Below are 71,527 nucleotides of genomic sequence, written 5' to 3' on the forward strand. Positions count from 1 at the left end.
TTGGACTTTGCGCGACCAATATTCCTATATTCGTCGCGCAAATTTTTTTTTTTAGACTTTACGCGACCAATATGTATTTTTCGTCGCGACCAAAATGTATTTGGTCGCGCAAACCTTTGCGTGACCAATGTATTTCGTCGCTCAAACCTTTGCGCGACCAATGTGTTTCGTCGAGCACAACTTTGCATTACCAATATTTTTCGTCGCGCAAAGTCACTTTGCGCGACCAATATTTTTTCGTCGCGCAAAGTCACTTTGAGCGACCAATATTTTTTCGTCGCGCAAAGTCGCTTTGCGTGACCAATGAAAAAACTTCGTCACGCAAAGTCTTTCTTCACGATCTTTGCGCGACAAATTTTGCGCGACGAAATTTCTGTCGCACTGAAATTTGTGCGACTACAATGTATTTTGCGCGACGAAATTCTCTTCGTCGCGCAAAGTGTAAAATGTAGTAGTGCCACCTAAGTAGTGATAATCTTGCCCACTTGATTTGTCAATTCACATTTTTCTTATCAAACGATACTAAGAGAAGGAGAATTTGACCTAAAGACTTATGGTGTGTTTATTAATTAAGAATTGAATTCCAACTATGGAGGATTCATATATTTACTTCACATCAATGAATTAAAAAGTAACTGGGGCCCACACAAAATTAGGAATTAAATTCTTGATTTTGGAAGAATTCAATTCTTGGGTGGGTGGTGGTATTCTAATTTTTGGAGAACTGACCCATTAAGAATTCAATTTTTTTACCTATTATATCCTTATGCAATTTTAAAAATTCCAAATTTGTCATCTACTTTAATCCAACAACGAGGATATTTTAGTAATTAGAACCACTCCTACCCCTCAATTCCATATGGTTTAGTAAACAACTTCAATAAGAATCTAGAATCTAACTCTCCTCAATTCATATAACTCAACTTCTCATAATTCAATTACGAATTAGTAAATATGTCATTAAAATATAAGAGTAAATGTTCATAATCACTCAAAATACAAAACTTGATGATGACTCTTATATCTAAGTCAAATTAGGAAAAACTTTCACGTTGCTACTCAACTTCACAAACAATTTATTTTCGTATATCATGTTTGTCATATTTGTCTCATATCTTTTTTAGTGTGTGAGAAAAATTCTCTTTCAATGTAGATTAAACTACTACTTATACTCAAAAAATAATAATGGAAAAGTGAGGACCGATAGTATGTGATTATATACATGAAAATTGGTCAAAATTACAACAAAATTTATGGCTCTTGGATGCTTCCGCGGGTTAAATAGTCCCAACACTATTTGATTGCGTAATCCTATTTAATGAAGCAGTTAGATAAGACAACTCAAGCCCTATACCCACAAAGTCCACTATCAAAGCCAATTGATTCATCACATCATCTATCAAATAATGCCGACTAACATGCAAATTCCCCCTGGTCCCTCCCAGTTCACTCCAACCAAAATGAATATTTTAGATAAATGGTCAAGAACAGTCGAAATATCGATGAGTGAGTAGACAACTCTCAGTCGTTGATGCATTATGAGGCGAGTTCAAACACGACTCTTTACTTTTATGTGGCTAAGTGGTGATTGGGTCAAATTGACTGAGCCTAGTGGTTAGACTATTGGGTCGTGAGACAAATGAACTTGGGTTTGATTTGTGAGATAGTTATTGGACTAGAGATGGGTCCGTGGTTTCGGCCCATTATCGGTGGAACTCAGTGTTTGGTGCATCTAGCATAATTTGATCAACGCACCCAATATCTATATTTTTCTGAGAAAGTTGAGGATTTGGTTTTAAATTTCGATTGGTTCAATGATCCTAGAAGTTCATTAGAATTTTAACTAATTTATAACTACTTTTTGGGAATATCCACCTAATTAAGCCGGATTAGGATGTTAAGATTTTAATGCAACCTTGCGCATTAAACACCACGTGACATGAACAATAGCCTAGTAAGAAGAGAGAGTCAAAGTCCAACAATGAACTGCATAGCGGCCATTACGCATCTCTCATCTGCTGCCATGCTTTTCTTTCTCCTTCCCAAATGAAACTAGTTCTTCGTCATTAACAAATTTACTTATTTGCTCTCTATTCTTTGCTTGGTGGAGTCTCCATGGATAATTCCATGTGCCGTTGATGATCTTTTGTAAGTATCTCTAATGCTCTAGGTAAAGTTTATAGCTTTCAGATAATTCTACGTGCCTTCACATTGGATAGTCAATTATGATTCTGGAATATTAGGGCTTTCGTAGCTTTCAGATAACCAAAAACCCTTATCGCTTTTAACTATTTCTAGCTCATAAAAACGTCTAGTAGTGCTTAAATAAAACCCTAATGAAACAATTCATGCTCATTGAGATGAAACGTTTGTGAGCAAAAATGCTTCATATGAAAGCAATCCCAAACGAACCCTAAGTTTTGTTCCTTCGTATGATTGTATTTGTACAATATGAATGATTTTATGATGTCCTAGGTTTCTTATATCGTGTTTAGGTAACAGAGGAAGAACTAAAAGAGAGGGGGTATAAAATATAAACATGGTATCTGAAGGCACACCATATGCACCAAAGAACATCCTCATAACAGGTGCAGCAGGGTTCATAGGCAGCCATGTGACCAATCGGCTGATCAAAAACTATCCCAGCTACAAAATCGTAGCCCTTGATAAGCTAGACTATTGCTCTAGCTTCAAGAACCTCAGGCCCTCTAGAGCCTCTCCCAATTTCAAGTTTGTCAAAGGTGACATTGCCTGCGCTGACCTGGTCAACCATCTCTTGATTGCTGATGAAATTGACACCATAATGCACTTTGCTGCACAAACCCATGTAGACAATTCATTTGGAAACTCATTTGAATTCACAAACAACAATGTCTATGGAACCCATGTTCTTCTTGAAGCCTGTAAGGTCACACAGCAGATCAAAAGATTCATCCATGTGAGCACAGATGAGGTTTATGGAGAAACTGATATGGAAACTGATATTGGAAACCCTGAGGCATCTCAGCTTCTGCCCACAAACCCTTACTCTGCTACAAAAGCAGGGGCTGAAATGTTGGTTATGGCTTACCACAGATCTTATGGCCTGCCAACAATCACAACCAGAAGCAACAATGTTTATGGGCCCCACCAGTATCCAGAAAAGCTTATCCCAAAATTCAGTCTTCTTGCAATGAAAGGTGAGAAATTGCCTATCCATGGAAATGGATCAAATGTTAGAAGCTATCTGTATTGTGATGATGTTGCTGAGGCATTTGATGTTATACTTCATAAGGGGGTGATTGGGCATGTGTACAATATTGGTACCAAAAAAGAGAGGTCTGTTATAAATGTGGCAGAGGATGTTTGCAAGATGTTTGGTTTGAACCCAAAGGAAGCTATTAGCTTTGTTCATGACAGGCCTTTCAATGACCATAGGTACTTCTTGGATGATCAAAAGCTTAAGAAGCTTGGGTGGGAGGTGAAGACTAGTTGGGAGGAAGGGCTAAAGCTGACAACACAGTGGTACACCAAGAACCCTACTTGGTGGGGTGATGTGTCTGCTGCACTTCACCCACACCCAAGTTTCTCTGTGATTAGTCGATCCAACGATGATGCGTGGTTCTTCGAATACGGGTACACAAGGCTGTCAAGAACTTGCAGTGAGAACAGCAACAGCCCTGCATTGAAATTCTTGATATATGGGAGGACTGGTTGGATAGGAGGGTTGTTGGGGAAGCTTTGTAAAGATGAAGGAATTGAATTTGAGTATGGGAAAGGAAGACTTGAGGATAGGAAGTCTCTGCTGGAGGACATAACAAGAGCACAACCAACCCATGTGTTCAATGCAGCTGGAATTACAGGCCGCCCTAACGTTGATTGGTGTGAATCTCACAAGACTCAAACAATCAGGACAAATGTAGTCGGTACTCTAAATTTGGCCGATGTTTGCAAGGATCAAGGTCTCTTGATGATGAATTTTGCAACTGGCTGCATATTTGAGTATGACAAGGAGCATCCTCTAGGATCAGGTATTGGATTCAAGGAGGAGGACAAGGCTAATTTCACCGGCTCCTTCTATTCGAAGACCAAAGCCATGGTAACAAATTTCAAACTTGTTTACAATTTGTTTTTTATTTCAAAACCATAGTCTATATATGCTGCATTCAAGCATGGAGAGAGGGTGTAATTCTGTCATGTCACCACCAATGTCCAAGCTTTGTTCTAAAATCATGTACATTTTTTTGTTAAGGATATACTTAATATCACAAAGAAAATGGTTGAAATTTGCAGGTGGAGGAACTCTTAAAGGAATATGACAATGTGTGCACCCTCAGAGTAAGAATGCCAATATCATCAGACCTCAGCAACCCAAGAAATTTCATCACGAAAATCGCGCGTTACGACAAGGTTGTGAACATACCCAACAGCATGACAGTTTTAGATGAGCTCCTACCAATCTCCATTGACATGGCTAGGAGGGACTGCAGAGGAATATGGAACTTCACCAACCCAGGAGTCATAAGCCACAATGAGATCCTAGAGATGTACAGGGATTATATTGACCCAACGTTCAAGTGGCAAAATTTTGGCCTAGAAGAACAGGCCAAGGTGATTGTAGCACCAAGGAGTAACAATGATTTGGATGCTTCAAAGCTGAAGACGGAGTTTCCTGAATTGTTGTCAATCAAAGATTCAATCATAAAATATGTCTTTAAGCCCAACAAGAAGGCTTGAAAGTCATGGTTGTATCTACACCTTTTAAGCTGCAGAATCAAATTTTTACTGTTAATTTCATTGTTTTCTTTTTTCTTTCTCTCTCATATTCATATTGTTTTGTCCATTTACTTCAATATAAAAAACAGACGGATGTTATTCATCAGAGAAAAAAAAAGCGCAAGATTTTGAGAATCATACTTTATAGATGAGAAACCCAAACTTGCTTTGGAGTCTAAGAGCAAACAAGCCTGGTCACATCTTCATTGAAGAACATGCCAATCTGACATCACTTTGGTTTTCTTTGAGTGGCTGGGTTATAAATTTAAAATATGGTAGCCCACTCCTTTCTTCCTTTTTATAGTTTGACTTAGTATACTCCTTAAGGATTGCAACTCATAAAAGGGTTAGGAATTTACTTTAATGTGTACTTTCTATTAGTACAATTTGGTTGTCATTTCAATTCCAACTGTGATTCATTTTAAAATTTGTGAAATTCTTGAATAACGTGTTGTAAAACTTACATAAAACGAGTGTATACACTCTTTTGAATGAATGAAAACTTGCATGTGTAAATAAATCTTTATTTCGATTATATAAAAAGACTAATAATCTCAAAAAAAAAAAAAAAAAAAAAACATGGATCATGATGATTGAGTCAATTTTCAAATACAATTTATATGAACTCATGAAACATGAGATATTGACATCTGCTTTCCAATTGACAAGTGGTTGGCCTTCCATAATCTTTCAAAATGTGTGAGTGGCATATGCATTCTATGGTTAATAAAATAATCCATATTGGCTTCTTTATATATAGCACCTTGTGAAACCATTACACAAAAGAAAAGTAGTTTGTTCTGTTGTAGTGTTGAAGCATGAGGTGAGATATTGGATGGTGACAGAAGAAGAGAACAAAATATGCCAATTACCAATACCAACCATACATAATACATTATGTAATGTGACAAAAGCTAGCTGACTTCTTCAGAGGCTGTGAATGGCTCAAGTCACTTTTCGAGGTGTTTGCTTCTGCACAACTTTTCTGCACTGCACATGGAATAAAAAATTGAAGGGCTGGTGTTCACTCTGGATGACCTCATTTCACCACATTCAATCTTCAATCAACATATCCATATATATACTTTTCTGAAATCAAATCCCATAGTGAGCATTAGCCTTTTTCTCCCTAAGTGAACTAGGACACAAACTTTTGGTGCATAGCTAATCACATTTTTCATTTATTTTTAAGAATAGAGAGGCTAACTACAACATTAATTTCATTACAAATTTAGACAAAACTGAAACGGGACAATTTTCTAATATTTCAAATAAAGATGTATGTGTATTCTGAAAGATATACGATATAATTTTCTTTTGTAGGTAGAAAATAGAGATTCAAATTTAAAACAACTTTCAATTTCGGAGTATGAATTTTTATATTACTGCTTTTTTGCATAGGTTTATCATATGAAAGCAATCAATTTATACTAGTAAATTTGTAATTTTACAATATTTCACTTTCTCTTGTGAAAGGCATGCTTAATCGATGATAAATATACGATTGATTGACGTTTTTGTTTGGATTGATATTAATTAAAGAGTTGAGATAAGAAGGAATATACCCTTCTTCTTTTTACCTTTTTAAATTTCTGAAAGTCCTAAAGCATGATGTTTTTATTTATAAATTGAATAAAAAAACAAAAAACAAAGTGAAGTGGCGCGATTCGCATGATCATATTGTCCAATGTGTGTTTGTTTCTTGCCAGTCAACTATCTTCAGATTGGTCGTGTGTCAACTTCAACCAAACTACCAAATCACAACAATTAATACAAGTTTTCAGAAAATGCTACCCAAAAAAAGTGTTGCACCGATTAACCCCATACGAACTAAGACGTGGGTTCGGAAAGGCCCAAGATGGGACTGTGATTTGTTACTTCTTCTTTTGTGTACGCAACGTAAGTGTCACTAAATTACTGCACAAAGGACGAAGCATACAAATGAACCAGTGGCAATATCGTAATTCAGAGAAACAATTTGGCGGGTTTCAAAAAATCCCACGTTAAAAACACGCTCTCAATGACTGTCACACACTCACTCAAAAGTTTGCAAGCAGCCACCAAAAATCCAAATCACCTCTCAACCGTCTTCCTCTGTCTTCTTCTTCTTCTTCTTCTTCTTCTTCCGCCAACAATCGCCGGAAAAATTTCGCAGAGATGGAATATTCCGCCGATGAATTCGACGTCATCGTGGTCGGAGCCGGCATCATGGGCAGCTCCACCGCCTACCAGACAGCCAAGCGTGGCCAGAAGACCCTCCTCCTCGAGCAATTCGACTTCCTCCACCACCGCGGCTCCTCCCATGGCGAGTCCCGGACCATCCGCGCCACCTACCCGGAAGACTACTACACGCCATTGGTTCTCCAGTCCTACAAGCTCTGGCAGCAAGCCGAGTCCGAGATCGGCTACAATGTCTACTTCAAAGCTCACCAATTGGACATGGCCCCGGCAAACGATAAGGTTCTGCATGCCGTTGTTGAGAGCTGTCGTAAAAATTTGGTCCCCTTTCGGTTCATGAACCGGGACCAGCTGGATCGGGAGTTCTCGGGTCGGATTCGGATTCCGGAGGATTGGGTGGCCGTGGCGACGGAGCATGGTGGGGTTATTAAACCCACCAAGGCTGTGTCTATGTTTCAAACTCTTGCTCTGCAGAACGGTGCCGTTTTGAGGGACAATATGGGGGTGAAGGGTGTGGAGAGAGATGGGGTGAGAGGAGGGGTTTGGGTGTGCACAGAAAATGGAGAGAGGTTTTGGGGGAAGAAGTGTGTGGTGACCGTTGGGGCTTGGACTACGAAGTTAGTTAAAACGGTTGCTGGGATTGAGCTGCCTATAAAGCCATTGGAGACCACTGTTTGTTATTGGAGGATTAAGGAGGGGCATGAAGGTGGTTTTGCCATTGGAGGTGACTTTCCAACCTTTGCTAGCTATGGGGATACCTACATTTATGGGACACCCTCTTTGGAGTACCCCGGTTTGATCAAGGTTGCCGTGCATGGCGGGTACCCATGTGACCCGGATAAGAGGCCGTGGGGACCCGGGAACCCGCTGGCTCCGTTGAAGGAGTGGATTGAGGGGAGGTTCTCCGGTGTGGTTGACTCCGGTGGGCCTGTGGCCACTCAGCTGTGTATGTACTCCATGACCCCGGATGAGGACTTTGTGATTGATTTCTTGGGTGGGGAGTTTGGGAAGGATGTGGTGGTGGGTGGCGGGTTTTCGGGTCACGGGTTCAAGCTGTCTCCGGTGGTGGGGAGGATATTGGCTGACCTCGCACTTAGTGGGGAGGCTCAAGGTGTGGAGCTAAAGCACTTTAGAATAGCAAGGTTTCAAGAGAATCCTAAAGGCAATGTTAAAGACTTCCTATAGATCATCGGTGCTAATTTGAAGCAGAATTGGGTAGCTTCCATCGGTGGCCAATAATTTGAAGCACTTTAGGATAGCAAACTGTATGTGGTGGTTATGTGTGAGTGACTTTGTATGTGTGTGGTGGACAAATTGACACAATAAACACACTGCTTCATTTGGTGTTCAATGATCCTCGAAATGTTGCATCAATTTTACATTGTAGGGAAAAAAATTGTTTCTTTTTTTCCAAATTTCGTTTTAAAAAAGTGCAACCAACATCTAGGAATTTGAGATGTACATAATTCTATGAAAATAAAAGCTAATTTGAAACACAAGGAGCTTATAATTCAAGTAGTTAAGAGCAATTACCCTGAATTTGAAATCCAAAATTTTGTATTCGAATTCTCATTTCCTCATATCCCTTGGAATAAGAAATATATAATATAAAAAAGCCCAATTTGAACCAATTTGAAAAAAAAATAGATATTAATTGATGACCAAAAAATAATCAATCAATCTAACCACATCTAGGAAGGAGAGAAAATAGCTGATTAAGCTTCCAACTTAATAGCCCAATAAAAGCATAATCATAGTTGGGACTAGGAGCCCATCTATGGCATCCCAACCTACTAGTCTTCTCAGAATCCGTATCTATCGCAATTGCAACTTGGTCACTATTGCCTTTGCGCAAACTGCGGACTTGAGGTGCAATGGAGGTCCCAGATACCGCCCAGTTGTTTTTCTATTAAAAAAAATCCTCAAATTTAAAGTCATTAATGACATTACAATACTCTGACAAAGGCCTAGAAATGCAAGTTAAAAAACAAATAAACATATAACATCTCACCGCAGGTTCAACCTCCATAATTTCAGAGGTCATACTAGTTCCTCTGCCAGAATCTCCAACACCTCGATAAGATATTCATATCAAACCATGTTAATAACTCATGGATCTCATCTGAACTTCTCTTGTTGCTGGTTTGAGATGCAACAAGAACATCATTGGTACACCTAGTGACCTCTTGCCTTAAGAAAGATATCTCAGCATCCCGATCTTGAAATTGTGATTGGAGCTTTTCCACCTCGGCAAGGAGGTTTGCAGATAGATGATGTTGCTCATCAAACTTACTCACAGTGACGGAAAGCTTTTTCATAACCTTCCCGTGAGAAGCTTCAAGGTTCTCAAGATCTAGGTTCTTTTGTTCCACAACCTTTTCCAATTCCTTAATCTTGAAAGTGAGACCTTGCATTTGCACCTCCTCCTAATTTGTTACGATATCAAATCTCAATTATAGGAGTAGACTGCTGTAGACCTTTGACTGATTCTGTTTCCTTTTCTAGTCCAGCAATCCCTGTAGTTTAGGCTGTAGTTATTACTTCTTTCCATATATGTTTCTGTATAATTTGCTATATATCTTTGTAATTGTTATGATTGAATACACAAGCAATATACATCAGATTATCACTTTTCACATGGTATTAGAGCGATAGGCTCTCTGACCTTCATCACGATTTGATTTTTTCTTAGCCTTATGGTCTTTTTTTTATATTTTGTTTGAGAGTTCTCAGTATCTCAAATTCTACTCTTTATCATGGATAAGTTTTGTTCCACCTTTGCCAATCACGTGGAATCAAACAGTACAGGTCTGGCAAGTTCTTATTTTTTTGATTTTCAAAATTCAGTTTCTTCCAATAATTTTTCACAGGTTTGGATTCTTGATAGTGGTGCAACGGATCACATCACATCTCGACCTTCAATTTTTTCTCAATTATCGTTTTCATCAACTCCTTCATCTGTTCAATTACTATTTCCCTCTTTTCAACCGGGGTAGCCGACGGAATGAACCTTTGGTCCTTCTTCTTTTGAGTGCCGGGCGTGCCACCACCGAGCCCCGAATTTGAACTTGAATGGAATGTGAGTAGATGAATATGTTGCGTCCGAGATTTGACTTTAATCAAACAATTGTTCGGCCGAACAAGGAACCTTCTCACGGCCTAGGTTCTTTCACTACCTCAGGGTCAAGACTTTATGTGAGCGACCAAATGATGTGGAGTGGATGAAGATGAAGATTAAAGGTGAAACGTAATGAAACGAAGAACAAGTGCGTAAAGTAAAGGTGCTTAAACTTAAATATAATTTAAAGACAAATACGTAAAGTAAAGTGCGAAAGATAAATAACGTAAAGACAAGAATTAAAGTCCAATAAAATGAATTAAAGCGATAAATAAAGCAAAAACGAAATGAAAGCGATAAGAACGATAAAGTAAAATGAACTTGAAATTAAACTTAATTGAAGTGCGATAACAATGAAAAGTAAAGCAATTGAAATAAACTTGAATTTAAATGACAAGAAAATATAAATTGAACGAAAATTTAAACTTACACTAAGAAAAGGAAGAACTCACTACACTAGGTGCATGAAAAGTAAAATTCTAAGTCTAAGAAAAGAAAAGTGCGAGACGAAAAATAAGTTTGTCTGTCTGATGTTGTGTGTCTAATGTCTTCGTCGAGCATGGTTTATATAGGGCACTCGTTAGCTCATGGGCTGGCCATTGAATGGCCAAAGGTTAACTCTTTTAAAACTTCTTTCCTTCCAAGACCTCCTTAAATCTGTAGGATTGCATTGATTGAAATATTCTGACATGCTTGATTCCTCCTTGCTTTGGAACACTCAGAGTTAACTCTTTTAAAAATCTCTTAATTTCTTTCCTTCTGAGGCCTCTGTCATGTACACATAATCCTCCGAAAATCTGAGCGTAGATAGGTAGCTTAAACTTGAGCCTTGTATTGCCACCCATATAATATATATTAAACTTCATATTATTATATATAAGCACTATTATCTCATATATACATATATATTAATATATATTATTATATAATTGTTATAAAATAACCTGGGATATGTGCGAATTTTGAGCTGCACGTAAAGTAGATGAGACACAGTATTTAACGAGGTTCGGCTACGCCTACGTCCTCGGAGAGCAGCAACAGTAACCTTTCACTATATAATAATATGACTACAATAGTGTTTACAATATGTGTGACTCACTGAATTTTCTCTCTGCTTACTTACCCTCTTCTTTCCTCTTCTCTCTCTTTCCTCCTTTCCTTTTTTTTTTCTTCCGTTTCCTTTTTCCTCTTGGTCTTATTTATAGGCTGCTAGGAAGGATGTGAGTGTACAGTATTTTGCTTGTGAGTGTACAGTATTTTGCTTAATTTCTTTGTGGGCCCCATAAATGTGGGCTCCACATGTTTATTCTTTACAACACTCCCCCTTGGAGACCACATGTCCCTAGTTGGTTGCCTCATTAAAACCTTGCTTGGAAAAACCCAGTGGGAAAAAACCTAAGCGAAGGAAAAAGAGTACAACGTGCATATGTCCTAGGTTAGAGGACTTTTGAATGCTCCCCCTGATTTTGCATGCTCCAACTTGATTGCTTGCAGAGTTGTCGTAATCCGATGCCATGCACTAACTTTTGGAATGTACATTTCGGCAATGATTTAGTGAAGAGATCTGCCAGGTTATCACTTGAACGGATTTGTCTGACTTTGATTTCTTGACTCTTCTGGAGCTCATGTGTATAGAAAAACTTTGGTGATATGTGCTTGGTTCTGTCACCCTTGATATATCCTCCTGTGATCTGAGCAATACAAGCTGCATTGTCCTCATTCAGAATTGTTGGAGTGTCTGTTGTTGAGGGTAGGGCACATGTGCTTCGGATGTGATGGATTACCGACCTTAACCAAACGCATTCACGACTGGCTTCATGGAGGGCAAGTATTTCTGAGTGATTAGAAGATGTGGCCACTAATGTTTGTTTTGTTGAGCGCCATGAGATCGCAGTTCCTCCACATGTAAATACATACCCAGTCTGTGATCGTCCTTGATGTGGATCAGAGAGATATCCTGCATCAGCATAACCAATAATACTCTGGGCATTGGTCGATTCACTGGAATAGAATAACCACATGTCTGTTGTCCCACGAAGGTATCGTAGAACATGTTTGATGCCGGTCCAGTGTCGCCTTGTTGGAGCAGAACTGTACCTTGCTAACAGATTTACTGAGAATGATATGTCTGGTCTGGTACATTGTGCTAGGTACAATAAAGCACCTATTGCACTAAGATATGGTACTTCTGGACCAAGGACCATTTCATCATTCTCTTTTGGACGATATGGGTCTTTCTTAGTGTCAAGCGATCGAACGACCATTGGAGTGCTAAGTGGATGGGCTTTATCCATGCCAAACCGTTCCAATACTTTCTCAGTATAAGTTGATTGATGCACCAAAATTCCATTAGCACTGTGCTCAATCTGCAAGCCAAGACAATATTTTGTCTTTCCAAGGTCCTTCATCTCAAACTCACGTTTGAGATAATCAACAGTCTTTTGAAGCTCTTCAGAAGTTCCAATTAGATTCATGTCGTCGACATATACTGCCACTATCGCAAATCCAGACTCTGATTTCTTAATAAACACACATGGGCAAATAGGATCATTTGTGTATCCTTCCTTCAGTAAATACTTACTGAGACGATTGTACCACATTCGTCCAGATTGTTTTAGCCCATATAATGATTTTCTCAATTTAATTGAGAACATGTCCCGTGGTTTGTTTCTGGCTGCTTCAGGCATCCTGAATCCTTCTGGAACTTTCATGTATATATCTGTATCCAATTCTCCATACAAATATGCGGTAATGACATCCATGAGTCTCATTTCAAGTTTTTCTGAAACCGCCAAACTTATTAGGTAACGGAATGTAATTGTGTCCATTACTGGAGAGTACGTTTCCACATAATCAATTCCAGGCCTTTGTGAAAAACCTTGCGCAACGAGTCGCGCTTTATACCTTGAGATCTCATTTTTCTCATTGCGCTTTCTTGTAAATACCCACTTGTAACCTACAGGGTTCACATTGGGTGGAGTTGGACTAATATGTCCAAAAACACTCATTTTTTCCAAAGAATTTAATTCTGCCTGGATTGCATCTTTCCACTTGGGCCAATCTTGCCTCTGTGTACATTCATGAATAGAGCACGGCTCAATATCATCATCTTTTATGATCTCAGCAGCCACTGAGAATGCAAATATATCATCGATGATCATCTCATTTCTACTCCACAATTCATTAGTGGACGTATAATTTATGGAGATTTCTTGACTTTCAGGTACGGTTGCCACTCCAGGGGCACTTGTCTCACCAATGACGTTTTCCTTGTCAAGAAGTACCTGTCCCTCTTTGGGGGCATTTGTATTATGAATTGTGGGCTCTCTATTTATTTCATTTGGATTCATTTTGTCCATCAACTTCCTCTTTCGAGGAATTGAATCCTTTGAGCCTAGTGGTCTGCCACGTTTTAGGCGTGCAGCAGATTAACCATTTGCTGGGACATTGCTTTGTCCATTATGGACATCAATCCGTGCGGGTGCATTTGCAGCTGGGATATGAGATTTCGTCACCTTTGCTGCATCATTAAATGCATCTGGCATCTGATTGGCAATACTTTGGAGGTGAACGATCCTTCTCACTTCGTTTTCGCATTGAGCAGTATGAGGATCGAGATGAGACAATGTGGATACATTCCAGGATAATTCATGTCGTTTTTCAGGAATGAGTTTGCCTTGTTCTTTAGACACAGATTTTTCTCCCCCTAATGGTGGGAAGATTGTCTCATCAAAATCACAATCCGCAAATCGTGCGGTAAAAATATCACCCGTCAGGGGTGCCAAGTATCTGATGATAGATGGTGAATCAAAACCAACATAAATTCCCAATCTGCGTTGAGGGCCCATCTTAGTACGTTGCGGTGGTGCAATGGGCACATATACCGCACACCCAAAAATTCTTAAATGTGAAATGTTTGGTTGATTTCCCAATACGAGTTGTATTGGAGAACATTGATTGTTGGTGACGGGCCTCAATCGCACAAGCGATGCTGCATGTAAAATGGCATATCCCCAAGCAGAAACTGGCAACTTTGTTTTCATTAGCAAAGTGCGTGCTATCAATTGAAGGCGTTTAATTAAAGCTTCTGCCAAGCCATTTTGAGTATGCACATGGGGAACAGGATGTTCAATATCAATGCCTAGTGACATGCAGTAGTCATCAAAAGTCTGAGATGTAAATTCACCAGCATTATCGAGTCTGATTGACTTAATGAGATAATCTGGGAATTGGGCTCGTAATTTAATTATCTGAGCCAAAAACCGAGCAAATGCCATCGGGTAGATGCGTCTACCAAGACCATAAAGTACCGAAATGGTCCACATGGGGGATGAATGGGTCCACAAATGTCCCCTTAAATTCTCTGCAAAAATGATGGAGACTCAACATCAACCTTTAGTTGTGATGGTCTGATCACCAACTTCCCTTGTGAACAAGCTTGGCAAAAGATGTCGCTTGATAACATAATGTGTTTAGTCAACAAGGGATGTCCTTTAGAGTTGGTGATGATCCTGCGCATCATGGTGGATCCAGGATGACCCAACCTGTCATGCCAAAGCTTAAAAGGATTTGAGTCAGTGGACTCTTGGTCCATGACACTATGTGCCTCAATTGTCCGTATGGTTGTGTAATACAACCCTGATGAGAGCTCACAAAGCTTTTCCAGTATATGCTTTTGAGTATCACTGGAGGTAATACAAAGATATTCCATGTTTTCCTCTTTCTTTGTTTCAACATGGTAGCCATTCAAACGTATATCTTTGAAACTCAACAGATTCCTTCTGGAGTTAGATGAATACAAAGCATCTGGAATGGACAGTATTGTTCCATTCGGTAACATAATTTGGGCTATTCCTGAACCTTCAATCAGATCTGCAGGACCTGATATGGTTGTTACCTTTGCTTTTGTAAGCATTAATTTTGAGAAATACTTCCGATCTTGAAAGATCGTATGAGTAGTTGCGCTGTCTGCGAGACAAATATCTCTGTCATAGCCTTTGTTTTGAGGGCATCCATAATTTGCATCCATGCCACCAAATAAGTAAAATAAGCTGGATTAATAAAGAAGAAAACATTACCACTTTTATTGGATTGAAATTTAAACAACACTTCAGCTAATACAAGTAGTATATTAAGGAATTTAATCTAATTCGGACACATAACCTTCATTCCCTCTTTCAGTAACAAAATCAGAAACATCTAGATGCGTCTTGTTTAGCTGACGTGATATTTCTGATGAGCCATCTGTGGCTGGCGGAGCATGATCAATGTAATTTATCTCCACTTTCCTGTTCTTAAGTGAAGCTTGATAGAGATCCGCCAAATGCCTGGGCGTACGACATGCGCGCACCCAATGTCCCTTTGCACCACATCTGTGACAAGGGCTTTCAACATTTCTAGGCACATGGCTCATCTGTGCCTTTCCCTTATTACGGGATGCATTTTTGCCATTCGTGGATGGACCGCTCCTTGGACCTAAGCCCTCTGAACGAGCACCACGATTTTTTCTACTTCCTTGCCAGTGGCCACGCTTGCCCCCTTGCCCACGTTTGTGGATACTGCCACGAGATGAAGTGGCATTCACTTCCTGAGATGCAGCATTTATTTCAGGAAGTGGTGCGGAGCCCGTTGGGCGAGATTGGTGATTCTTTAATAAGAGCTCATTATTCTGCTCAGCTAACAAGAGGCAAGATACAAGTTCCGAGTACTTCTTGAAACCGCTATGTCTGTATTGCTGCTGAAGGAGGACATTTGAAGCATGAAAAGTGCTCAGAGTTTTTTCGAGCATATCCTCATCAGATATATTTTCCCCACATAGCCTCATTAATAAGGTAATTCTGTGCATAGCAGAGTTATACTCGGACACTGACTTGAAATCTTGAAATCTCAAGTGGGTCCATTCGTATCTAGCTCTTGGGAGAGTCACCGTCTTCTGGTGATCGTATCTTTCACCTAGAGCTTTCCACAGAACCAACGGTTCATCAACCACCACATATTCGCTCTTCAGCGCTTCATGGATGTGGCGGCGAAGAAAGATCATGGCCTTCGCATTCTCTTCAGGCGAAGCATCATTCTCATCTACAATTGTTTGTCCGAGGCCATTGGCTCATAGATAAATTTTGGCATCCAGGACCCATGATAAATAGTTGTCCCTGGAAAGGTCCAAGGCAGCAAACTCTAGTTTTGCCAAATTTGCCATCCAAAACTTTAGGCTCGAGATCTGGAATATTAAGCCACTTATTAATAGGAATTTCAGGTCCTCATTATTCAGGTATATTAATTGATGATAAAAGTAAAGTGTTATGAATTTGCTGGTATGGACGATAAACCCGCACCATACCTTAAATGTGCGGTAAAGTAAATGTGTTTGTATGGGCACTAATTCTGCTCCATACATTTAAATAAAAGTAAAGGCGTGGACGATAAACCCGCACCACCCTTTAAATAAATATTGCCGTATGGGTAATAAGCCTACACCATACCATAAATAAAATTAAATGTGGGGTTAAAACCACCACCGAATAAAATAAGAAAAAGTTAGTATTAGTAACGGTCTCCCACTGATAATATGTTTAGTATTACCAAGGGTCCATTTTTGTTAATGGTTAGTAATAAAGAAGCAGATAGATATAGTGTATTATATAGTATATTATATACAGTCCTGATCTCTTGGACTACAGGGGTCCAAGAGATTTATGGTCACTCACCGTTGGATGTAAATTCAACGGTTCACTCACTCTTGCACTCCTTTTTAAAAACTTTTTTGAACCATTAGATTAATATCCAACGGTGGGTGACCACAATCTCTTGGACTCCTGTGGTCCAAGAGATCGGGACTGATATTATATATATGTGAATAAGACAAATAGTCTCTTACAAAACCTTCAGCCCAGCTTTGGAGATCAACCAAAGACTTCAAACACATTCACCCAGCCGTATTTTGTCCATTCATCTACTTATTTTATATATATGCATAGACATATAATAAAACAAAGACTTTTCAGCCCAATTTGCAAAGGGCTCGCAGGCTTCGGCCGCACACTACAATAATCCAAAGACCTTCAGCCGCACACCACAACAACCCAAAGACCTCCAGCCGCAATCTCCTAATAGCTCCCGTATGCAATATTCCAAAAGACCCGGCCGCAATATTCTTCAAAGCTCGGCCGAGATTTCCTTGGGCTCCATCCATCGAACCCCGGCCGCATAAACCTTGCATAGCCCGGCTATAACCCTCCAGCCAGCTCTCCAAAACCCGGCCGACAATTTCATCTGGCCGTAGCCTTGCAAGGAAAGATCCGGCCGACCTCAATCTCCAGTCATATATAAACTGCCCGGCCACATCTCGCAGGCCCAGCTTCCTCCAACAAAACCCGGTCGAGATTTCCAGCTCCACTCGAACTGCCCAGCCGTACCTGGCTGCCCAGCTGCATACCCGGTTGTGATTTTCAACAGCCCCAAACAATTACCTACTGGTGCTAACGCTCCAATACATTCCATTGGGTTCATATCTTTTGATTCCAATATTCCTTTACACAATGTTCTTTGTGTCCCTTCTTTTAGGATTAATTTAATGTCTGTTAGCAAGCTTATCAAATCTCTGAATTGTTATGTCCTCTTTTTTCCTGATTTTTGTCTTTTGCAGGATTTGGCAAAGAAGAAGACAATTGGCTTAGGTAAACAACATGGCGGACTCTATTATATTCACCTTGTTCCTACTCACCCATCCTCAAATCACGTCTCCACTTCATCAAATTTTTGGCATCAATGTCTCGGTCACCCTTCACATGCTCGCCTACAATTACTTACTAAAATAAATCCAGCTATCGCTTCTATGCGCCCATTTTTTATGGAGCATGGCATCGTTTATCAAACTACATGTGTCTATACTCCTCAACAAAATGGAGTGGCCGAGCGTAAACATCGCCACATTTTAAATGTTGCTCGTTCTTTACGATTTCATTCAAATGTTCCTTTAATCTTTTGGGGTGAATGTGTCCTTACTGCTACGCATGCCCACTCCTTTGTTGTCAGAAAAGTCCCTTTATGAACTACTCTATGATCGTGCACCCTCATTGGATCATTTGCGAGTCTTTGGGTGTCTTTGCTATGACACAAATGTCCATCCTGTCCAAAAATAATATTCACGTGCCCGTCGTTGTATCTTCACCGGCTACCCTGCATGGCAAAAAGTATATCGCCTTTATGATCTCACCACGAAACAATTTTTCTCTGGTCGTGATGTCATTTTTTATTCAAACTCTCCAGGTAACACACAGCCAAACCCAATTGTTTTGCTATGCATAGACTCTTCTCATGAGCCATGTATAAATCCATCCTTCACACTTCCTCATCAACCTGATGTTTCACAGATGGAGGAATCACAGCATCTTGACCAATCCCATCCTTCAGTGGAGGAGTCACCTTCTGTTATTCCAGTAAATGAATCTAATAATTCTTCCACCATTCATGCGGATCATCATAACTCCACTCATCTTGCCTCGCCGGAGCCGGTTTCTCTTCCTCCAACTCTTCCCATCGCTTTCACCCCCATAGAACCAGATTCCTCGGTGACGGCTCACCCATCTCCTCATCTGGAACCAACCCATCACTCCACTTGTCCTATAAGACCTCCTATTTGGCATCGTGATTATAAACTGTCTCATGCTATATTGCATACCCAGGTTCCATTGTCCGACTCTATGCCAAGTTCTATGAAAGGTACTCGTTATCCCTTGTCAAATTTTGTTTCTTATGCACGTCTATAACCCGCACATCGTTCTTTCTTAGCCGTTATTTCAGGTCAAACAGAGCCCACTTCTTATGATCAAGCTGCACATGACCCCAATTGGCAACAAGCCATGACTGCCGAGATTATTGCTTTGGAGCAAAATAACACATGGACCCTCACATCCTTGCCTCATGGGAACAAGCCCATTGGTTGCACATGGGTGTATAAAATCAAACATCGTTCGGATGACACCATTGAGCGTTACAAAGCTCACTTAGTGGCTAAAGGCTACACTCAACAAGAAGGCCTTGACTATCATGAGACCTTCTCCCCCACTGCCAAACTTGTCACTGTTCGATGCTTGCTTGTTATTGCTATTGCTCGACATTGGCCTCTCCACCAACTTGACGTGCAAAATGCTTTCATCCACGGACATCTTGATGAGGAAATATATATGCTTCCTCCACCGGGCTTTCTTCGACAGGGAGAGAATCTTGTGTGTCGACTCAACAAGTCACTATATGGACTTAAACAAGCATCACGAAACTAGTTTTCCAAATTTTCCAATGCTATAAAAATGGTGGGATTTAATCAATCCAAGGCAGACTACTCTCTATTCACCAAGTCACATGGCTCATCTTTCACTGCTTTATTGATTTATGTTGACGACATTATAATTACAGGCAATGATCCAACCTCCATTAAATCTCTCATGGGAGTCCGTCATGAAAAATTTCACATCAAGGACATAGGTGACCTCAAATACTTTTTGGGCATTGAAGTGTCAAGATCTAAGTGTGGAATTGTCATCTCTCAACGAAAATACACCTTGGATATTCTAAAAGATGATGGTCTTCTTGGAGCACGCCTATATGATTTTTCCCTGGAGCAAAAGCTAAAGCTAACTCCAACTTATGGTGATCTGTTACATGACCCTACTCACTATAGGAGACTTGTTGGGCGCCTCATATACCTTACTATAACCAGGCCAGACATTGTTTACTCAGTACATATACTTAGCCAATTCATGCACCAGCCACGTAAGCCACACCTTGAGGCAATACTTCGAGTTTTGCGACATCTAAAGGGTTCACCCGGCCAAGGACTTTTGTTTCCTTCAGAAAACAACCTAAAGCTGACAGCCTTTTGTGACTCTAACTGGGCAAGCTGCCCAACTACGAGAAGATCTACATGTAACATCCCACATCGACCAACGGAGAGGGGGTGATGTCCCTTATATGTATATGCCCACTTCCATCTAGCACGAGGCCTTTTGGGAGCTCACTGGCTTCGGAGTCATGTGAACTCCAAAGTTAAGCAAGTTTGGGCTAGAGCCCTTATTGTAAAAGTATCATACTAACACCAACTGATGCACCTAAACGAGTATGATAATCAATTCGATCTTGGTTTGAGTGTTTTGAGAGAATTGTTTCAATATGCTGCTTTTGGTTTGATAAGACCTCACAACTTCTCCAAGCTTTATTATGGGCACTATTCGGTCCTCCAACATGAATTTGTAGTCTATCTTTTTTCTTCCAATTCGAAAATCCAACACCAACAAAAGATTCACCACCAAGTTGCTCTCCAATATCAGGTTTAAAGAGATAACAACATAGACAAAAGACAGCATCTTTTTCTACGCTATACTCTAACCAAGTAGGATATTCACTAAACCAACCAGGATTAAATCGTCTTTGTTTTGCTCCAAAATTTTTGTAAGGAAAATTATGCCCTCGAGGTTGACAAAGACCTTTTTGGAGATAAGCTCTTCGAACTTGGTCTTGAACATTCGGATGGTAACTTAATATTTGATTACGTAATCCAGGATCAGATGGTAGATTTTCCAAGTTAACTTTCGTAGTTTGGTTTGGACTACTTTCATTTTTCTTTTGACTCTTTGCAGGTGACGACTCTACTAACTCAGATTTTGATTTTCTTTTGAAAAATCTTTCCATAACTGAAACACATATATGAACTAAATTTAAATCAAAACAATTATGAACATCTTCTCAAACTTATAAACCGAAGCAAATTGAGCATTCAATTCAAAGCAATATATTAATCAAACTAATAGAGAATCATATATATAGAAATTTATAAAATTAAATTAAAATTTCACCAACACAAGTTCACAATTGCATTAAAGGGATAAACAATTACATACTACGCAAGAAAAATTACAAGGGATAGACAAATACATACTTGGAGTTGAATAGCGATTTACCAAATATCTCCAACCAAAACCTTTTCCCTTTGGTAATCTACACATAAATTGAAAGACCCATCATAATCAATAGAAATAAAAATAAAATAAAAAACTTGATAATATAATTAGAATTTTAGAAGAAAAAAAACTCACCAGCAGGTTGGTCTAGTGGTGTTTCTAACCTAAGAAAAGGGAAAAAGGCAATATATAATAATAATAATTCTAATCCTTTTAAGAATGGGTAGTGTATAATTTTAGGATATTTGACTGGCCCACGTTGAAATCTATGGACCACGCCACTATGACTTAACTTTTGGTTGAAATCTTCCTTCTTTGGCCCATATCCATATAGCCAGACTCCTAATATTAGTACTAATTTTTTTATTTTTTTCTGCACTGGTCCCCAAGTGCCTCCGCCACAGTATGATATTATGTAATATAAATTCCAGGGATATATGTGAAGGCCTTGACTCGGTTTTCATTTTGTACATGTCTACTTGGTTCTTTTTGGTCATCAATTAATATCTACGTTTTTCAAATTGGTTCAAATTGGGCTTTTTCTTATTATATATTTCTCATTCCAAGCTATATGGGGAAATGAGAATTCGAATACAGAATTTCGGATTTGAAATTCAGGGTAACTGCTCTTAACTACTTGAATTATAAGCTCCTTGTGTTTTAAATTGGCTTTTATTTTCATAAAATTATGTCCATCTCAAATTCCTAAATGTTATTTTCCCTACAATATGTAAAATTGATGCAACATTTCGAGGATCATTGAACACCAAATGAAGCAGTGTGTTTATTGTGTCAATTTGTCCAACACACACATACATAGTCACTCACACATAATCGCATACAGTTTGCTATATTAAAGTGCTTCAAATTATTGGCCACAGATGGAAGCTACCCAATTCTGCTTCAAATTAGCATCAATGATCTATAGGAAGTCTTTAACATTGCCTTTAGGATTCTCTTGAAACCTTGCTATCCTAAAGTGCTTTAGCTCCACTCCTTGAGCCTCCCCACTAAGTGCGAGGTCAGCCAATATCCTCCCCACCACCGGAGACAGCTTGAACCCGTGACCCGAAAACCCGCCACCCACCACCACATCCTTCCCAAACTCCCCACCCAAGAAATCAATCACAAAGTCCTCATCCGGGGTCATGGAGTACATACACAGCTGAGTGGCCACCGGCCCACCGGAGTCAACCACACCGGAGAACCTCCCCTCAATCCACTCCTTCAACGGAGCCAGCGGGTTCCCGGGTCCCCACGGCCTCTTATCCGGGTCACATGGGTACCCGCCATGCACGGCAACCTTGATCAAACCGGGGTACTCCAAAGAGAGTGTCCCATAAATGTAGGTATCCCCATAGCTAGCAAAGGTTGGAAAGTCACCACCAATGGCAAAACCACCCTCATGCCCCTCCTTAATCCTCCAATAACAAACAGCAGTCTCCAATGGCTGCATAGGCAGCTCAATTCCACCAACCGTTTTAACTAACTTTGTAGTCCAAGCCCCAACGGTCACCACACACTTCTTCCCCCAAAACCTCTCTCCATTTTCTGTGCACACCCAAACCCCCTTTCTCACCCCATCTCTCTCCACACCCTTCACCTCCATATTGTCCCTCAAAACGGCACCATTCTACAGAGCAAGTGTTTGAAACATAGACACAGCCTTGGTGGGTTTAATAACCTCACCATGCTCCGTCGCCACGGCCACCCAATCCTTCGAAATCCGAACCCGACCCCAGAACTCCCGATCCAGCTGGTCCCGCTTCATGACCCGAAAGGGGACCGAATTTTTACCACAGCTCTCAACAATGGCATGCAGAACTTTGTTGTTTGCCGGGGCCATGTCCAAATGGTGAACTTTGAAGTAGACATTGTAGCCGATCTCGGACTCGGCTTCCTGCCAGAGCTTGTAGGACTCGAGAACCTTCTGGGTAAGTGGCGCGGATCGTCCAGGACTCGCCAACCGCGCCACGGGAGGAGCCGCGGTGGTGGAGGAAGTCGAATTGCTCGAGGAAGAGGGTCTTCTGGTCACGCTTGGCCGTCTGGTAGGCGGTGGAGCTACCCATGATGCCGGCTCCGACCACGATGACGTCGAATTCATCGGCGGAATATTCCATTTGTGCGAAATTTTTCAGGCGATTGTTGGAGGAAGAAGAAGAAGACAGAGGAAGACGGTTGACATGTGATTTTTGCTGGCTACGTGCCACAGGTGGTAGAGGAAGTCGAATTGCTCGAGAGTCAGTGAGAGTGTGTTTTTAAAGTAGAAAATTCGGTATAAGTCCAATTCTTATGATAAAATTTGGGTGCAATCCACACATTTGTTGTTAGTAATTCAAGTCTTCTGACTTTTGTGCCATGTAGGATTACTTACCTTTTTTTAATTTCTAAGGTTTATATTTTATTTTCTTAATTTTTTAATTTACGTTGTGCTTCCAATTTTGCACCTAAGATAGAAATCGGATAACCTAAATGCGAGCATAATATCAAAAATCGCGTTAAACAATCTTCAGACGCCAAGAATAGAAAGAATCTTAGAAATCGTATCTTCCACAATTAATTATGGCCCTGTCGTATAGGTAATCGCAGGTACCTAGTCAAAGGTATATGCCAAACTTCAAAACTATCATATAGGTAAGCTCTTGTCGCAGGTATGTATAGGTAATCGCAGGTACTTGTGTCATAGGTACACTTTCGGAAGTTACCTGTAGGATAGGTTCTTCGTGAAGCGTCATATCAAGCCACTGCGTAAAGTACCTGCGCCATAGGTACACTATTTATAGCATTAAAGAACAATTAACACTCAAAAAAAAAAAAATAGAAGAGAAAGAAATTTAAAATGAAAAATGGAAAAGTCGACTAGGAGTGGAGTATTTATACTTTGAATTGGGCGGGAGCTGGTTTTTCCCATTTGTAAATAAATACTTTGCTTTTGTTTAAGATCACACGGGTTGTCATCTACTACTGGAATTTACTCTATCATTAGTAGTAATTATGCAATTTGGATTTGGGGGATCTGAGATATGCGATTTAGATTAACAGATTGGGAAAGACGTCCTTTACTTTCCATTTGTATACAATGACAGGTGTTGTAAATAAATTAAATTTTGTGGCAACACTATTTGCTTAGGTGGCTGCACGACTGGGCTTTAGGACTGGAATTAATAGGTAACAATTACTGTCCTACAATCAAACTGTATTCTTGAAATTTGACCCATATCTAAGAGTGGGATTTTTTGGACCCGCCAAATTCTTCCTCTGAATTACGATATTGCCACGGGTTCATTTTATGCTTTGTCCTTTGTGTAGTAATTTTGTGCGAATCGCGCCACTTTACTTTGTTTTTTTTTCTTTCAATTTATAAATAAAAAATCATGCTTTAGGACTTTTGGAAATTTAAAAAGGTAAAAAGAAGAAGGGTATATTCCTTCTTGTCTCAATTCCTTAATTAATATGAATCGAATATTTATCATCGGTTAAGCATGTCTTCCACAAGAGAAAGTGAAACATCGTAAAGTTACAAATTTACTAGTATAAATTGATTGCTTCAGTATGATAAACCTAATCAGAATAGTGATGCACCAAAACTTTGTGTCCTAGTCCACTTAGGGAGAAAAAGGCTAATGATCACTACGGGATTTGATATTAGAGAAGTATATATTTTCCATTACAGAGTTGCATTATGCGGATTAATTGCGAATTTCTATTTTTGCCGTGAGATCATTTCAGGCTTCATTTCAACGCTTCATTTCCCAAGTTCATTCTTCTCTCTCTCTCTCTCTCTCTCTCTCTCTCTCTCTCTCTCTCTCTCTCTCTCTCTCTCTCTCTCTCTCTCTCTCTCTCTCTCTTCCTTTTTGTTTTCCTTTCCTTCTCTCTTCTCTCTCTTTCCTTTTCTTTTCCTATGTAATTGTGCACTTAATGAAAAATTAGATGAACACTCAATTTCATTACATGAAAAAACCAATAATGTATCAAAATTAATTGCAATTGTTCGTGGAGAATTAACTTCCAAAAATGTCAGTTGAATCCTTGAAGAGAGGCTTGTTGCATATGGAAAGAGTTGAAAAGGAAAAAGACAAGGAGCTTCTTCTCTTGCGTAGAAATATTGGCTTACTTTTTGAAGCATGCACTAGTTCAGTTATGGAAATGGGTAGAATAAAAACTGAATTGGTTGGAAATGGTTGGGCTGCTGGAGATCAAAGGACACTACTACAAAAATCACAATAGACGACGGGAATTGTTCGCTCTAAAACTAAACAGATAGAAATAAGGCTAACTTACAAGTGGAGTAGAGAGTTTGGGCTTGAGGAGCCTTCGGCTCATAGCGTCCTTCCTTATGGCCTAGTGCTGTATCCGGCCTGGAGAAAGAAAAGGCAGGTGAAGTTTGAGACACCGGTGTGGCGCCGGCCGAAGACCCTCTGATGCCGAAATTAGTGACTAAGCGCAATTATATTGACAATGTGAAAGCACAAGTCAAGCAAAAAGTCTTACCTCTTGGCTGGGCCAAGGGGCTCTATTTATAGAGAGCATTTGTGATGCTTTTAGTACTTAGTTTCGATATGGGACTCGTGGGAGTGTCTTCGACGGTCGACACGTGCCCTGACAGGTTTTGGTTGGAGTTCCGAGGTAATCTGTCAGAATCGGCCGGATGTGCTGACTGGTCACTCGGCACCGTGTACCGAAGGTTGGTGCGAGCGAGTCGATCGATTGCACTTACCAACTTGACGACCACATATGGATCGGTGGAGTATGCCGAATGATCTTCGGCATAGCTTGCTAAGATGGTCTCAGCCTCATTTACTTTCCACGTGTCATGACGTGAGTGGCGGGTTAGATATGGTACAAATAGGAATCCATTGTCGTGTAGATGGTTTTTAAATCGTCGTAAAATTGACCACCATCTTTTGATGCATAAAATTTTCGTGAAATTGACCACCGTCTTTGGCAGCAATCACATTAGTAAGAGATCTGACCCTCTCTTGCAAATCGGTACAAGTGGCACGACCATCTTCTAGCTCTTTCACTCTCTGCTCCAATTGGTTACGTTCACCCTTCATCACTTCCACTTGTTTTTCCAAATCATGCACCAACGTTTTTTAGGATTGAAGATCCATTGAATAACTTGTTGCAGCCGCTTCAGCCCCCTTGATTTGACTTACAAGCTCCATGCAAATCCTTTCCTTTTGAATGTCCTTCTCCTGAAGTTCTTTCTGCAACTTGGAAATGGTAATCTTCAATTCCTTTTGGTTACCTTCCATAATTTCAATTGTCAGAGTACCAAAATCATTCACAGTCAATCTATAATCGCCCGTCTGTCATAGTCCTGACACATTCCTCAGAGTGAAACTGCTCATCTCCACACAAAAAAAAAGTATATCAATAAGAAAATCTGCTGATTTCAATCTCATCCCTTGATCTCCAGCAGCCCAAGATTCAAATATAAAAAATCTTATATCTTTACAAGATTCCAAACTTCTTGGCTTTGAATCACATGATTGTCATACCTTGATGCAACAATTGCTCTCTGTGGCAATTCGTTCTGTTTTGGAGAAGCCTGTAAGGTATGCAATAACTCGATTGTGCTTCTTCTTCAATGCTATATGTACAAAGACGGTGGATGTTTCCAAGCTAGATAAGTTGGAAGAAGATATAGTAGTTACTTTGTGTTTGCTTGAGAAATATTTTCCCCTTTCATTCTTCGATATCATGGTTCATCTATTAGTACATCTTGTCAGAGAAGTTCATCTATGTGGCCCAGTTTGTTTTAGATGTATGTATCTGTTCGAAAGATATATGAAAGTGCTAAATGGGTATGTTCATAGCCGTACTCATCCCGAAGGTTGCATTGCTGAGCGGTATATAGCTGAAGAAGCTGTGGAGTTTTGCACCGAGCATTTATATGATGTTAGTACAATTGGAGTGCCATCAAGCCAGAAGATGGGACTTTCAAAGCCACTATCAGGTTGCTCAGTGAGTTTAGTTGATCGGGACCTGTTGAACCAGGCATATCTATATGTCTTAGAGAATACGGAGGAAGTCCTACCTTATATCTAGTATGAGTTTGATTCATAATGTTTTAAATTATTCCTTATGTTTTCCTTATATACAAAGGACCATAATGCTTGAATTCTACCATGTAGGGAACATATGATCCACATCAAAACCACTTATCCAAAATTTAAAAAGAAAACACAGTGGCTGCAAGATAAGCATAACAACACTTTCATTCAATGGTTACGTTTTGAGGTATATGTTATGGAATAACATATTGGACTTTTATTTTTCTTCTTTCTATGTTAGATTGAATTAAGATATGATTAATTTGCAAGTTCAAAGTGAACTCAATGGGAAATACAATAATGACGTATCAGAAAATTTGAGGTGGCTAGCAGCTGGTCCAAGCATGGCAGTGCCATCACATAAGAGTTATCTTATTAAATGTGTTAAATTTAACACCAATGCACAAGATGATGTCCGGATTGTTCAAAATAGTGGAGTTTATTTACTTGCAAATACTATGCAAGTTGCAAGTGCTAAGGACAAAAACTCGATTGTCTCAAATATGGGTTTTTATGGTGTCATTCAAGATATTTGGTTGACTACCAAAAGTTTAGAATCCCAGTCTTCATGTGTGATTGGATAGATAACGCTTATGTCCTTGTAGTCGACGGACTTGGATATACCTTTGTAGATCTTAGTAAAATTGGACATAGGACTGACCAATTTGTTATGGCTTCTCAAGTCAAACAAGTATTTTTTGTTGCCGACCCAATGCATCATAGTTGGTCGGTAGTGTTATCAATGCCGAATAGAGAATATGATGATGTTATTGGTGATGATGTGCTAAGTGATGTGAGATTTGAGTCTGAGCCATTTACTAGAAGGATGCCAAATGTTGATGTGAGCCATGCACAATATCATACCACAACCATAATATAGGTACCGACGTCTAAAGAACACACATGACTGTCATTTAGTTGAAAGCATCGTACATAATAATCAAACAACGACGGTCGCGTGCAGCCGTTACTACTGTATATTCACGACGGAGTTGTTCATAGAAGTGACATTTCAAATATAATAACACGATGATAAAGGGTACAAAATGACGTATTTAACGACTTCACTATGACCTTCCATATATATATTTACCGTCATCTATCAGAACCACAAAAGCCATTTTAGTTTAAATATTTATCGTTAAATATTCAGGTCTGAGTTATCAGGTCGTGTTGATATCGTGTTGACCTGTTAGCCACCCGTTAAACTAACGGGTTGTTTCGGTGTTCATTCACGAAAACATGAATCCACTAGTTAATGGAGTAATTTTGTAATTTACTATTCTAAAATCCCTACCTACCTAGTGCTTCGTCTCTTCATTTCGCGTCTCTAGCTCTTCACCTTCTCTCTCTCAACCTTATCATCTTTTCTTCTTGCGATCTCTATGTCAAATGTTCTCTTCTCTTCTCAAAACCTCTCTCAATGTACGATTGCTCTCACTCTTCTTCTTGTTCTCAAGTTGATGTCTTTCTTGATTTTCTGTTTAAATTAATATATTTTGGATTTTTGTTGTCTTGTGTATTCGTTGCCTTTGCTTGGTTTGTCTTTTAACACAAATGGTGGGTTATCTTTGTGTTTAGGCCCAAAAAATCCAAGGTTGGGCCCAAATATATTTCTAACCCAGTACGACACCTAACTTGGGAATAAACCCAAATTTGGTACACAAGAATTTGTTATATGCGCTTGCACGCATGGCACGCCAAGAAAATATGCAACATGCCAGTGCAGAAAGGTCATAACAGGCCCGTAAAATGTACTGGTTCTATGAACCCATGCTCATTATCCTGTCAAGCGCCATTTTGGCTAGGCCATAGCCCTTATAAAACGGCAAAGCTAGAGCACAAGCACGCCAAATAACATGCCACGCTAAGCGAAAAATCCTTACTTTTGCACCAAGCCACGCCACAAGCTTAACTGGGCCTAAGCCACGCGAACGCCAGGGCTTGCTAAGTAGGTTGTTGTATGGATGGTTACGAGCATTCACGAGGCTCATTGATGAGCCAAGAAGTGGAAGTTTTGGGTCGCTTGGGAGTATGAAAGAGAGAAAAAGGTGGCCCGTTACCTTAGAAAATTAGCCCATCACCTTAGTCAAAAATAGTCCATCATTTTAGAAAGTTAGTTCATCCCCTTAGTAAACTAGCCCATCATCTTCGGGAGTGGCCCAAGTGACTTGAAAAATATCTGAAAGTCTCCAACACATGGCTGGAGATAAAACCACGATGGACCACCTAAAGAACCAAAAGGTATTTGAGTGTGCAGGCTCCTTGAAGTCTCCAGCACATGGCCAAAGACAAACCTAACACAAGCCATCCAAAAAACCAAAGGATACTTAAGCAAAACACTCATCAGACCAACACCATTACCCACTACTTTTTTCCACCAGCTCTTGCCATAAAATGAAGGGAAAAAGAAGGGGAAATGGTAGCCCAAAATAGGAGATGGTCATAGGGACAGCTACGGGAAGGCTCTAAAGCCTTCAAAATTCTTGTCTCTGTGTGTTTGGATTGAGGAGGATTTCACCAAATGGGGATGAATCAAAGGAAGAGAAATAGAGGGGGAGACTTGGTAGATTAGGGAGAAACCAGCTAGGGTTTCTTGGGAAGAAGGAGCTTTCAGTGCCTATAAAAAGAGGCATCACCTACCTATCATCATAACCACATCCAGAGAGAGTAAGCATGACCTCTCATCCCTGGAACGCTTTGATTTCAAACCTTATTCCTCCATCTCTTCCCATTTTCTCTTCTAGCAAGCCATTCCAAAGCCTGATGAAGCTTTCGTCAAGCTGCCGAAAAATTGCTCAAACCACCCATTCTTCCATCTTATTCCTCTCTCTCCCATAATCACATCCAAAGAGAGCAAGCATTACCTTTTATCCCTGGAACCCTTCGATTTCAAGCCTTATTCCTCCATCTCTTCCCATTTTCTCTTCTGGCAAGCCATTCTAAAGCATGACGAAGCTTTCCTCAAGCTACTGAAAAATTGCTCAAACCACCAATTCTTCCATCTTATTCCTCTCTCTCCTATAACCACATTCAAAGGGAGCAAGCAGCACCTCTCACCACTGGAGCCCTTCAATTTCGAGCCATGTTCTTCCATTTCTTCCCATTTTCCCTTCTGGCAAAACACTCAAGGGCCTGAAGAAGCTTTCGTCAAGCTGCCGAAAATTTGCTAAAACCACGCATTCTTCTATCTTCATCTTTACCTCTCTTCCCTCAACAAATCATCCCAAAAACTCCCTCTTCCCCTTACTTCTAGCCTCTGTTTCTCATAAGAAACCCAAGCCCTCTCTCTCTCATGCTAAACTCATGAATGCTCAACTCTCATGCCACAAGCTTATCAAGCCAAGCCTAAATATTTATCTGTAAGCAACTGTTGGTTTTGTTGGTGAAGGAAGCCAATATGTTTCCTAAGGCTTCATGTACCTTTTGAAGCACTCTTGGGGCCTGATTATTGAACTCAGACACAGGGGCAGCTCTAGTCATTCGAACTTTATGGCAGCCTAGGCCCATCTTTAGCCGCCAGAATGAAAAAGCCCCTACACTTTGGTTGTGATTGAAAGAGCAAGGAAGGTGGTTGTGACGGCTGCCTCAAGAGTGCAAAACATAAATCAATGGCGAACCTTTTGTGGAAGAAGATGGAGGGCTAGGGCTCCCAAGCAATGAATGAAATCGAGCACAAGCCTTGGAATCTATTTCACTTTTTCATCATAACCTATTTTCTCATTTCCAATGTTTGATTTTTATGTATGCATAATCTATTAATGTTGTTCTGAACCTTGGATCTGTTGTGCAAAACTTAACTCCCTTCAGGATCTTGTTCTTGATGGACTATGTAACAAACTCTCACAACCCACAAGGATGAAAGAAACACTCACACACTCACAAGAAAAATAAGCAAGCACACAAAGAACACAAAGATTTATAGACGTTCAGCAACTTGCCTACATCCTCTTAGTGATCCCCTTTAGAAAATTCACTAATGAAAGATAGGTTACAACCTTGGTTTACAAATGGAAATCCCTCTGAACACTAATCTCTCCCAAGCTCTCTTTTCCTCTCTCACCCCTTGCTCAAACCCTTGATGCTCTTGTGGACTCTCTCACTTAATTTTCGCTCCTTGGTTTGTATTATAAGACTCCAACTCTTAGCTCCTAGCTTGAGCTGATTGCTCTCTCTTCCTCCCTTGATGGTTTAAGCCACACATGTTGCCTTGCATCTACTTCCTTTTTATAGACAAGCCTTTGGAATTAGGATGAAGCTTCTTCTTCCTGCACATTCGCCCTTCAGCCACTCAACATAGACTTTGAGTTAGGTGAACCAAAAGCAAGTCACCAATGGTTTCACCTTCAGCCACCTTATTCAGAAAGCCTTTGAAACAAGTCAAGAAACAACCATAAAGCGTTTTCCAAGTGTTTGCCAACCTTCATAGAACTCAGATTTGACTTAGGAAGTCCTTGTAATTAGGTAGAAAGCATAGCACATGGAAAACATGGCTGAAAACACGTGGAAAATCAACACAGCACTGCAATGGCGACCGATCGCAAGGAGGATGCTACCGGTCGCTTTGAGATAGATTCAAAACGCGCTTCTGGCCTTGCAAAATGACCGGTCGCAAGTATCGGTGACCAGTCGCTTTCTGGCCATTTCTGAGTCTTCCAATCTGCTTCGAAACCACCAGTCATGCCTACCTGGCGACCGATAGCTTCCTCCGAAGTTAGCATCCTTTAGATGAACCAATTTTCCAACAGAATCTAACTGATAATCCATTAATGTTGGTTATTGAGGAGAGTGCGGCTGTGCAGTGGTTTTGGTTTCTTTTTTTTATTAAGTTTTTTTTTTTCCTTAAAGGGTGAAACAGGTCGTGTCGTGTAATTCGCAAATTATAACGAATCGTGTTCGTGCTTGATATTATCCACCCGTTTTCTTAAAGGATTGTGTTGTGTCAACCTGTTAAGAAAAATGGGTTGACACAAACACTGCAAACATGACACGAATGCCAGGTCTAGCTATATTTATATTATTGGTGACATGGTAAGTTAGGCAATGACGTCGACTTTTTAAAAGAGTAGCGTCGTAGTATATAATAATAATTACGTTCTTTCCATATTTACAATTGTTACTACTTCATTTGCACGTCGTTAAGGACCATAAGCATCGTGGAATCTGTATTAATCACGACGGTTTATTTTAAAGTACCGTCGTGACAAGGATTCTGCATTACGGTAAGTTAATATTTTTTGTCATGGTTACTCTATGTTACGGCCAGACGTGGATAAATTATGCAATGTTTGCTCCTTCAGACGACGCGAAATTTCTAAAAGCTTTGTCTAAGATTATCGAAGTTGACCTTTTTTGCAGTTTTTATATTAATTAGACGTCGGTTTTTAGTTGCAGATGACGTAGTATGTTATAACAATGTCGGTAATTTACCATCGTGATTTTAAGTATCAAAAGATGATGATCAATTTCACGACGATTTAAAAACTATCTACACGACGATGGATTCCCGCCATCTATTGTTATTTTTGTAGTCCCTTGATCTCCAGCAGCCCAACCATTTCCAACCAATTCAGTTTTTCTTCTACCTATTTCCATAACTAAACTAGTGCATGCTTCAAAAAGTAAGCCAATATTTCTACGCAAGAGAATAAGCTCCTTGTCTTTTTCCTTTGCAACTCTTTCCATATGCAATAAGTCTCTCTTCAAGGATTCAACTGACTCATTTTTGGAAGTCTCCACGAACAATTGCAATTAATTTTGATACATTATTGGCTTTTTCATGTAATGAAATAGAGTGTTCATCTAATTTTTCATTAAGCGCACAATTACGTAGGACAAGAAAAGGAAAGAGAGAGAGAAGAGAGAAGGAAAGGAAAATAAAAAGGAAGAATAAAAGAGAGAGAGAGAGAGAGAGAGAGAGTGAGTGAGTGAATTTGGGTAGAGGAAATGAAGCGTTGGAATGAAGCCTGAAATGATCGGCAAAAATAGAAATTCGCAATTAATCCGCATAATGCAACTCCGTAATTGAGAATATATACTTCTCCAATATCAAATCCCATAGTGATCATTAGCCTTTTTGTCCCTAAGTGGAAGTTTTGGTGCATAACTAATTCTGATTAGGTTTATCATAACACTTTCTCCTGTCGAAGACATGCTTAACCGATGATAAATATTCGATTCATATTAATTAAGGAATTGAGACAAGAAGGAATATACCCCTCTTCTTTTTACCTTTTTAAATTTCCAAAAGTCCTAAAGCATGATTTTTTATTTATAAATTGAAAGAAAGAAAAAAGCAAAAAACAAAGTAAAGGTGCGCGATTCGCACAAAATTACTGCACAAAGGACAAAGCATACAAATGAACCAGTGGCAATATCGTAATTCAGAGGAAGAATTTGGCGGGTCCAAAAAATCCCACTTTAAAAACACACTCTAACTCTCGAGCAATTCGACTTCCTCCACCACCTGTGGCACGTAGCCAGCAAAAATCACCTGTCAACCGTCTTCCTCTGTCTTCTTCTTCTTCCTCCAACAATCGCCCTGAAAAATTTCGCAGAGATGGAATATTCCGCGGATGAATTCGACGTCATCGTGATCGGAGCCGGCATCATGGGTAGCTCCACCGCCTACCAGACGGCCAAGCGTGACCAGAAGACCCTCCTCCTCGAGCAATTTGACTTCCTCCACCACCACGGCTCCTCCCATGGCGAGTCCCGGACGATCCGCGCGACCTACCCGGAAGACTACTACACGCCATTGGTTCTCGAGTCCTACAAGCTCTGGCAGGAAGCCGAGTCCGAGATCGGCTACAATGTCTACTTCAAAGCTCACCATTTGGACATGGCCCCGGCAAACAACAAAGTTCTGCATGCCATTGTTGAGAGCTGTGGTAAAAATTCGGTCCCTTTTCGGGTCATGAACCGGGACCAGCTGGATCGGGAGTTCTCGGGTCGGGTTCGGATTCCGGAGGATTGGGTGGCCGTGGCGACGGAGCATGGTGGGGTTATTAAACCCACCAAGGCTGTGTCGATGTTTCAAACACTTGCTCTGCAGAATGGTGCCGTTTTGAGGGACAATATGGAGGTGAAGGGTGTGGAGAGAGATGGGGTGAGAGGAGGGGTTTGGGTGTGCACAGAAAATGGAGAGAGGTTTTGGGGGAAGAAGTGTGTGGTGACCGTTGGGGCTTGGACTACAAAGTTAGTTAAAACGGTTGGTGGGATTGAGCTGCCTATGCAGCCATTGGAGACCGCTGTTTGTTATTGGAGGATTAAGGAGGGGCATGAGGGTGGTTTTGCCATTGGTGGTGACTTTCCAACCTTTGCTAGCTATGGGGACAACTACATTTATGGGACACCATCTTTGGAGTACCCCGGTTTGATCAAGGTTGCCGTGCATGGCGGGTGCCCATGTGACCCAGATAAGAGGCCGTGGGGACCCGGTAACCCGCTGGCTCCGAACACGCTGACTCCGTTGAAGGAGTGGATTGAGGGGAGGTTCTCCGGTATGGTTGACTCCGGTGGGCCGGTGGCCACTCAGACTCAGCTGTGTATGTACTCCATGACCCCGGATGAGGACTTTGTGATCGATTTCTTGGGTGGGGAGTTTGGGAAGGATGTGGTGGTGGGTGGCGGGTTTTCGGATCACGGGTTCAAGCTGTCTCCGGTGGTGGGGAGGATATTGGCTGACCTTGCACTTAGTGGGGAGGCTCAAGGAGTGGAGCTAAAGCACTTTAGGATAGCAAGGTTTCAAGAGAATCCTAAAGGCAATGTTAAAGACTTCCTATAGATCATCGGTGCTAATTTGAAGCAGAATTGGGTAGCTTCCATCTGTGGCCAATAATTTTAAGCACTTTAAGATAGCAAACTGTATGCGATTATGTGTGAGCGACTATGTATGCGTGTGTTGGACAAATTGACACAATAAACACACTGCTTCATTTGGTGTTCAATGATCCTCGAAACGTTGCATCAATTTTACATTGTAGGGAAAAAAAATTGTTTTTTTTTTCTTTTCCAAATTTCGTTTTAAAAAACTGAAACCAACATCTAGAAATTTGAGATGGACATAATTCTATGAAAAAAAGTAGATATTAATTGATGACCAAAAAGAACCAAGTAGACATGTACAAAATCTGCTTGCAAAAAACCGAGTCAAAGCCTTCACATATATCCCTGGAATTTACATTACATAATACCATAAAAGCACTACTTTGGAGCTTTTGTTACAGCTAAATTCCCACTAATTTTAATAAGAGAACCTATAATAATAACAGCTATCATGTGTACAACCTTTGGTTGGGTATTGAGGTAAACAAATTTTGACCTATGATCTCTATGATGGAATTTCTTTTTTCTTATTAGATGCAACCAAGCTTTCGAGATTCGTTACAGTAAAAAATGGGAATCTGAATTGCTTGGTTGAGCAAAATAATAAATCAATCTAACCACATCTAGGATGGAGAAAAAATAGCAGATTAAGCTTCCAACTTAATACCCCAATAAAAGCATAATCATAGTTGGGACTAGGGGCCCATCTTGCATCCCAACCAAATGTGAACCTGCAACACAAGCAAACGCAGAGCATAAGATTTGACTTCCAAGCAGAATTTCCAGACATATCAGTAAAGCAAGATCAGATGTTCAATAAAATCAATAAAAGAGATTTGCAACCACATACCACCTGACAAGAGGATCTCTGACCATTTGGCTTTTCAAATTGCAAAAGTAGCAACAAGCGCATGCAGTATAAACCAATAGAGTATAATGCCAAGCCGTAAAGCAGGTTGCCGCATTAGAGTCCGCTCACAAGAAACCCTGGAGATTGTGTACAAGATGATTTAGTTTATTCACAAAATCTAGGAAAGTTTCAAATTGAAATATTACAAAAAAAAATAACAATAATATGGAATTCGATATGCGTACCAAAGGCCATCGACCATGTCAGTCACAGGTCTTGTAAATCTTGGAACAATTCTTGATGTAGTGAGTGACTTGAAACCATGAACTACAGCAAAAGAAACAAAGAAAAGTCGAACACGAGTAAGAAATGCCTTGACTTGTCTGACTTGGAATTAGAGGAAAAGAACAGTAACAGTACTAACAGATGACAGAAGCTATTTCAGTATAGGATTTTACCTTTATCATCCTCTTCATCGTCTAACCTACTAGTCTTCTCAGAATCCATATCTATCGCAATTGCAACTTGGTCACTATTGCCTTTGCGCAAACTGCGGACTTGAGGTGCAATGGAGGACCCAGATACCGCCCAGTTGTTTTTCTATTAAAAAAATCCACAAATTTAAAGTCATTAATGACATTACAATACTCTGACAAAGGCCTAGAAATGCAAGTTAATAAACAAATAAACATATAACATCTCACCGCAGGTTCAACCTCGATAATTTCAGAGGTCATACTAGTTCCTCTGCCTGAATCTCCAACACCTTCAAGCAAATTTAGTTGTGATTCTTTCTCATGTAAAGACTTCTCAAGACTTTCTCCCTTCCGTGTTAATTCTTCTACCTTACTCCTCTCAACTTGCAATAGCGTATCTTTGCTTTGAGCTACAGCCTGTAGATCCTCCAATTCTGATATAATACAATCAATCTTTTTCTTAAATATTTCCTTATGTTCAGAGTCATTATCATTGTTCTTTTCCCTAAGATATGCGTTGTGCACAACAACCCGAGCAATATTCATATCAAACCATGTTAATAACTCAAGGATCTCATCTGAATTTCTTTTGTTGCTGGTTTGAGATGCAACAAGAACATCATTGGTGCACCTAGTGACCTCTTGCCTTAAGAAAGATATCTCAGCATCCCGATCTTGCAATTGTGATTGGAGCTTTTCCACCTCAGCAAGGAGGTTTGCAGATAGATGATGTAGCTCATCAAACTTACTCACAGTGACGGAAAGCTTTTTCATAACCTTCCCGCGAGAAGCTTCAAGGTTCTCAAGATCTAGGTTCTTTTGTTCCACAACCTTTTCCAATTCCTTAATCTTGAAAGTGAGACCTTGCATTTGCACCTCCTCATCATCAAGTGCTTGCATTAGGTCCTCAATCTCTGCAATCACAAGCAATTTTATAATTATTGATTATTTGAATAACCATTTTAAACTCCTTCAAAAGATAAACATTCAAATTATATATTTGATGGTGTGGATCGAATGTCAATGAGAACTGACCTTGGTCTTTGGCAGCAATCACATCAGTCAGTGATCTGACCCTCTCTTGTAAATCGGTACAAGTGGCACGACCATCTTCTAGCTTTTTCACTCTCTGCTCCAATAGGTTACGTTCACCCTTAATCACTTCCACCTGTTTTTCCAAATCATGCACCAACGTTTTTGAGGATTGAAGATCCATTGAATAACTTGTTGCAGCCGCTTCAGCCCCCTTGATTTGACTTACAAGCTCCATGCAGATCCTTTCCTTTTGAATGTCCTTCTCCTGAAGTTCTTTCTGCAACTTGGAAATGGTAATCTTCAATTCCTTTTGGTTACCTTCCACAATTTCAGCTGTCAGAGAACCAAAATCATTCACAGTCGACAATAGCCCGTCTGTCATAGTCCTGACACATTCCTCAGAGTGAAACTGCTCCTCTCCACCAAAAGAAAGTCCATCGACGGGAAATTCTGCTGATTTCAATCTCATCCCTTGATCTCCAGCAGCCCAACCATTTCCAGCCAATTCAGTTTTTCTTCTACCCATTTCCATAACTGAACTAGTGCATGCTTCAAAAAGTAAGCCAACATTTCTACGCAAGAGAAGAAGCTCCTTGTCTTTTTCTTTTTCAACTCTTTCCATATGCAATAAGTCTCTCTTCAAGGAATCAACTGACTCATTTTTGGAAGTTAATTCTCCACGAACAATTGCAATTAATTTTGATACGTTATTGGTTTTTTCATGTAATGAAACTGAGTGTTCATCTAATTTTTCTTTAAGCGCGCCAACCTCCACCATGAGTTCTTGCAGATAATGCCTTACGTAAGTAAAGATTTCAACAATAAAATTGTCATCCGAACGGCCATGCATGTTGGAGTCTGACCAAGAATTCATCAAAGTAAAGTTCTCCTGAACAGGGAAACTGAAATTAGAAGATAAAGAAAATGCTATTTATATATTTAAAAAAATTAATAGTCTAACTGAAGCTGATAAGAGAGAAGAAAGCTTCAGATGAAAATTAAAGACTATAATTGCCATACAACATATAACAGAAAAAAAGTAAACAACAATCATGATATGCATAATAGTCATTAGTGATAATGATAATAACAGTATGCAAATGATAAGAGTATTACTATACCAAATTTTGGATACCAAATGATGTGAATGCGTTCATTTCTTCATTCTTGGTCCCACTTACTGTAATATGAGTCCTAGTTACTTTCAACAAAAGATAATGCTACATCATCCGTCACATCACTTGGTATCCAAGAGTGTGAAAATACATATACATAAAATAAATTCTTTTATAATCATTTGACACTAAAGAGGCTTCATTTCTAACAAGCTTACTGCAGTGAACAAAACCATCGCACTTGTCTAACTTTTAGATGAATTTTATTAGTATTTTTGGGCAGGGGGAAGATGCAACAGAATTGAAACAAAGAACTTAGAATAAGTAGGAAATTGCCTTTAAGCCACATAGAGAAACAAGAATAATAAAAAGAACGTTGTAAAATACAGTGGAACCAATGTTTGAGCGCACACATAGTAAAGTACCTTATCTGATTTGCTCATAATAAATCCACCCGTTGTTGTAAAAAGGGGTCCATCAACCACATCAGCAGCACTGCTTGATTTGAGGCAGGAGTCAATACCAGATTCGAGGTTGTGCAAAAATGCCATGTCCTGGTGAAAAACACCAGCCAGTAAATTACTAACATCATGGAACCCCTTCCTGAGTTGATCTACTCCAGACTTTAATCCCGCAAATTCAGAATGAGCTGTAGATAACTTTTCAAGACGAGAAAGAGCATCAAGCTTGGCGGCCTCTGTGAGATCCCTTTCCTTGGAGAGTGTAGCAAGTTCACTCGCAGATTTTGCTAGCTCTTCCTGGAGACCATCATTTCTCTCTTGAACCTCATTCAGTTCTGCAAGGAGTAGCTCTGCTGCTCTTTTTGATTTCCTAGCCTCCTGTTCTGAAGAAGCCATATCTACACGCAAATCACGGCACACTTTCCAAATATGTTCCAACTTCAAAACAGGATCACCAGAATTAGCATCATCTCCAACATCAATGTTGCCTAAAACATTTAAGATCAAGCTCAAAGTATTTCCCTTCTCCTGCAAATTGTGCTCACTTTCTTTCAAACAGTTCCGCAAGAACAAAATCTCAGACTCTAGAGCTTCTACCCTCCGTGGATAAGCAGAGAAATCCTTGAACTTCTCTTCATACTCTGCAAGTTTACCTTCCCCTATCTTGATCTCAGATCTCAAGCGTTCCACCTCAGAATTGATCTCATCAAGATTTTGTTTCAGACTGTCACGCTGTTGCACCAACTGCTTTCCTTTTCTAACTGCAATGTTTAACTTATCTCTAACGGAAACTGACTTCTGCTCCTCCTGATTAAGCAGTGCTTGCAACTCACTCACTTTTTTATCTAGTGCTTCTACCTCACAAGCCAAAGACCCTTGATTCTCCAGATATCCATCTCTCTCCTCCTTCACAGCCAAAATTTCACGCTGAACCTCCTCCAACTCTTTCTTCAAAACAGCAATATCTGATTCAGCAGTATCAGGTGTACTTACACTTCTTGCTTGATCAAACGTTGCTTCAGCAATTTCAGTGTGGGTACCATCAGCTGCACTCCCAAACACTGGTTTTTCGAAGGAAAGAGTTGCATAATTCTCTAAAAGCTTATTCAGTAACCCTTCAAAGCACTCAATGCTGCTTTCACCAGAATACTCTAACTTTAATCCAGGAACCTGCAATGCATCAGTAACAAGACCCTGCAATCTTCTTATGTCACCTTCTATGCTGAAAATTTGCTCCTCATTCCCACGCATCTTGGCTATGTTCTCCTGCAAATCCGTAACTTCCACCTGCAGTTTTTCATTCTCAAGCTCAAGCTCACCTGCCTTTGCTGAAATTTTATCATGATCATTGATCAGAACCTCCCATCTTTGAGAAAGATTATTTCTCTCATCGATAAATGTTCGAAGTTCTTCCTCAAGGTCAGATATTCTCCTTTTTGAGTCTTCCAAATCAGCAGTTAGTGATACACAATAGTTTTCAAGGTTAACAACCTTCTGCTGGAGAGATATATTATCACCCTCTGCCTCCGAAAGTGCTTTTCTTAACCACTCAATCCTATCCTCGGGCTCCATGGACCGCAAATGCGGTGGCATATCAAACCTGTCCAGAAGTTCCTCCCACCTCTGGACTAAGTTGTTCCTCTCCATTAAAGATTGTTCCAACATTTCATTCTGTTCAGCCAACCCATAGAACTTACTTTGAAGTTCATCATATTTTCTTTTGATATCATCACTAGAATCTGAGTTTGGCTGTACATCATCTTTCCAGGAATCCATAACAACAAAACCAGCATCAGAGTATGAACCTCCACCAGCAGAACTCTTCTGATCTGAATCTGTCAGAGGAAAAGTGTTACCAGTAGCTGACCTAGCCAGCCAATCTATCTTTTCAATAATATCCCTCGAATGAAAATTCTCTGGCAGATCAAGGTCCTCCAAAATCTCTTCTATTCTCTGAAGGACAGAGTCTTTGAGAAGGAATGATTCCCTTAATGCAGTAGCCGAATTGCGAATGTATGAAAGCTCAGATTCCAGAGCTTCCACACGCTCACCTGCCTCTGAATATGCCTTGAGTTTTGTTTCAACCTCAACAAGCCTGGAGTCTTTCAATTGCAGCTCCTGCAAGAATCTTTCCAGCTCACTAGATTTCTCTGTAAGAGACTGTTTGAGACCATCTCGCTGCACAATCAAGCCTTTCCCCTTAGAGACAGCAATGCTAAGCTTCTCTCTTAGGGAAGACACCCGTTGCTCCGATTGTTCAAGTTCATTTAGTTTCTCCTGTAACTCAGAACGAGCAACAAGAAGGGCATCCTCTGCATGACGTAAACTTTCCTTGACAACAATGGTTTCACTTTCACGCTGGAAACACAAAGCATTTAAATGCTGTATTTCTTCCTGCATTGAAGTCAATTCCATTGCCTTAGATTGAAAACCTTCTTGAGATAAGCCTACCTGCACATCAGCCTCCTCGTACTTCCGAACAAGACACGACACCAATGATTCTAAGCGTGAAGCAGGCATTTTATCTACGTGAACCTCAGGATGTTCCACTTTTAGCACACCTTCAACATCTTTTATTAACTTCTGAATAGAACTTGCATCGAGGCATCTTTGTTTTAGCTCCTCAATTTCTTCTGTTCTATCCAACAACTCTGAGTTTATCTTCTTGTTAACAGATTGGAGTTGCAGCCTCTCACTCAGAAAATTCTCCAGCTGCTCTATGATGGTTACAAAATTACTGTAATCCAGAGGATCAGGAAGCTTCTCATTTTCCAGGTTCATCTCACTTTCATCTATAGACCCATGCAAAACTCTAATTAGTTTTTGAAGGCTGTCATACAACTTGCACAGAGTATCACTAGCCAATTCATTCTTTCCATGCAGATCATCACATTTCTCATTCACTTCTTTGTATAAAGTACAAATAGCCTCACGGTCCATTTGAGAACTTTGAAGTTTCCCCTTTAGATCTTCAATAACACTGACAGCATCATATACAGAAGAAACAAAATGGCTAATTGTATCCAGACAATCATGAGAGACTGGTGTAGTTGTGGAACTCTCAAGAGATTCATCAAGTTTTCCAATTGCTTCAACAACCGGAGCAATAGTGGAATTCCAATGCTGCTCAAGTATCAAAACCCTCTCTGCTGCTTCCTTGTGAAAATTTTCTAACTGATCAGAGATCTGAGATACCATGTCATTTGAACTTGTATGTAAATCATGCAATCGACTCTGCAATTGACTAATTCTTGATTCATACCCATGTAGCTTTCTACCAACTTCCACGTTTTCTGCTTCGAGATTAGTAACTTGTAGTTGTAAGGACTCACAGAGAACCACAAGTTCGCTATTCCTTGTTTCAATGCTGCCCCTATGTTGTTCTAAAGCTTCATATAGGACACCAAGCTCGATGTTGGTTGCTTCCAGCTTTTTGCTATGTTCCTCCAAGGCTTCATACTGATCCTTCAGCTCCCCAAACGCGGCATTAGCAGTTTTCCTACCCTCTCGTTCCTCCTTGAGCAGCACACTGGCATTTGCAGCATCCAGATGCAACTGCTCAAATAATGCTCTCAAGTTTCCAGTTTGCTCTCTTACTGATGCAATTGAATCTGCAGGTGATTGATTGTTAGTTAGACCTCGTTCCTCAACATCAAGTTCTTCAAGATGCGCCTTTGACTCGAAGGCTTGAATCAGTTTTGACACTGGAGGTGCGGAAACTTTACCATCTGACCTGTTCAAGGATTCTGAATGAGAGCAGATGCCTTCAATTTCCGGTACAAGTTTATTCAACATTTTATTTGCCTCCTCCAAGCGTCCCTTTAGTGCTACAAACCCGAAGGAATCATCAAAGATTTCACACCCAAGATTCAGAAATGGTGAGCCTCCTACACAGCCATCAGAAAAAGGTTTTTCCACCATAATAAAGGAAACTTCACTATCTTCCTTTCCTGGAACTTGATGAAAATTTTCACTTTCGGTTGCAGTTTCATGACCCCTGCTCTGCACTTCTGAGAGTTCAACTTGATTCTCAGCTTCCCCAGCTTGAGCTGGTATTTTGATTCCATCCTCATCAATCTCTCTCATCTTGGCTTTAAGTATGTCCAGACTGCTAGTAAGAAAAATATTTTCTTCGGTGAGTTGTTCAAGGCGTGTTGTCGTTTCTTTTAAGTCAATCACAACCCTCATATGTTCTCCATGTTCTGCAGATAACCGCTCTTGAAGAACAAGAAGTTCGGAAGAAAGTCTCTCAATCTCATGAGCAGAAAACTCCTTCTCTTCCTCGAGCTTCTTTCTCTCCACTGTAACTAAACCAAGACTCACATTCAAATTTCCATTTTCTACCTGCAAAGCCAATACTAAATTCTTACTGTCAGCCAATTCTATTGCAAGTTTCTCATTCTCAGAGGAAAGATGTTCCTTCTCCTCCTCGAGTTTCTTCCTCTCCTCTGTTACTGAACCCAGACTACCACTCAAGTTGGATATTTGACCCTGTAGATCTGCCATAAAACTTTTGCAATCAACTAAGTCTGCTGAAAGCTTCTCCTTCTCATGTAGATGAAGATCATTTTGCTCAACTAGTTTCTTTCTATCTTCATCCATTGAAGCAAAAGTCCCATGTAATTTCTCATTTTCCACCTGTAAGGCTGCCACCAAAGACTTGCAGTCAGCCAACTCTTCTGACAGTCTCGACATATCCTGCTGTGACCTTTCCAGGCTGCTATGCAACTCAATTGCTCTAGCAGAAAATTCTTCAGCCTCTGCCTTCACAGTTTGAAATTGGTTTTGGAGCTCCTCCTTTCCACTAGCAACATGCTGGAGTTCACATCTGCACTCTGCAAGCTCTTCAGCAAGGTATTGGTTCTTCTCACGAACTTCATTGAGTGAAGCACGAAGAAGAGATGTTTCATCAAGCAACTGATTACGCTGGCAGTCAAACTCCACTTGCATCTCAGACTGCTGTGCAAACTGCAAGTGAAAGATATCTTTTGTGAAATTTGTGAGAATCAATTCTTCTTTAAGTCGCTCAAATGATTCCGGAAATCCATATTCTGGCCCAATCGAATTGGTAGTCCCTGGAAATGAGTTAGAAACTGATTCGATTGACTTAAGAAGAATCCGGAACTCTTCTTCATTAAGCCTCCTAATTACTTCTGTGAGCTGTGAGAGACTGATTGAGCTGACATCTGCAACAGGAGACGCAGTCCATCCTTTATCTGGACTCACCACATTGATTTGCGGAGGCCTATCACAGCCATCCAACAGATGTTTCTGATGAAAATCCTCAGCAACGTCCCTACGTTCTTCCCCACCTTGCTCAGAACCAGATCCAAATTGCACCTCTGACTTTTCTTCAAAATAAGAACCTGGAACATCTTCTCTTTTCTGCTCGGTTGGCACAACAGCACTAACAAGTAAAGATCCATCTGCCTTGGGTAAAGCTGAAGCAGATACTGTGAGTCCATCAGACATGGTTGCTCCAGCTGGCACAGATGCTTCATCTGCCTTACCAGTTTGCCCATCTACAGAGGAAGCTAGGTTGGTGAGAGCTTCAGCAGTTCTATCAATCTCAGACAGAGAAAGAATTTTATCACCTTCAAGCTTCACTTCTGCCTCACGACTAGGATCAGATTGCTTTGTATCTGAAGCAAATACTAACATTCCATCAGATGCTTCATCCACCTTACCAGTTTGCTCATCTACAGAGGGTGCTTCACCAGAGAAACTTTCAACGCTTCTATCAAACTCAGATGAAGAAAACATGTTATCTCCTTCAAGCTTCACTTCTGCTTCACGACTAGGATCAGATTGCTTTGTATCTGAAGCAAATACTAAAATTCCATCAGATGCTTCATCCACCTTACCAATTTGCTCATCTACAGAGGGTGCTTCACCTGAGAAACTTTCAACGCTTCTATCAAGCTCAGATGAAGAAAGCATGTTATCTCCTTTAAGCTCCACTTCTGCTTCATGTCTATGATTATATTTCTTTGCATCCAAACCATCAGCTTCCTGCATTGCCCCTACCCAGCAACAAATGAGATTCTAATTATACATCAAACCCATCAGTTTTCCTAATCTGCCCAGTTAATTTCCAGGAGAATCCCAAAAGACATAGAGAATATACAAAGAAAGTCAAATAAAAAAAGGAGAAGAGCACAACCTACATCGGTTACCTGATCTTCCCTCTGCAGCATCAACACTGTATTAATATTATCCTGTGAAGGCAATGACTCCTCTTCTCTACTCAGACTCTCTGTGTCAACAGTAACACGCATCCCCGCAGCAACATCAACTGAAGCAGGTTGCGCTGACACATCAACTGGTATAGACATATTGGCATCTTTGGCTTGCCCTCCAGAATCAACAACATGTAATGTGTCCGAAGAAATAACCCTTGCCACCTCAGCATCAGCGGTCCCAGTATTCTCCCCCTCACTCCTGACAGAAAATTCAACATCATGCTTAGTGACCTCCACCTCCTGTGATGGTGACTCAGCATTTTGGTCGATCGGAGTTTCAACTACCCTTGTCTCATGTGTAATGGGCATCACTGAGGGACCAGCAGCAGTCTCAGAAGCAGTAGATTTCTCCCCAGAATGTGACCCTGATGAGTTGATATTCAGATTAGCGTCTACAGGAGACTCAGTTTCTCCTTCAGGGGCCTGAGGCAATGCTGTATATTTAGTGGCACTAGAGACTGCATCAGCATCAGCTTCATTCTGATCCGATTGACCAGACTTCTTTGAGGATTTTCCATGGCTTCCACTGCCTTTACTATCTTTCTTCTGACGATATTGTTGAAGCTGATGACAATTATACAAGACTATATATTAAAATCCGATGGCTCATTTCCACTCTCTGGTTTGTTCATGTGACGCTAAAGAAACAAAAAAGAAAAAGATAGAAAATACCTATAGGCACTATACAAAAAAATTTCTTTAAACATATCTAAAGTAACAAAGAAAAAGGATACAACACAGACAAGTTAGAATTTAATAGGGGTGGCAAATTAGGGCATGGAATACATGGGATGCGTCAAAAACCCTAATGCTCTCTCATAACCAAGAGCTATTTGTACCTTTTTTCGTCCGGCAGCGAGCAGATCGGTACGGCTCTTGTTCTTGTCCATCCGATCCACTCCGTTCTTGCCCCCCACTGTGTATCCGCCCAGATCACCACGGCCACGTCTCAATCACCATTGAATCCTGCCTATAAACCATTAAACACAATCACCATTACATAGAATAAATACACGTTTGGTACAGAAAAATCAAAACTGAAACTCGAATTTTATGCTGATTTCAGAAAAAGAGAAACATGCCGGCACTGAGCCCAATACACTTGGTACATTTTCATTCAATTTCCTTTCCGGGCAACCAAACAGGATATCAAAACGAAATCTGATTCGGAAGATCCAGAACCTAATTCACTCACTAACAATCCCCAAAAACAAACCTAATCAGACGAAAACAAAACAACGAAAAGGGGCACGAATCACAGAACACGAAAACGAAATCGATTCGTTCGAAAATTCAAACGAAGAAAGCGTACCTGGATTTCGCACCAGCTCCATCTATTGGGCCGCCGTGGTTAATAGGATGGTTTTGGTGCCAATTGCTTGGGCTCTAATGAAAGCTTCTATGGCGCCCTCTGGGTCTCTCTCTCGGCGTCACTGTGTGTATGCGTTGGTCCCTTCCTTGTCCCCTTGGATCTAACGCAACCTTCGTTTTTGCTGTGTTAACCTCATTTGCCTGTAGGTAGCGTAAAATGTCGATTTGGAAGGGAAGGGAATTGAAACGTCGCTGTTTTGGTGATTGGGTTGGTTGGACTTCGAGCAACTGTTTTCCCTTTGCTATTGAACCCAATAATACGCCTTGGGCCTTCGGTGAAATGGATTATCCATCTAACCATCTAACCAAGAAATATATTTAAAAACCCAATTATGTTTTTCTTTTAAACAATTCATAATGTTCTGATATGACAAATTTTATTTTTTTTTCAAAACAAATATATTCTACTCTAATCTAAATAAAATACAGGGAGGGAAATTCGAGCTCTGATGCATAGTGAGGAGCACATTCGCTCTAACTAATTTGGCTAAACTCGTGTTTGCTATGACACGATGTTTTTTTTGTCAATGTTAGAAAATGGAAGGAGGCTTTTCTCACACATACTCTTAAGGTGCCAAGAAAGTCGAACAAAAAACAATTGGTCTACAAATCAAAATTCTTTTTCACTGCACTAAACCCCGTTCGCTATTATATCTTACATAAGTCAAAGATAAATAATTTGACTTTTCCATTAATGTTTATAGACTACTTTGGGGAAGTCAAGCCTTATCGAATAGTCTTTCTATGGTAAGTTAGGTATTTAGATTGATGCATAGGTGGATCTATTAAGGAGTTAGAGGGGGTAGGCTCCTTGTTTTAGAGTGGTGTTGGACAGGGTGGGCCAAAATATTTGTTCTATAGCTTCTTTATCTCCTCCTCATAAAGAAATTTTTTTTTTATCCGTCACTGGGCAAGGATATACAATAAACTAAGGAGACGAATATAGTGTGTTTTGATAATACTAAAATAACCATGATGATAATCAAATAGCTAATCCTTTCCGATCTAACTTTTTTGCATGAATGTACTTTAAAATGTGAATTGTTTAGAACTTGGTGTTAAGTTATGGAATGGTGTGTTACAATGTATTTATATCACAACTTAATGTAGTTTCTTTCTTCTTACTATTTTACTTTGAATATGACCTATAAGGGAATTTATACATACCAACGGGGCAATTTTAATCCTGAGGCTGGGCTGACAAGGCCTAACTCTATTGCTCTTTGAAGTTTAGAGCCATTCAATAGGGAGAGTCTTATATATATAAGGCTCTTAGTTGAAGTTTTATCTCTTAACCATTGAATTAGGCTAATCAATTTAATCAAACAACGAACGAATTTGATTCAATAATTAAGATATAAAATTTCACGTAAATGCTATATAAAATGTCATCACTATAGAATTCTTATGGAGTTTAGGCTGTTTCAGGACCGTTTAGGCCCATAAGGCCCAGCTCCGGTCACACGTCATGGCAAAAACAGCAGAGGACGGGGCCGTTTTGTTTAATATGCCTAGAATAAAGCATATGGCGTGCTTTTGATATTGAAGACCGACTTTCACAAGTGGGGTAAGATTTGATGCAAAATTTTATTATGCCGATCAAGAAAATTCAACGCCTACCGAGATTGCCAAGAAAAGAATAATAATATTTCAAAAGTTGCACGACAATCAAACTTTAATTAATAAATAAATGTCCAATGTGGTGTCAACTAGAAGCTTACAAATAATAATAATAATAATAATAATTAATAACAAATATTTAAAAATAAGAGAGAAGAAACAACTAGGGATGTCTTGACCAATAATAAAATTATATGCATTGCTAGTTGGATCCTTTTAAGCACTCCAACCTTTGTTGTGATATTATTATTATTTTCAAACTACTTTATTTGACTTTTTAAAACATTTTTAAATTATGAGGAGAATAAAATTATGGCACTATTAGATGTGGGTGCTCTATCTCTTCGACCGTGAGGAGGAGCATCAAATTTTGAAGATACGAATTTATTTCTTTATCCATACAAATGTTTCTAGCGGAGAATCAAATCCTATGCATATCAAACATGGGCAAAATGTAATAATTCTTTTTTGGAGGTGGTCCGGCGCAAAGTCAAACATCGATTTGTATTGAGATTCAACAAATTTTTTAGTTAAAAGTTGAATTAACTCAAGAATGTGAATAAAGTAAGTTAATTTGTGACAAAAATTATTCAGTTCTTCTGATACATTCCTTGAGTTCTAAAATGAATACAAATGGAGCGAGCACAATTATGAGAGTAGATAAAAATTGCATAACTCATAGAAGTAAATATGTGACCAAAAAACTATTTCGATATGTATTGGGTAATCAACTAATTGTTGATCTTATATTAGTTGATCTTATATGAGATCTCAAGCTTGGCGCCAAAATTTATAAACGAATAAAAAAGGAAGATTAATGCATTTATTCCCCAAGCATTATCCTCTAATTTGATACTAGATTCATTCACACACAAATAATGACCTAAAAACTATGATATGACGATCATAAATATTACAAAAATGTAAATTTATGTTTACTTTTAATTATTTTCCACCGTTATCCATTACATTGCATCATAATTCAAGAATAATGATTATTAAATTATTATTATTATTTTTGCCTGAACCCTTCATATAGTATTACACTTCGTCTAAAAATATTATATATATACTGGAGTGGCAAGGAAAAATATAAATAATATTCTTAATATTTCTTAACCAAAAAAATAAAATTGATGCATAGTTTGTAGTATTTTGCCTCTGCAATTATGTGCATAATCTTTAAAGGTAGTCATAGTCAACTATACGTCTTCATTTTAACCGTCGGATATTTATAGGATAAATCGGACGGTTAATATAAGAGATACCGGCAAGACCCAGCTTCTATGAAAGGGAAGAAGCTAGTCAATGGTTTCGGATTTAAAAAGGAAAAGGAGACTTCCACGTGATCCCCCACTTCTGGTCAGCTTTACTTTCTCTTCTCCGCCCGATAAATTTTTTTCATAGAACAGTGATTAATTAATCCCATTCAGCAAAAAAAAAAGGTAAAATAAAATTCACATTTCTCATTCACATAGAGGCATTGAGAATTGGATGAACTACTCTTTTCTAATATGAAATCCATATAATTTTTGATTTCGCATATTGGGGAAGTCATAAATTAGTATTATTCTAATATTCATGTGAAAAGTAGTAAACACGATATAAGAGATCGTAAATGCTGGTCATAACAATGTACAACCTATTTGAGGAACCACCTAATTGTATTACCGATGTTCCTTTTTGAGAATTGTAACTTTTAGTTTTTACGAGTATATTAATAAGGGGATGGAGTGCTCGAATGAAGGCAAGATTTATTTTTGTGCGTGCTATTGAAAAAGTAAGATATTTTAGTAGTCCGACGACTATACGCCCTATTTATTTTAAAGATACTCTCCTAATTCTATAGAACATAATCCAATTTTTGTATTGTTTCTTTCCTCATCATCAATTCAATAACACAATTTATAGCAAATACTTAACTATGCTAGAAGACACTTACACGAGCGTTGAAATATGGGTCAAATAAATTATTTTGAGTAAAATGAGTATTGTGGGGTGAAGTTTTACCATTTCAAGTCACGAAAGACACGTTGGTCATTTTCCAAGGGTCAGGACAAACAAGCAAGCTTCCTTCTTTTGACCTGCACATTCATGCGGTCTAAGTTTCTAGTTGGTAATTAAGAATAAATCCAAAAAATCAAACTATGTTAAGATGTGACACGTGATATTAAAATGTCCCAACTTTGCAACACGTTTAGGTTTTTTTTTATTTACATTATTTGTAAATTAATTTATGCTTGCATATCTCGTGTTTACAGTTGACAAAAACCATCAATCCATGTCAGAAGACAATTCAACCCTAACTGTTATTTTTTCCCCATTTATTAGACCAATTGAAAATTTTAAAGAATTACCAAAAAACCCCTACCATCCATGCATTTCGGCCTTTGTCAAAGTCTATTAGCATTTTTGCTACGGCAAATCAGTACTATACTTACGTCTAAAAGAAAGTATGTATCTTTTGACACATTTAAAGACTCTCATAATATATATATTTTTTTTTCAAGAGTCCATAAAATTTAAGTATGACTTTTTTTCTAGAGACTTTAGACACCAAACTTTTGGAGCACCGAATTCATCTTTGGAATCCCTAACTATTTGAATAAATATATAAACCCTTTACGTATCGGTTCGGTTCCGATGTGAGGGTGCGTTAGGGCGAGGGAGTTTAAGAGTATTTTAAAGAATTTGTTCGGGTTACCTTTGAGTATAATAAAATTTAAAATATGATATTTAAAGTTTAGCTTCATTTGTTCGGATTTCTAATGATAATGATGAGATGCAGGTTGTGAATAATAACGTTGAAGGCTCTTGGTTTTTTCCTAAATTTGAAAATTTATACAATATTTAAGTGAAATTTAAAATTACAATTTAAGATCTCAAAATTCCAATTTTTTTAATAAAAATTTTCACAGTGAATTATTAAATTTATTTTCAAATAATAAAAAGTGTTGCATTCAATATTTAATCTTAATTTGTCCATCAAATAAAACCGTCTAAAAGAAATAAACTTTTATAACCAAACAAAACTCACAAGTCATAACACAGTCTCACAGCCAAACAGTACAGTCCAAAACCAAACCCCCTCCTACTTTTTTTACTCGTTCCTCTTCCCTCCTCCTTATGGTCCAGTCAACCTTCTTATTTGTTTTCTTCTCCTCATCACGAGAAAATATAATACTACCAGTTTATAGTTGTCCCACACTGACATTTCCTCCAACCGTGGGACCCACCACCTTCAAGTATAGAAAAAACTTATTTATATCATCAGTCATCCCAATAGAAATCTTCAAACCCATCTCAGCCGTCCGATCAAATTTCCCACTTTGACTTCCCATCCCTTTATATCTTCCCACACCCCCACCACCACACAATCCCCAAAAACCTCTTCTTCCTCAACACACCCAAAACAACTCCCCATCTTCTCAAATCTTCCATGGCCATTTGAGCTCCGCTTGAGATCTTAACCTCGTCTGCGTTTCTTACAGTTCAAAAATGGCGGTGGAGCTGATGAACTTTTCGAAGATGGAAGATCAGAAGGCTATACAGGAAGCTGCATCGCAAGGCTTGAAGAGCATGGAGCACCTGATCCGCTTTCTATCGCACCAGCAGCAAACTAACCAGTCGTCTCGCTTGGACTGTACAGACATCACCGACCACACCGTCTCCAAGTTCAAAAAGGTCATTTCGCTCCTGAACCGGACCGGCCACGCCCGGTTCAGGCGCGGACCTGTTCAACCGGATCCACCGGTTCAGTTCCCCTCTTCTTCTTCTCATCCCTCGTATTTACAAACATTGAGCTTGGCTCCGGCTCTGAATCCGAGGCCCTCTCCGGCGCCGGCTCCGGTCACTACACCAGCGATCGTCCCGCCGGCCCCGATCGAGTCGAGCTATGTCCAATCTCAGCCGCACAGCATGACGCTAGATTTCACGAGGCCTAATGTCTTCGCATCAAATCCTAAGAGCACGGAGATCGAGTTCGCGAAGGACAGCTTCAGCGTCTCGTCGAGCTCGTCGTTCATGTCGTCGGCGATCACTGGAGACGGCAGCGTTTCGAACGGCAAACAAGGATCGTCGATCTTCCTGGCAACAGCGCCGGCCGTCTCCGGCGCAAAGCCTCCGCTCTCCACGGCGCCGATTAAGAAGAGGTGCCACGAGCACGACCACCACTCCGACGACGCGTCGTGCAAGTATTCCGGCTCGGGTTCTGCTTCTGGCTCCGGCAAGTGCCATTGCTCCAAGAGAAGGTATGCGTGCTTCACCGTCTGCGCATTTTAGTCTGCTGTTAATTGTTAAGCTAAAATACGCATGCACTGTTACTGAGACGATAGAGTTGGTTTTTCCAAAGATTTGCAAATGAAATTTTAGTTGATTATCCGGGGAAGCGAGTTGACTCGGACGATTTCAACTCGGCTATAATCTGGTGGATCCATCCGAGTTTCGGGTCAACTAGTTTGGTTGCTGGGGCATTAATGGGCGCAGCACTCGTTGGAGTACGATGACATGATAAGATGCGCCTTTTTCTAAATGGCGCATCTTAGCGAAAATATTTTTTTGTCTTTTTTCGCGCGCGAGGGAAAAATACTTGGTTATTTAAGTTTGACCGACGACCTTTTTCTTTTTTAGAAAATAAATTAATTATTATTTTCTTTCTATAATTCAGGAAAAATCGGGTGAAGAAAACCATTCGGGTCCCAGCGATTAGTTCAAAAATCGCCGATATTCCACCGGACGAGTACTCGTGGAGGAAGTACGGTCAAAAGCCCATCAAGGGCTCACCCTACCCAAGGTATTGAATTTAAATCTGTGCCCTTCATTCATTATACAAAGGAGCAAAATAATCAGAATTTAGCATGATCTGACGGTCTGGATTGAGTCTAATTTTGGACAAATGTTTTTTGTTATCAGGGGATATTACAAGTGCAGTACGGTTAGGGGGTGCCCAGCAAGGAAACACGTGGAGCGAGCCCCGGATGATCCGGCGATGCTGATCGTAACGTACGAAGGGGAACACCGTCATGCGCCTGAAAACGTGGGGTTGGTGTTCGAGTCAACGTGAGGGAAAGTGGGTGGAGAAAGCGATTGTGGGTGTGGGTTTGATGTAAATTTTTATTTTTTTAGTTGAATTAATTAGTAGGATAATGGGGGGAATAGAGAGGAGGAATCTCAAATCTGTCGAAGCGGTGTTTAGTTTAATTAATTAAATTGTACTTATTTAAAAATTAATTAATTTTTATTGCATTTGGTTGGGGGGAATATTTATTTAAATTGGTTTTGGGAAGATTTATCTTCGTATGGCAGACTGCCACACACTTGAGTTCATGATTGTTTATAGGTTAAAGAGAGCATCCCATGACAAAAAAAGTCAAAAAATTGATTCGAAATTGTGGAGGGAATCATGATGTCTTAAGAGATAAAAATGAGGAGGGAGTCAAATTCAATTGCTTTAAGTTGGTATTTGTATTAAAAGTCAACAGCTCCCCTACCTTCCAATGAATTTTAAAAACGTAGTAGTGGAAGGGCGCTAAGACATTGGACTTTGGAGGCAACGACTTAACCATCACAAGAATTAGAGGAGAAATTTATGATGGTAGGTATCTATAATCTATCCATGGCGAATGATCTTGTAGTTAGAAACCCTAGCATTGTGCCTCCTCCATATGATCCTCCATCTCTTTTTTATGTACTTGGGAGAAAAGACAAATTCAATTAAACAACCAGAAAACATGACAGACCAACCGAATCTCGAATGTCACTACGGGCGGTTTGGTTCTGTTTGTTAAACCATGTACTTAGTTTCTTCTTCTATGTAACTCAGCTAAACCAATTAGGTGTGAATTAAACGATTTTCGCAATTTATTTGGTTTTTCGCCCTTGAAGAGTATATGCCTCCTATCGTGCTTTCCTCCCTGCCCTCCTACTTAAGAATCCAAAGATTACTTCTCTCCTAACTAGCGGGAAAATGACTTACTTGAATGGGGAGCTATCCTATAACACTAACAAGCGGGGTCAGAGAAGGATAACCTCTCCCCTAAGAGCAGTTCCAGCAACAGCCCTTTGCCAGGGCATGACGGAGCCCAAGTGAGGTTTTGGAGTTCCAGTGGGCCTAAGTTGCCAGGGCAGCAGCTGGGTCTAAGCAAACCAAGCCAGCCCAAAGACAAAAATAGCATGGGCTGTTGCCTGAGTTTGCTGACGTCAGCAACAACAAAAATACTAAAAATTTCAGAATTTTAAAAAAATAAATACTTAGTCATATTCTTCACTTCCCACACCAAAACTCTATACAAATTTCTCTCATCATATCTTATGTGAATAGTGGTTGCCATGACAATGAGTAGAAACACCACAAGCTTTTTACAAGGACTGCCACTATTCACGTGAATAGCAACAGCCCTTGCCTTGCCCTTACCCTTACCCTTTACAATGACAAATAGGTGAAAGTGCTTTAACGTAGGGGTATTGTAGTGACCTTGCTTTTTGAGGTCAAGTTCACAACCCTGATTTCATTTGGCATAGCTTCTTGAATTGAACTCTATGAAATGGTACCTTGCTTTTTTGAGGTCAAGTTTAATTTCATTTGACACAGCTGCTTGAACTCTATGTGATGGGTAGCGTCAAGGGAGGAGTGGGCTCTAGAATTTGAATAAAATACTAGCTTATCTATTTTTTCAATTATCAAATACTCACTAAATAATGAGAGTTCAAGGAGGCTATAATGAGGTTTAAAAGTGAAGAGTTCTTTAATCTAGTGCATAATTATTATTGGGCTATTGAATTGAACCCCTCACTTTTACCCCCTCATTGTAGAAGCTTTCAAGAGAGTTACAGTGCATTTGGATGAGAGAGATCAACTTGGGATTTTGACAAAAGTCAGAAAATCTAAAAAAACCAATTCGAGTGTCTGGATAAATAAAAAAAAACATAGAAAATTAAAAATTTCGCGTGGAAAAAAATATGGAATTTGGAGGTCATAAATCTCAACTTATAATTCTATCTAAAAGTCGTTATTTTTAAAATTCCAAGAGAGATTGAGTTTAAAAAAAAGATAACTTTACAAATAAAGGTTAAATTCTGTATTTTAAATACGTTACCCAAACAAGAAACTTTACAAATTCCTATACTTTTAAATTTCCTCGTCCAAGCTCACTGTTAGTGTCTTTTTTATGTATGCGTGCGTGTGGGGTTGAATTGGAAATAATGGGCGTAAGAATAGCATGAAACTTGTTAATGAAGCTGGGTCACGCTCATGGTGCTGGACCAGGTCTTTGCGTTTGACAAGTGTTTGGGCCTTGATTTAGTCAAATACACGTTAGCATGAGAAAATACTCCAGGAAATGAAATGAAACCACAAAATCATCATAAGACCAAGACCCAAAAATTAGGACCAGGTCTTTGCGTTTGACAAGGAAGGCTTGAACTCGACGTCTCTGTAAGTTTCCGTGTGGGCCAGAAGCAGAAGAGAAGAAGGAAAATGAACCTCCTACCAAAACAGAGAGTTGTCTGGGGATGGTGTCCTTTGTCTCCACAGTGGTATACTCTTCATTCAGAGAAGTAGGCGGGGAATGACGTCAAGCTCGCCGTATGTATCAGAGGGTGCCGCAGGTGGGGTGGGGTGGGGTGGTGACTTAGGTCACGGTATTGCTGGTTTGTTATTTTTTCAATTTTTTATAATCATTTCAATTTTACTACACCCTAAGAAACCTAAAATTAACCCTAAAATTAACTATGATCTAAGTACACCCTAACATTTAAATCAAAATGTAAAATTAACAAAGTACACTCTATTTAACTACCAAAAATACCCTTAATACACCATAATACACTAATATCACATCTAATTTGCCACGTCATATTTTAATTTCTTCTAAAGCTTTTGTTCTTCACATTTTTTTTAATGGAACTTTTGTTCTTCACATTAAAATGTGTCAATTTGAACAATTTTGGGTTTTTATTTGTTTGATTAGGGTTGGATATGGTGAGTAGGGTGTCCTTATTAAAATTATATTTATTTCACAATTCAATATATCTTTTTTGATCATTTTATATTAGAGTAAATTAGTAATTCAATAAATAGTTTGGTAATATGGTACACTCAGTTAATTTTAGGGTTCATTTAGCAGCACTCTTTTTAATTTATATTTTTGGTGATAAAGTATAGACAAAAAAGAGGGAGATTGGAAGTGAAAATGAGAATGGAGATGAGATTGAGAAAGAAGATGAGAGGAGATGATGGGAGGAAGGAGTAACAAAAGTGAAAATAAAAACTAAAAAAACTGAAATCTATTTCAAATTGTTTTTACTTTTGTTACTTCTCCCTCTCATTCTCTCTCTCTCTCAATCTCATTTTCTCTCTTATTCTCACTCTCATTTTCCTTTATACTCCAACACAAAAAATTAAAATAAAAATAGTTATCAAACGGAACCTTAAAAAATCAAATTACGTGGACTTGAAAAGTGAAGCCTATGCCTTAAATGTTCTTCTTCCTAGTAACTACTAAATACACAACCAAGAACCATCATGCTGAAAAAAAAATAACAACAGTCTTAGGCAGCAAGTGGACCATTGACTTTAAACTTCCTATAATTTAGCTTTCCATGCCCCAAATTGAACTCAAGTAAGCAATTTCACAACCCATCTCTCAAATTGAACAAAACATAATTTCACTGGCTTTACAGTGGAGAAGGTGGCTTAACAAGAATCGATCATCCCCAGTTCGACGGCATACTCATTATCCATCGTCGACACATAACTGGAGGTAATTCTTCAGAATATATTTTGTAACACGCAGGGCCATCCCTGAGATTTTGAGGGCCCTGTGCGAAACTTAAATTGGGGCATCGCATAATCTAATACGAAAATACTATAAAAATTTGCCATAACTTAATGTCATAAACAATTTTTTTTTATAACTAAAATTCACCATCAATAAATATGCAATGACAATCAGAAATCAAATTCATAAAAATTTAAATATTTTCATCAATTGTAGCATGTGATTCTCTAACAATGAATCTATCAAGAGCTCCTCTTTGAGATTGAGTCAATTCCTCGATTTTTCTTTTTCTAAGCCGTTTTGTATATCCATAAACGTATTTTCTAGTAGGTGGCATGTTTAGATTACAAAGAAAAATTCCAAAACCCTATAACCTGGAAGAAAACCCCAACAAGAAATAGATAAATATTTCTACAAACTATATTCTCATACAACCAATCATCAACATGATAATAATTTAATAAAATAAGTCATGTAATATATAGAACGACATCAAGGAGCATTGAACTCGGGCCCTTTTGCCAAAGAGAGATGGCCTCCATCCAACTCTCCTAAACACGCTATTGTGCAAATATCCAAACGCTATACTATATATACGATTCATATGATATTAATATATATATAATATAAATAATTTTCGGGGGCCCTGTGCGGTGGCGCCACTTGCACCACCCCAGGGCCGCCCCTGGTAACACGTATTAATTATATTTTAACTAGACAGACAACACACGTCACGTTTTAGAGAAAACTTAAATTCAAGTTTTTCTGTGACTTATTGATCCCCCAGAATGAAGGTTTTGGTTGTGAGATTATTGATCATAGTATGCACACTTTTCAATGCATTTGTCTGCTGCTGGAGCTTTATGCATTCGGACCGTTCCGAATCCATGGAGTCCCATAGGTTGGGACTATTGGAAGGAAATGAGAGGGATAGGGTTTCATTGCTGGCCGTCAAAGCTCAAATAAAGGAAGACCCTCATCATGTCTTGAGTTCATGGAATGAATCCATCCACTTTTGCATGTGGCATGGCGTTACCTGCAGCAAAAGGCATCATCAAAGGGTCACTGTGCTCAACTTAGGGTCCCAAAACTTGGTGGGCTCCATATCCCCACACATTGGAAACCTAAGCTTCCTAAGGGAACTTCTCCTCCAAGGCAACAGCTTTCGCCAACAAATCCCTGCTGAAATTGGGCGTTTGCATAGGCTGCAAGTATTATCTCTACACAACAACTCACTCAGTGGCCCTATCCCTACCAACATTTCCAATTGCTTCAATCTCAACTTTATTCGTTTTGGTCGCAACAGCTTAGTGGGTAAAATTCCTTCACAGCTGGGCGCCTTGTCCAGGCTTCGAATGTTTGTTTTAGAGTTCATTAATTTAACAGGAGAGATCCCTCCTTCCTTGGGAAACCTTTCATCTCTTGAGAGGCTTGCTGCAATTAGCAATAACTTGTTGGGAAGCATACCTAGTTCTTTAGGCAGATTGAAAAATTTAACATTTTTGGCATTGGATTTGAATAGATTGTCTGGCACCATCCCTCCCTCGATCTTTAACCTCTCTGCTCTTACTACTTTTTCTGTCTCAATAAACCAAATTCAAGGGAGTCTTCCCTCAGACTTGGGAATAACTCTTCCTAATCTCCAAAACTTTCACTGTTTTACGAACCGATTTACCGGACCAATTCCTCTGTCAATATCCAATGCCACACATTTAGCCAGATTTATTGTTGCAGAGAACAAATTATCTGGGCAAGTGCCGAGTTTGTGAAACCTTCATAAGCTTCAACACTTCAGTATTAACCAAAATTATCTTGGAAGTGGTACTTATGGTGACTTGAGCTTCATCTCAGACTTGACCAATGCCACAAAGTTAGGGCGGTTGTATTTAGACCTTAACAATTTTGGTGGCACTCTGCCACCATCAATATCCAATCTCACAACAGAGCTTACAAGGCTGTGGTTCCAAGAAAACCAACTACATGGAAACATCCCAGTTGGGATTGGGAACCTGATCAACTTGGAAATATTGAATTTGGGAAATAATCACTTCACAGGTAGCATCCCCAGGGACATTGGAAAGTTATCAAGTCTAGGGCTGTTGAGTCTTCGACACAACAAATTATCAGGGAGCATCCCATCCTCTCTAGGAAATTTAACCATGCTAACCTATCTCCAATTGCAAGAAAACAACCTTCAAGGCAACATCCCTTCAAGCCTAGGGCAATGCCTCAGGCTGCTGCGATTGAATCTTTCCCAAAATAACCTTGACGGTGCAATACCTCGCCAAGTTTTTGGCCTCCCCTCCTTATCCATTTCTCTAGACTTGTCCAGAAACCACATGACTGGTTCCCTTCCTGTGGAGATTGGAAAGCTAAAGAGCCTAGGTGTACTGGATGTTTCTGATAACATGCTATATGGAGAGCTTCCCAGTAACCTTGGTAGTTGTTTGGGTTTAGAAGTCCTACACTTGCAGGGCAACTTCTTCAATGGGACAATTCCTTCATCTATGGCTTCATTGAGAGGGATTCAAGATTTAGACCTTTCTCGCAACAATTTTTCTGGCGAAATTCCTAGGTTTTTAGAGGGCTTTGACTTCTTGAAGAATATGAACTTATCTTTCAATGAACTTTGGGGAGCAGTTCCAACTGAAGGTGTTTTTAAAAATGCTAGTGCAACTTCTGTTATTGGAAACATCGGGCTCTGCGGCAGTGTTGCTAGTCTCCGGCTGCCCAACTGCAGCTCCAAAGAGTCCAAGGGAAGAAGAAGACTGCCTCCTAGATTGAAATTAATAATTTCCATAGTCTCTGCCTTTCTAGGAATAGCTCTGGTTTTTGTCCCTTTATATCTCTGCTTGCTAAGAAAGAAAGGAAAAAAAACTGCATCATCAAGCGCCAACCTGGCAAACTCTATCTGCAAGTCTCATATACTACTCTTCTAAAAGCTACTGATGGGTTCTCTTCAGATAATTTGATTGGTTCTGGTAGCTTTGGATCTGTGTACAAAGGAGTTCTTGATGATCCTGATAGGTCACCTCAACTTGTTGCCATTAAAGTTTTTAATCTGTCACGCCAAGGAGCTTCTAAGAGCTTCCTAGCTGAATGTGAGGCGCTAAGAAATATCAGGCATCGAAATCTTGCCAAGATTATAACCGCGTGTTCCAAGTGTTGATTTTCGCGGTAATGATTTCAAGGCTCTTGTTTACGAGTTCATGGAAAACGGAAGCTTAGAGGAGTGGCTGCATCCAACTTCACCCAAGAATTTGAGTCTTGTTCAGAGGCTGGACATTGTCATGGATGTTGCTTGTGCTTTGGATTATCTTCATAATCATTGTGAGACACAAATAGTTCATTGTGACCTCAAGCCAAGCAATGTTCTTTTGGACAAGGAACTGACTGGCCATGTTTCTGACTTTGGACTAGCAAAATTTCTCTCGAAACTAACCAGCAATGTGTCAGAAAATCATCAAACTAGTTCCATTGGGGTAAGAGGATCAGTTGGCTATGCAGCTCCAGGTAAATACTCTCTCATCCCTTATGCTTCACAATTTCCTCATCCTATTTTTTACTCTCAAACAATTCAAAGACAGCTATGTTTTTATCTACAATTGTGTTGATACAAGTTTTGATGTTTGAATTGTAGAGTATGGCATGGGAAGTGAGGTGTCAACTTATGGGGATGCCTATAGCTTTGGCATTCTCTTGTTAGAGATGTTCACAGGGAAGAGACCTACTGACGACATGTTTAGTGGTGGCTTCAACCTTCATAATTTCGCGAAGATGGCTTTCCTAGATCGGCGAGTTACAGAGGTTGCTGATTCACTGCTTCTTCAAGATGGTACCAGTGACAGCATCGTGATACCTCGGAAAATCAAAGAATGCTTGAGTTCGATATTCGGAATTGGGATTGCGTGTTCTGCTGAATCCCCAGCAGACCGAAAGGATATTGGTGCTGTTGCATATGAGTTGCACTCCATTAGGGACAAGCTTCTTGTGTAGAAGCTTTTGCTACTCTACTTTTATTTTCCAGTTTTTATGTGCTACATGCGTGTACTTTATGCTGCTATATTGCATGAGGAAATTTGCAAGTAAATAATCAGCAATGAGATGTTAGTGCAATGGAGTGGGAGCCATTTTGGGGTCATATGTTGAAGCCATTTTTCATAGCTGCCACCAATAACCGAGTTGACGAAACCAAAATTTCAATTCAAGAAAGGAACATTTTGATTTATGATGAATGGCTGCCAAAGAAACCATTGGAGTTTATCATGTTGGTCCTAATTACTTTTGGTGTTTTTGCAAATGTAGTTGGGTGGGTGTCCATAGAAGATTTCACTTGGTAGATTCGAATAAGGGTGTCCAGAGAAAGTAGGTTGTGAGGTAGGGCCAGAATATTCCCCATCAAAGCTTGTGAGGTGTTTTTCAAAATGAAAGTGATTCTTGACGCTGGTCACTGGTGGAGAGTTTTGTTGCCTGCTATTCATGGGGTCAAGCTGCTTTTACATTCATCTCTCTCTCTCTCTCTCTCTCTCTCTCTCTCTCTCTCTCTCTCTCTCTCTCTCTGTTGGGAATTTTCTATAATTATTTGTCGCATAAATTGTTTATTTTTAATATACTTTTATATATAAATTATTTAGATGGTTTGACAATCTTGCACAAGCAAGAAGAGGCACAAAATGAGACAGTGCAATCATAATTAGTAGGCCAGCTAACAGATCTGGAAATTCATAACCAAGTTGGCAATTTCCAAACCATCCTCTCCTTTATTTCACCTGCACGGTAGTTTATTTCCATGTGTGGTCCCATGAATGGAGACTATACACATTATTTTAGTTGAGAAGACAACATTTATAGCTGAGAAGCCCGAGTTACATGTATCACTTTTATCGATCATAATTTTTACAAAATTAAGTATATATTCTTGACAAGAATATTGAATAGTTTATTTTTCTGTATTTACTGGCACACATACCCAAAAAAAATTATTTATCAAAAAGTGGAATATTCTCTCTCAATTATGAATTTAATATTTATACCATCTACTGTACTTTGCACTGGTAGAGTTAAAAAGCAACCATTGATTGAAAGTCGTTGAAGAGGATCATTTGAAAGTTTCAAAGAATGTGATCACATGAAAAAAGAAAAGACTTGTTCTAGTCATAGTTTTGTGAAGTGAGGACAAATTTCCCAATTTCCAACTTCTCTTGCCCAAACCCACCCATGTAAAACAAACTTATTTTTTTCATTACATCAATTTAAGACTTTATTTTTATTTTTATTTTTTTTCAGTGACATGACAGCCTCTTTCATAATTTCATTTCATCCTTTCCCGACCCTACCCATATAGCCTACCCTCATAATGAAGTAAAAAATTAATGATTTCTTAAATCATGTAGAATTTAGCTTTTGAATGAGTTGATGCAGCTGACCAAAAAAAAAAAAAAAAAAGAATGAGTTGATGCAGTCAGATTCTACTTGTGTGCCAAAAGGGTTTTCAAACTTAACAGAGTGGAGAAGAAGAGGAGGAGGCTGAGAAGGAAAGGTAAAGAAAAGTCATAAAAAGCAAAGCAAACAAAACAAAACAAAACAAAACAAAACAAAAACAAAAATAGAGTTTTGGCTGGCAGCAAGAGAAAATAAGAGAGAGAGAGAGAGAGGGGCTAAAACGAGTTTAAGAACAAAGCAAGGGAGAAGGGTTTGCGGTTTTGCCTTACTGTCATGCACTTTGGCACCACTCTCGTCGGACATTGCGAAAAATAGAACTCTGCAAAAGCGCGCTCTATCTTCCCATCACTCTCACATTACTTTCACGATTAGGGTTTCTCTCTCTCCTTCTTCCGTTTCTCTCTGTGTGTGAATCTCTGAATACCGGGTTCAGAATCTGATTCAGCTTGGCCGGGTGAACTGGATCTCTCTTTTGCTTCAAGTGAGTCCTTCTTATTCATTCCTTGTATTTCTTAACTCTCAAGAAAATCTGGGTTGCTTTCCTTTCGTTTGCTTGTTGTGGGTTGAGTGAGATTTATGCTGTTTCTTAGCGTGTCGGTTTTGTTTTGTGAGGACCCAGATGAGGTTTTGTGCTTGTACTTGTGTCCTGATTGATCTTCGATGATTTCTAGAGAGATGAAGAAAATTTCACTTCAGAAAAAGGAATATAAGAAAAGCCCAATTTTGAATTTTTTGTATTTAGCTGCTTGAAGTTGCTCCTTTTCTTTTTGCTCCCAATTTGAGTGAGACTTGGAGTTTCAAAGATTTTGATTTTGGGGTTTTGTTTGTTTTTAATTAGGATTTGAATGGCGAATTCGGTGAATGATAAGAGCATTGAGAGTTTGATATCTGCAAGCAAGTCATTGAGGCTAAGTTTACAGAAATCACAGGGCCTGGGGTCGGCTCTAGAGAAAGCAGGAAACAGATTTGAAGAGATTAACCAGAGATTACCCTCTCTTGAAGCTGCGGTTCGACCCATTCGTGCAGACAAGGAAGCCCTCGCCGCTGTTGGTGGCCATATCAACCGTGCTGTTGGCCCTGCTGCATCTGTGCTTAAAGTTTTTGATGCTGTTCATGGACTCGAGAAATCGCTATTGTCAGATCCGCGTAGTGATCTTCCGGGGTACCTATCGTTGTTGAAACGCCTGGAAGAGGCTCTGAGGTTTCTGGGTGACAACTGTGGATTGGCAATTCAGTGGTTGGAGGATATAGTAGAGTACTTGGAGGATAATGCGGTTGCGGATGATAGGTACCTTTCAAATCTGAAGAAATCATTGAAAGGTCTCCGAGAATTGCAAGATGGTGAGGGAAAGGCCAACCTCGATGGTGGGCTTTTGGAGGCTGCGTTGGAAAAATTAGAAAATGAGTTCCGGAGACTCCTAATGGAACACAGTGTGCCGCTTCCAATGTCGTCATCATCTTCACTTGGAGAACAAGCTTGCATTGCTCCATCACCCTTACCTGTTCTGGTAATCCAGAAGTTGCAAGCTATTATTGGAAGATCGATTGCTAATAATAGACTTGAGAAGTTTATATCCATTTACATTGAAGTTCGAAGTTCAAATGTGAGGGCAAGTTTACAAGCTCTCAATTTGGATTACCTTGAGATATCAATTGCAGAGTTTAATGATGTCCAAAGCATAGAGGGCTATATAGCACAGTGGGGAAAGCATTTGGAGTTTGCAGTGAAACACTTGTTTGAGGCGGAGTACAAGCTGTGCAATGATGTTTTTGAGAGGATTGGATTGGATGTGTGGATGGGTTGCTTTGCAAAGATAGCTGCTCAGGCTGGTATTCTTGCATTTCTACAATTTGGGAAAACTGTTACAGAGAGCAAAAAAGATCCGATAAAGCTTTTGAAGTTGTTGGATATTTTCGCATCTTTGAACAAATTGAGACTGGACTTCAACCGGCTTTTTGGAGGAGCAGCATGTATTGAAATCCAAAATCTGACAAGGGATCTCATTAAGAGTGTAATTGATGGAGCCGCTGAAATTTTCTGGGAGCTTCTTCTTCAGGTGCAGTTACAAAGGCAGAACCCTCCCCCTCCAGATGGGAGTGTTCCGAAATTGGTTAGCTTCATTACTGATTATTGTAATAAACTGCTTGGGGATGATTATAAGCCACTATTAACTCAGGTTCTGATCATTGACCGAAGTTGGAAGCATGAGAAGTTTCAAGAAAAGCTCCTTATTAATGAGGTTTTGGAAATTATTAAAGCCATTGAGATAAATTTGGAGACATGGATAAAGGCTTATGAGGATGCCTCTTTGTCCAACCTTTTTGCAATGAACAATCATTGGCATTTGTACAGGCACCTGAAGGGAACTAAGTTGGGGGTTCTGCTGGGGGATGCCTGGTTAAAAGAACATGAACAGTACAAGGACTATTATGCCACAGTGTTTTTGAGAGATAGCTGGGGGAAGCTTCCTGGTCATTTGAGTAGGGAGGGTCTGATTCTGTTCTCAGGTGGTCGTGCCACCGCCCGTGATCTTGTCAAAAAGAGGCTAAAAACCTTCAATGAAGCCTTTGATGACATGTATAAGAGGCAATCAAATTGGATTGTGTCAGATAAAGATCTAAGAGAGAAGACATGCCACCTCATAGTGCAGGCGGTTGTGCCTGTTTACAGAAGCTACATGCAGAACTATGGGCCCTTGGTTGAGCAAGATGCAAGTTCAAGCAAGTATGCCAAGTATTCAGTACAGACTTTGGAGAAAATGCTCTTGTCTCTCTTTCAGCCAAAGCCTGTTAGATACGGCAGTTTCAAAGGTAGGCAAACTAGTGGGAAATTTAACAATGGAGTAACAGATCTTCGCCGTACTACCTCTGCGGTTGTGTGATTGTCAAACTATGTGCGTTGTGGAATCACAGGACAGGACTATCATGGTTAGCCTTCCACCTTGTATATACTGACGTTCTCAGGGTCCTGGAGCTAAATACTGCTATCCCATTGCCTGAGATTCTAAGATATGGAATTTTTGTAACTCATCTGAATGTGATGAAGAGTTGAACACTGTCTCCACTGCCCAGTGGGTTCTAGGCCATGATGATGAACAAATATACAACCCCGTTGGATCCCCGCGTAGATAATATATTCAGGTATAGCTATCCGTTTTTCTTTCATCTCAGACTCATTAAATCAGTAATTAGGTTAGGCAGCAGGACAAACCTTAATACACCTTTGCTAGGTTCAATGTACAATTCTTTGAGATAAAGTGCATCAAAGTGGTCTAGTTGTGATTGATTTTGTAACTTATCAGAACATGGGGAAGCTTAAAATTTAAGGACCTTCATGAGATGCTTGTTTTGTGCTATGAAATGGCATTGTTGAGAACTTCAAAATGTACTACAGCCATGTGCTATTGGAATTCTGTTGACAATAAAGTATCTACTCGTTTTAATGGAATTGTTTACTTTAAGCTTTTAGTATTTTGTTGCTGGTGATTCTCCTTTTGTTTCTCTTTTCTGCTTGTCCTCGGTGTATGTGTTTATCCTTGTTAGACTTGCTTGGTAAGACATGAATTGGTATGTTATTCCTTTCTCAAAAAGCCTGTTTTTCCTTTTTTGATAAGAAATGATTCCAATTGTTCAAAACCTTCTGGGCCGGCTATGTTGTAACAGAAAAGAAAAAGAAACCTTTTTGTTGTTTGGGTCAAGAATTAAACATAGGAATACTGAAATGTTCTTAGAACAAACCTTATAAAATATTTCCCATCTAAAAACCCAAACAGTTTTTTTTCTTTTTCTGCACAACAGTTTCTTATCTACCAAACGGAGCCAAACCAAAATTATACATGGGAAGTGTTAATGGATTAGGAAGCCAGCCAAAGGGCTTTCAAAGGTGCTAAATTATAATTCTAGCAATGGAGACTTTTGAGTCACTTCTATTAATGACCAAGGGGTGGTTGTCGTCTTAGTTGATGGTATTTCTATCTTTCTCTAATCTCTTGTCAACATGACTAATCACCGAAACTTCGCTCGATGAGAAAAGGAAGGTAAACTATTAACTATACGCTAATCCGATATTAGTGATGTTTCTTTCTTTAGAATCAATCAAAGTCTCCCCTAAAATCAGATTTAATCAAATCCAGAAAGTTGCAGCGTGGATGCTTAAGCAATTTCTCTTTAAAGTATAAACTATTATTATCACCATATATACAAAGCTCCTAACTTCCCAGGTCCTTCTAAATCTGGTCCTCCTACCAAAATCTTCTAAATTTATCTCCATATATTTTGTGGTGAACACGACAAATTTATATAGTTGTTGTTTTCTTCCACTTTTTCCTAACGTGACACCAAGATTGCTACCAGGGACCAGTTTGCAGGCGCATTCCATTCAAATCATGACCAGTCAATGTCAACCATGAGAGGCATGCATTTGGATATTTTTGAGAAAATATGTCATGTATACATGCCCCTTAATCCATAAAATCTTGAAAAAAAAGCAGGAATTGCATTGGGTCGCATGAAAATGCTGCTTAATTTACCACCAACATCTGCATTTGACTTTATAGGTAGGCGTGTGTTAATCGATAAGGATGATTTCTTACGCGGGTGAAATTATTGACTGATTGACGAGTCTGAGTCGTTGATGCATGATGCATGATGTTTCATTATATGCCACACATCCACAACAGATGACAACTTGAAAACTATCATCATTTCTCTTTTCCTTTGTCCAAGTTAGGTTGCATCATCAACGGTTGAAGATGAAAGAAAATTCATGATTATGATGATGAGGATGAGGACCACGACATAAACGATAAGAGTTGCCATGAAATTGAATGATATGATAATGAAACATTCAGTTGAATTATTATTGATGCATGCATTCTTGAAGCCCTTTTTGTTCCTTACTTTGGAGGAGAGGGGTGAGAATTGAGACAAGACATCTTTGTGCTGTGTTTCACTCCATTGGGTCATGCTTCATTTCAACAATATTCATTCATTTTGCTTCTTCTTTTTTTAAAGATAAATCTTTTATCATTTTTGTATTTATAAAGTTGCTCTTTGATAAATCGTTTATAAATTGGACAGAGGATTTCAAACTTAGATTTTTTTAATATTTCAAATTATAGACTTTGGAAAAACCCAAAGGAGAGAGAAATTTTTTAAAAGAAGTCAAAATGGACAAAATTGCCCTTATTTGTTTTTAGATTTCTTAATGAATCCTTTACATTTGCATGTCTTTGATTTGAAAGTCGAGAGGTTTTTCTGTCTTTTTTGAAAAAGCTTTGGCTTTTTCCAAAAGTGAAAGTTTTTTTATGGCTAAAACCTAAATTTACTAATAAATTAATATAAAAAGGTATTAATATGGATTTTTTCTTTTTCAAGTTAAGTAAAAAAACTTTGACTTGCAGATTATAGATTTGAGATTCGAATCTGCACAACATTATAGTTGTGTATGTAAATGAAATCCTCCTCTCCTGTATTTTATACTAACGTTTGTACTTTAAAAATAAAAAAATAAAAATCAAGTACCATTATAAATAGTGCTTTGACTCACTTTGAATTTTGAATGATACCTGAGATGTGAACCATAGTTTTACTGGTATGCTTATTCTCTAGCTGTAACCTTTAAGCTACAATTTTTATAAATACCGTTTGAATTAGAACTCATGATTTTTATTTATTTTTAATCTAAAAAAAACTACAACAATTGGATGATGGGTTTTTCTCTAACACCAAAAGTCATGCTTAAATATATGCTGCTGACTCATTCACATGAAAAAGCTTAGTATTTTTTACAATTAATAAAAGGTTTGGGATCTTGCAAGGGATTTATACAATGCAATGGATATGCCCCCTCTCTTGAATTTTAAATTGCCTTGACCCTCCTCTAATGACTATTGTATTTTATGTGGCATATATGACTAATTAGAAAGCAAACTAATTAACTATATAATTAATAATTATTTTAATAATTAAACTAGTTTATCTAAATAGATAAGGTAGATTTGCAGATGGCTAAGAGCTTAAGCACAACCATTGGTTGCTCTCCTCACCTTGACCCTTGTACCCTCCAATCAAATAATTTTGAATTTTATTATTTTATTTTTGCAATTTGTAGAATTGTTTATAAAGCCTAGGTAGAATATCTGTCTGCCAATAAGGCAAAGTCCACCTTAATCAACCAACTTCTTTATTTGTATTTCTTGTCAAAGTTGTGTTAATGGTCTCTCTGTCCAAGTCCTCAGAGCTTAAACAAATAAAAGAAATCTTATATGCTTTAGGAAAAAAATCTGGATCTCTCTATCTCTCCTTGTAAATATAATATGTAACTGTTAACTCAGCAATAAAATAATGACCTTTCCAAATTTTGCAACTGGATCTGTATAGCAACATGCTATATATTATTTTATTTTAGCTTTGCATGGCTGGTCTAAAATAATTTGTGATGCTGCTCTTTTAATCTGTCATTTATTTTTTTGTCACAATCCTTTGATTGTATTGCAAGGATTGTGTCATTTTAGGTGTAACCAACGAGTCATGATTTGAATGCGTCGTAGGATTTGTATGAATTTAATTTCAGTTTAACCATCGTGTGACGAATAGTAAAGTAGTATGATTTAGTTCGATTTAGGCCTCAAATATTCGGACCCTACTGGTTTATGGGTATGGCCCCTCCACCTTTTGATTCTTTTTTTTTTCCCCTTAATCAATTTTACATGGCCAATAGTTACTTAGCACGAAATGGGTTTGTGTGTGCTTGATTGGTTCATAAAAAAATTTGATAAGATTTGAATGAAATGATGATGTTGAAGATATTGCTAGCTACATTATAATGAATCATGACCATCCACAACTAAGATATATAAGTCGTGTTCATTATTGAAGTGAATTAGGATAAGTTGTAAATCCAATCCCATTGGGTTTTCAACTTTGCATAACTTTGCTTTAGATATTCCCTTTTGGCATTATTAAAAGCTAATCCAAAACCTAACCAATGTGTGTTGTCTTCTCCCAACGTACTAGCGTTGAGTGGCAACTCGGTAGAGTTCATTAATTATTGGAAATTCATTTTGACATATTGATATTGTTAAATTTTAATGAGATAGACTAACAGTCCGCTATTAGCAACACTGATAATGTTTTTAACTTAATTACCGACAAAGCCCAGTAAGTGTGAAATTTTATATAAAAAGCCTCGATGTAATTAGTAGTGGAACCATTAATTATATGGCGTAATTTATATGATCAAGTTTTCGATGTTGGACTTATTCTTCAACATATATGACTTATGAGGTCTATCCATGGCAAGATGTCAATCGAGGTCATTAGCATATTTAAATATTTTCTTAGTTTGGTTGGATCGATATGCATTGTTGATTCATTATCTAACAATCTAAGTTTTTAGGACGATTATCTAACATGATAATGGCTAGGAGGTCACGGATTTGAAACTTCAAACCTTTTACGCTGTGCATATGTCTATCTTTGTGGGTGCACGGTGGGCTACACATGATGGGGGAGTGTTAGCTTTTTTTTGTTGTTGTTTTTTTTGTTTATTTTGGAAAGAAAACGATGCATTGAACCAAATAAAAAAAATTACATAAAATCTTTAAAGAATGCATCTTGGATGATACTGGGAGGATCCCTCACAACTTAAGCTTATGGGGACCATAATGGTTGTCTAACGAGTTTCACCTCATGGCTCCTATTGGCAAGTCCTAATTTTAAGTGGTTTAGGTGATTTTCTAGGTAACTATTGCTTACTTTATCATAATTTTGTGCAAATTAACTTTGCTTATTCATAAGTTAAAACATGCTTATCATTAGGGGGCCTAGATATGTTATAAGGCCTAAATAGATAGGGTAGTCCAAATTGTATGTTTTACAAAAGGTAATTTGATGTGCAAGGTTGAGTGTTCATGGATCCAAAATATTAAGAAATTTGAACTTCACTACAACGATGATGTCAAAATTGTTTTATAGTATTGTCAAGTTGGAAATAATTAAATTATAATTAATGGTGTTTAGTGGTGTTTACAAAATGCATTTTCATGAAGGGAATTATTAAAGGGAAAAAAGCAAAAAGGTAATTGGCCATTTTCTTTTATTTTGTTAATTCCTATATTTAATGCTGTTCTTATCATATTTGTATACCACTTTCGGTGGCAGATGAGGTATATATCCACATCAATTAAAAAGTGTCAATAAATCATAAAAAAAAATAAAATGTTAAATTAATTTTACTTGATGTGGTTGTCCACCTCATCTGCCACATAAAGTGATATAAGAATGTAGTATACAAATGTGATAAGAGTAGCATTATTCATTTTGAAAAGTCGTAAAACCCCTTGACGATTTTTGCGAGACAAGACATATAACAAACAATATGTTGGACATAATTAATTTGATTGTATTTCTCTGGCAACATTCATAAATCAGTGATATGTATACCGACGTAGAGGGCAAGAAAAACAAGTAAGTAAATGTGACTAAATATTAATATCATCTGATTTAGTATGCATTGATTTTGATTTTGCAACAAATAAAGAATATCAATCAAAATAATTATCTCTAGAAAGATCCAGCTCCCCAAGAAGATATATATATATATATATATATAGGAACTTTGAAGATTTTCATACCTTTTGCCAAAATGGATAGGGATGCATTCTTTCTCACTACCGTCCTCAGTTGCTTGCTGATGTATTCACAATATCAGATAGGATTTTCAGTTTATTTTAAATTTCAAATATTTTTGATAGGATTTTCAGTTTAATAGATCATTTGTTAATATCGTGAAGAAAAAATATGTCAAGCTCTTGCTTAATCCATCTATAACTGGTTTATTTTTGAAACAATAATGAAAAAGATTCATTTGTTAAAGAAAACATTCACATTTTTCTCAATGGTAGAAAGTAACCAATTAGGAGCTAACCGACTCCACAAATAAGTTTGGTTATATCGGGCGAGAGTTTTATCTATGATTGATTCTTATTTTAAGATGCTCACGAAAGAACAATCTATGAGTGCTCGAAAATAACCAATCAAAAGGTCAGCCGATATTATATATAAAGTGTTCTCTGAATGGTCAAAAAGCTCTTTTAGTGGTCGAAAGTAACCAATCAGAAAGTTAGCCAATATTACATAGAGCGTTCTCTCAATGGCGAAAGTAACCAATCAAAAGGTTACCCGACCTCATGTAGACGTTTCGTTACATTTTCCCTACTCAAACTAGACAAGCCGCCTTATGAC

The 71,527-nt window shown here is 39.0% G+C and overlaps 6 protein-coding genes and 2 pseudogenes across 14 annotated transcripts; 6 read left to right on the top strand and 2 right to left on the bottom strand.

Annotated features, from left to right (window-relative positions):
• Positions 2,123–4,809, top strand: LOC18790933 (trifunctional UDP-glucose 4,6-dehydratase/UDP-4-keto-6-deoxy-D-glucose 3,5-epimerase/UDP-4-keto-L-rhamnose-reductase RHM1). The gene is made up of 3 exons (XM_007225070.2): positions 2,123–2,148; positions 2,496–4,078; positions 4,273–4,809. Exons 2-3 carry the CDS (start codon positions 2,540–2,542, stop codon positions 4,714–4,716), a joined length of 1,983 nt encoding a protein of 660 aa, XP_007225132.1. The 5' UTR covers positions 2,123–2,148; positions 2,496–2,539; the 3' UTR covers positions 4,717–4,809.
• LOC18791537 (probable sarcosine oxidase) lies at positions 6,718–8,369 on the top strand. Its single transcript, XM_007222731.2, has one exon. The coding sequence runs from the start codon at positions 6,913–6,915 to the stop codon at positions 8,116–8,118; it is 1,206 nt and encodes a 401-aa protein (XP_007222793.1). The 5' UTR covers positions 6,718–6,912; the 3' UTR covers positions 8,119–8,369.
• Positions 8,859–46,605, bottom strand: LOC18793820 (protein lava lamp). 8 transcript variants are annotated; one of them, XM_020569507.1, is made up of 11 exons: positions 46,384–46,597; positions 45,911–46,041; positions 44,993–45,635; positions 44,724–44,852; positions 38,794–44,648; positions 37,254–38,142; positions 36,447–37,132; positions 36,201–36,342; positions 35,988–36,069; positions 35,743–35,879; positions 35,144–35,623 (listed from the first exon to the last, which is right to left on the bottom strand). In XM_020569507.1, exons 2-10 carry the CDS (start codon positions 45,959–45,961, stop codon positions 35,777–35,779), a joined length of 8,580 nt encoding a protein of 2,859 aa, XP_020425096.1. In that variant the 5' UTR covers positions 45,962–46,041; positions 46,384–46,597; the 3' UTR covers positions 35,144–35,623; positions 35,743–35,776. The 8 variants fall into 8 exon arrangements, with proteins under 8 accessions (XP_020425099.1, XP_020425096.1, XP_020425084.1 ...); XM_020569495.1 differs by having other exon boundaries at positions 35,746–35,879; positions 38,794–44,852; positions 46,384–46,598; XM_020569502.1 differs by having other exon boundaries at positions 38,794–44,841; positions 45,006–45,635.
• Positions 21,741–23,906, bottom strand: LOC109950509 (annotated as a pseudogene). Its single transcript, XR_002272753.1, has one exon. The product of XR_002272753.1 is annotated as a probable sarcosine oxidase (transcript).
• On the top strand, positions 33,319–35,044 carry LOC18791116 (probable sarcosine oxidase). Its single transcript, XM_007227417.2, has one exon. The coding sequence runs from the start codon at positions 33,625–33,627 to the stop codon at positions 34,849–34,851; it is 1,227 nt and encodes a 408-aa protein (XP_007227479.1). The 5' UTR covers positions 33,319–33,624; the 3' UTR covers positions 34,852–35,044.
• On the top strand, positions 51,362–53,321 carry LOC18788459 (probable WRKY transcription factor 17). The gene is made up of 3 exons (XM_020555139.1): positions 51,362–52,312; positions 52,729–52,854; positions 52,974–53,321. Exons 1-3 carry the CDS (start codon positions 51,561–51,563, stop codon positions 53,122–53,124), a joined length of 1,029 nt encoding a protein of 342 aa, XP_020410728.1. The 5' UTR covers positions 51,362–51,560; the 3' UTR covers positions 53,125–53,321.
• Positions 57,727–60,835, top strand: LOC18789412 (annotated as a pseudogene).
• Positions 61,960–65,749, top strand: LOC18791368 (exocyst complex component EXO70A1). The gene is made up of 2 exons (XM_007226913.2): positions 61,960–62,762; positions 63,120–65,749. The coding sequence occupies exon 2, from the start codon at positions 63,127–63,129 to the stop codon at positions 65,161–65,163; it is 2,037 nt and encodes a 678-aa protein (XP_007226975.1). The 5' UTR covers positions 61,960–62,762; positions 63,120–63,126; the 3' UTR covers positions 65,164–65,749.

Source organism: Prunus persica, chromosome G1 (genome assembly GCF_000346465.2).
Source record: "Prunus persica cultivar Lovell chromosome G1, Prunus_persica_NCBIv2, whole genome shotgun sequence".
NCBI classification, from domain to species: domain Eukaryota; kingdom Viridiplantae; phylum Streptophyta; class Magnoliopsida; order Rosales; family Rosaceae; genus Prunus; species Prunus persica.

What these genes read in the sequence shown, in the direction of transcription:
- LOC18790933 (XM_007225070.2), top strand. Translation starts at nt 2,540, where the DNA reads ATGGTATCTGAAGGCACACCATATGCACCAAAGAACATCCTCATAACA. An exon ending in ATTCGAAGACCAAAGCCATG is followed by an intron (nt 4,079 to 4,272) that starts GTAACAAATTTC and finishes TGAAATTTGCAG; the next exon opens with GTGGAGGAACTCTTAAAGGA.
- LOC18791537 (XM_007222731.2), top strand. Translation starts at nt 6,913, where the DNA reads ATGGAATATTCCGCCGATGAATTCGACGTCATCGTGGTCGGAGCCGGC.
- LOC18791116 (XM_007227417.2), top strand. Translation starts at nt 33,625, where the DNA reads ATGGAATATTCCGCGGATGAATTCGACGTCATCGTGATCGGAGCCGGC.
- LOC18793820 (XM_020569495.1), bottom strand. Translation starts at nt 45,961, where the DNA reads ATGGACAAGAACAAGAGCCGTACCGATCTGCTCGCTGCCGGACGAAAA. An exon ending in TCGCTGCCGGACGAAAAAAG is followed by an intron (nt 45,636 to 45,910) that starts GTACAAATAGCT and finishes AATTGTCATCAG; the next exon opens with CTTCAACAATATCGTCAGAA. An exon ending in GATTGCTGCCAAAGACCAAG is followed by an intron (nt 37,133 to 37,253) that starts GTCAGTTCTCAT and finishes TTGTGATTGCAG; the next exon opens with AGATTGAGGACCTAATGCAA.
- LOC18788459 (XM_020555139.1), top strand. Translation starts at nt 51,561, where the DNA reads ATGGCGGTGGAGCTGATGAACTTTTCGAAGATGGAAGATCAGAAGGCT. An exon ending in TGCCATTGCTCCAAGAGAAG is followed by an intron (nt 52,313 to 52,728) that starts GTATGCGTGCTT and finishes TCTATAATTCAG; the next exon opens with GAAAAATCGGGTGAAGAAAA. An exon ending in AAGGGCTCACCCTACCCAAG is followed by an intron (nt 52,855 to 52,973) that starts GTATTGAATTTA and finishes TTTTGTTATCAG; the next exon opens with GGGATATTACAAGTGCAGTA.
- LOC18791368 (XM_007226913.2), top strand. Translation starts at nt 63,127, where the DNA reads ATGGCGAATTCGGTGAATGATAAGAGCATTGAGAGTTTGATATCTGCA.